The following is a 72,089-nucleotide window of genomic DNA, read 5'->3' on the forward strand; positions in this document are numbered from 1 at the left end:
TTTTTCTTTCTTTCTTTCTTTTCTTTTCTTTATTTTCTTTCTTTCCTTTTCTCTTTTCCTTCCTTCCTTCCTTCCTTCCTTCCTTCCTTCCTTCCTTCCTTCGTCTCTCTCTCTCTTCTTCAAGAAGTAGTGGAAGGGGGATAACAAGAAGAGAGTTAAACATAGCTTGTTATATGTTTTATTTGTCCGAAGCAAAGGTTTCAACAAGGATAATTTCCATTAGTGAAATACAGTTCCACACACTTTTATTGAATGACTTCTATGTGTCAAGCAGTGTCCTGATTGTGATTTGTTTCCATGAGCCAATATTATAAAATTCCTCCAGAACTGGCCAAATCCAGGGACTTTAGACTTGATGTCAAATCCCAGGATTTGCTCTAATGAATAAGTTTTTATACAAGGTCAATTGCATTTAACACAGCCAAAAAAAAGTGGTTATTTTAATAGCAATCTAGAAGTACTGCTCCCAGTGTTTTCTGCACCGATGTTCATCCAATGAACCAGTATGGATTTATCACCTACTATGTTTTAGACACTGTACTAATAATCATGGCTACTGTGATGAAAAAGATGTCTCTGTGTCACAGAGAAGGCAAATACATGTACTACTAAATGGACTGCAGTGTGTTGAGGGATATAATCAAAATATGAACAAAGTGATGTAGTGCAGAGGTGTGCAAACTGCCCACCACCTGTTTTTGGGAATAAAATGTTATTGGCACACAGACACACCCATTAATTTACTTATTGTGAATGACTATTTTTGTGCTACAATGGCAGAGTTGACACAATAGAGACCATGCCTACAAAGCCAAAAACATTTACCACCTCGATGTTTACAGAAAAATATTGACCACTCCTACCCTCGAGAAACTATGCCTGTTTAGAATAAAGGAAAAAAGCATCAAAGAGGTGGCATGTAAGTTGGAACTTTTAGAATTTGTCTTACATTTTTAGGTGGACAAGAGAGGAGAAAAGATTATGGACAGAAAAGTCATAGGCAGAAAAAAGTTGAGCAGAGGTGTGGAGGTATAAAAAAAAATATGGCCTTTACTAAAAACCACTGAATTCTCTATATTTTTTTGGCAGCCCCGGTGGCTCAGCAGTTTAGCGCCGCCTTCAGCCCAGGGCCTGATCCTGGAGTCCCGGGATCAAGTCCCACGTCAGGCTCCCAGCATGGAGCCTGCTTCTCCCTCTGCCTGTGTCTCTGCCTCTCTCTCTCTCTCTCTCTCTCTCTCTCTCTCTCTCTCTCTCTCATTCCCTCTGCCCGCCCACCTTGTGCTCACTCTTTCTCTCTCAAATAAATAAATAAATCTTTTTTTAAAAAAATCCTTTTTTTATTAAAGATTTTATTTATTTATTCATAGAGACACAGAGAGAGGCAGAGACAGAAGCAGGCTCCATGCAGGGAGCCTGATGTGGGACTTGATCCCAAGTCTCCAGGATCAAACCCTGGGCTGCAGGCAGTTCTAACCCGCTGCGCCACCGGGGCTGCCTCTAAAAAAATCCTTTTAAACATATTACCCTCTTGGGAACTGGTCCAGTGTGTTTCAATGGAGCACTCCATTGAGCAGGACAGTACTGTGTTGTGCATTACAAGATGTTTAAACTCCCTGGTTCCCAGGCTCTATGACAACCAAAATCACTACCATACATTTCCAAACATCCTTAAGACGGTTGTATCAGGCTCACTGAGAGTCACTGATAGTTCAGGGTGGCTTGAGCACAGGGTGTACGGGGAGGGGCAGCAGGAAGTGGCAGGCTAGGAATTTTTCATGTTATCTGGCAGTCATCCTCCTCTGCATGTATAGTTCACAGACTAAGATTTCTCCCTTGGAAAAAGCTGATCTCTCCTTCTAAAGAAGGCCTTTCTGTAATATCCCAAGATCAGCCTGGGACAGAAAGTCCAGAAAAATTAGATGGCTTCCATAATTCCATCTCCTGCCATTGCCCATTCTGCAGAATGCTGATCATCCTACCAAACTATGGTCGACTGAAGTGGACAAATCATCCATAATCATAGACACAGCTAAAATATGCAGCTCCATATTGAACAAACTGGATCATTAGGCAAGTATTACCAACCAGGATCCCTCCCTTTAAAACTGCTATTAACATACTGATAAGACATCTTAAACACTCAATCAATAAAAGGCACCTTAAGAATGGTGTAAATGTATTCCTATGTTCCAAAGCCCCACAAAGTGACCATGATTTGTTTTCATCATTGCTTTTAATCCTTGCAACTCATTTATTCTCCACACTTATTCAACACTCATTTGAAAGAAGGCACAAAGAAACATTCTCAGGAGGAAGTGGGTTAACAGTATTCAAAGAACAAGCATTTCAACATGCTAAGGGTATTGGGAGGTAGAAATAAAGATCTCTCTTCTCCCTAACTCTCAAGGTCAGCCAACTCTAAGCAGCAGTAATGTTTCCTGGACCCCAATGAGAAGGGAATATGTGGATTTTGAACAAAATGGCAGCCACACTGATACATTGGTTTGGTTTAATGTCCAAGAGCACTCAAGGACAAAGTTTGTTTTCCCAGTATATTGGTGAGGGAGGGCTAGGGAGGTTTGTAGCTGTTTCAACTTTAAAGACCCTTTCCTGAATGTGTTGCAGATTAGAGTCCAATCAACCTACCTTCTCTTTGTGCCTCCATCTCATTCACAAATTAAAACAACATTTTATGGGGTCCAGTTTACTCAAAATTGTTGTAATTATTGCTTCATTGATTGCAAACTGGGAACCACCCACTTTTCCTAAGTACAGACAGCTGGACCATCTGTTCACTATGAATCATGTAAACAGAGAAGACTTGAGAGAAGGATTTAAACACTTTCCAACCTGGTTCTGCCTTATTTCAAAAATGCAATCAACTGTCCAGAGACTTAACAGATGCAATGCTTAAGATTTGACCTGCCAATTTGATCCTCTTGTGTAACATAGAAAGTTCTGGTTAGAAAATGAGGTCAAAGCCTCCAACCTAGTCATATTTCTTTGCCCTTTTCATTTAATTAAGGGTTTTTTATTATATAGGAAAATACATGAACGTGAATTAAAAACTCAAGCAGCAAAAAACAAACAACAAAAAACTCAAGCAGCATTGAATAGTATGAATGAAAAATAAAATGTTCCCTCTCTGTCCCTTGCTCCCAGGCAAATCCCTTCAGACCTTTTCTGCATTTGGTACTTTTGATGTTAATTCCATGACTCTAGTTCTTGATTTACCAACTTTAATCTGTATCTATTGAGGCTACCCACTAAGAAACATGATGCGTTTGGCTCCCTCATCTTCTCTCTTGATGCAGCCAAGAGCCTAACTCATTAATCCTACCTCTCCTTTTCCCTCCCTTGAACTTTTTGTTATAGTCTTTAGTTGTAGCTTTTATATAAGTGAATTTTAAAGTATAAATAATACACGAAAGCCTTATTTTTTCCCAAAATGTCATGTAATTTCTGAAGTTTGACATATTACTTCCGTAGGAGTCTGTGCCTTACGGCCAATTTCAAGGTTGAATGGCACAAATGCAATTTTTCATAGGCCACCTGTGATTTAGCAGCAGAGACTGATACACATCACAACCACTTAAAGAATGGCATCTATCCAGTTGGTGTCAGTCATGCCACTACTATGTGTTAAAATAAAAGGCACAGTTAGGTGATTTATTTTGCTGCTTTATGTAAAACAAGAACATTTATTTATAGAAACTGGCCCATTGGCAAATTGGCAGACACACCTAAACAAGAAAAGTGTGATTTAAACATTAAATGGCAATAAAGATAATTAAAAACTATCATTTTCATTAAGTTAGAAAAAAGTGTGTCTTAGCCAAAGACTGCACTTGGGCAGATAGTCTATAAACAGGGAAAAACTATTATCATAGTTAAAGTGGGGTTATAAAAGCATTATTTTTCATTTTTATTGTGAAATATGTTATTCACACAAAATAGATTAGACACATCTACTGTTTAAAGATTAATAATAAAAAATAAAATAACTAATGAATGGGTCAACCACAAAATTAAAGAGAAAATTTTAAGAATATAGAGAAAAATGAAAATACACTGGTCAAAAATCTTTGGGATGCAGCAAAAGTTGTTCTAAGAGAGATTATAGCAATAAGGCCTACCTCAAGAAACAAGAAAATCTTCAAATAAACAACTTAACGTTACACATAACGGAGCTAGAAAAAGAACAAACAAAGCCCAAAGCCAGTGGAAGGAAGGAAATAAAGAAGATTACAGCAGAAATAAATGAAATAGAAATTTAAAAAACCCAGTGGAACAGATCAATGAAACCAGGTGCTGATTCTTGAAAAAGATAAATAAAAATAATAAACTTTTAGCCAGACTCATCAAAGAAAAAAATAGAGATAATTCAAATAAAATCAGAAATGAAGGAGGAGAAATAACCACTGACACCACTGAAATACAAAGGATTATGAGATATTATGAAAAATTATATGTGAAAAAATTGGACGACCTAAAAGAAATGGATAAATTCCTAGAAACTTTTCCTTCCAAAACTTAATCATAAATACAAAACTTTGAACAGCCCATTTACTATCAATGAAATGAAATCAGTAATAAAAAAATAAACTCCCAATAAATGTAAGTGCAGGAACAGATGGCTTCACATGTGAATTCCACCACACATTTAAAGAAGAATGAGTATCTATTCTCAAAATATTTCAAAAAATAGAAGAGGAAAGAAAGATTCTGAGGCCACCATCACCTGATACCAAAACCAGACAAAGACACTACAGAAAAAGAGAACTACTGGCCAATATCTCTGATAAACATAGATGCAGAGACATAGACAGAGGGAGAAGCAGGCTCCTCATAGGAAATCTGATGTGGGACTTGATCCCCGGCCTGGGATCACTCCCTGAGCCAAAGGCAGACACTCAACAGCTGAGCCACCCAGGCATCCCCAGTCTGTCCAATCTTAAATAGCTTTCCTGGAAGTTCCTCCTAATAAGGTCCACATTGATCTCATTAACGACCCCTAGCTAAACTGGAAGCTAAGAAATCAAGTTTTTGAGAAGCACATGACCATCCAGGAAAAATCTCTATAACTAAGGAGGAATGGGAAAGTGGATATCGGGTAGACAATCAGTAGTCTTTGTCACTGATTTTTTCCTGTATACTGAATTAAGAATCTATCCCTGAATAAGATAGGATTCCACTGTGACTATTTTCAGAGGAAATGGTCTAAATTCTTATTCATTGCTATTTTGGTCATATTCATTCCAATTATATTAGCATGTTTGAAAAACAATGTATAGTGGTGCCTGGCTAGCTCAATCCATACAGCCTGAGACTCTTTTTTTTTTAATGATTTTATTTATTTATTTGAGAGAGAGTGAGAGCCAGAGAGATCACAGAGTGAGAGGTAGAGGGAGAAGCAGACTCAGTGCTGAGCAAAGAGCCTGATGTGGGGCTTGATCCCAGGACCCTGAGAGCATGACCTGAGTGGAAGGCAGATGCTTAACCAACTGGGCCACCCAGGTGCCCCTAGCCTGAGGCTCCTGATATCAAGGTTATTTAGTTTGAGCTCCACATTGGGTGTAGATATTAAAAATAAAATCTTAAAAAAGAAAAACAATGTATAAATCTGTCTACAAATTTGCCATAAACTTTCATCTAAACTACTACTACACTGCTATAAATAAATAAGCCCCTTCATTTAAATTCTTCATAAACAATATACTTTGTAACACTTAAGTATTAATAGTTGGTGCTAATGAAAACAGTCTATCCTTCTAAAGGACCACCAGCTTTATTAACAAATCTAACATCAATTTTTTTTAAAATTTTTTTTATTTTTTTTTTATTTACTCATGATAGTCACAGAGAGAGAGAAGCAGAGACACAGGCAGAGGGAGAAGCAGGCTCCATGCACCGGGAGCCCGATGTGGGATTCGATCCCGGGTCTCCAGGATCGCGCCCCGGGCCAAAGACAGGCGCCAAACCGCTGCGCCACCCAGGGATCCCTAACATCAATTTTTATACCAATAATCCACATTTAAAAGATCTTGCAAATAAGTCATGTACAGTGAGAATCATCACGTTTCCTAAACGCTCTGGAGGGTGATCAAAGACACATTACTGTGTGTGGGTCTGGTCTGGCACAGGTATGTATTGGATGCTACACCTCTCCCCTTTAATGTATCAGCAAACAATCATATCCAGTTTGTCGGTTTCCAGAGTCCTTGTTTCCCCTCTGGGCCACCATTTGAAAGGCATAGAAGGGTGTAGTGTAAAAAAAAAGGGAAACAAATGCACTTTTTTAAAGAAGTTACAGAAAAGTGGGGACACCTGGGTGGCTTAGTGGTTGAGCGTCTGCCTTAGGCTCAGGGCATGACCCTGGGGTTCCGGGATCAAGTCCCACAGTGGGCTCCCCCGGGGGAGTCTGCTTCTCCCTCTGCCTATGTCTCTGCCTTCTCTCTGTGTCTCTCATAAATAATAATAAATAAATAAATAAATAAATAAATAAATAAATAAATAAATCTTTTAAAAAAAGAAGCTACAGAAAAGATCAGGTAAGGAAAGAGTATGAAATAAGGAGATAAAATGTAATTATAGAGCTATATATATATGCTATTTACTAACGATTTGCTTTATGATCAAGAGTTTATTTATGGCAAAACTCCACTGTGCTCTATAGAAGGCCTGCTGGCTCCCTAATCCTCAGCTTTTCCAAGTGTGAGAGCCAGTTCTAGGAACAGAAAGTGTCTCAGTCAGCTCGAGCTGCTATAACAGAATACAACATTTCATTGTACCTTCACATGATGGAGAGTAAAGACAGGAAGGAAGCTTTTCTCATGTTCTTATAAGGGGAGTTGGTACATTCATGAGGGCTCTACCCCCATGACCTCATTAGCCCCCAAAGGCCCCACCTCTTAATATCGTCACATTACGGAGGTGAGGATTTCAATCTATGAATTGGGGGTAGGATGGGGAAGAAGCATTCAGTCCATAATAGAAGGGCTGCCAACTCTTCCATCACATTTTCCCCCACTAGCCTCCAAAGCCAGGTCCAGGAATTAGAGTGATGAATGTCACTGCAGTTCATCACTTGGCTCCCACTTCCAGACTCAGAATTACCAGCTTCCATAAATGGCTGTACACACTATGTGCTTGCACTACACAGTGATACAACTCACTATTGTCAAGAGGAAAGAAAGAAAACATGTTGTTTGCTTTCATGTGTTTGTGCCTTTGATCATAGGATTTCCTTAGCCTGAAATATCGTTTCCTGCACCTTCTTTATCAAATCTTAATTCATTTTTCAAGGCCCAGGTCAAGGGCTAACTCTTCTGTGAAGCTATCCCTAATCTCCTTAGGCAGAACTAATTTAACCGTCCTCCATACTTTCAAGACTCTTTAGTTAGTATTGGTAATTCTGCCTAGCACGCAGTTCATTCTGCCTCGTATTAAGCAAAGCATATTGACCTGTTTGTCTCTGTCACAAGACTGTGAGCAACTTATGGTCTGGGAGCTGATGTGAGCTCATCTTTGCTCATGATATGAAATTTCCTGGTCCCTGTGGCTCCTCAACTCTTCATTTTCAAAGCGGTTGTCATCCCATCGTATTACTTGGGGAAAAGATAAACACTCATTCTTTTTTTTATTCCCCATTGATGAAGCATGCATTGGACCAGAGCCACTAAGTTCTCTCAAGCAGAGAAGGCGACACTCTGCAGGATCCCGGGCTGGGCAGATAGCGGTGGGATAGAGGCCACCTTGCAGCAGCACTTGAAGGATACAATGAAGAATCCACCCATTGTTGGAGTCCTGTGCACAGATTCACAAGGACTTAATCTGGGCTGTCGTGGGATCCTGTCTGATGAGCATGCTGGGGTGATATCTGTTCTAGCCCAGCAAGCAGCTAAGCTGACCCCAGACCCCACTGATATTCCAGTGGTGTGTCTAGAATCAGATAACAGGAATATTATGATCCAAAAACATGACAGCATCACAGTGGCCATGCACAAAATGGCCTCTTAATGTCTTATCAGTCTCCAGCAACCTGCCATAGGGGCTCCATCCTACCTATGTTAATTATCTTGTAGAACGAATAAAGTTCCAGTAGTTAGGCCATTTATTTAGTGTGCATTGGGCACTTTTCTATTAATTTTAGAGTAAGCTGCTTTTTCACACTCAATGGACTGACTTATCAGAATATTAGTAAGAAAGGATCATGTTTTGAAGCAGCACGTCCAGATCACTTTGTACATAGAATTTTCTTATGTTCAATAAATCTGATCAGAGGAAAAAAAGTTCTCTCAAGACATAATCTGCTATGAACTAGTATTATACTTAACAAAGGACTATCTTGTGCTCCATCCAGTGGAGTGTTTGTATGGCAAGCACGGTAAATCCACCTTAAGATGCACCCTTCAAACATGAGCCAGTCGCCACTAAAATCTATGTCTGTGTCTATTACCTATTCCTCGACATCTGTTCTTTCCTCATGGAAAAGAATTTTTAAGAAATGTACAAAGCATAACTTTCCCTATCTTATCAGCCAGCTTCACAATCGATTGAAGTCTAGCCTCAATCCCAGAGGTGTAGTTAGTTGAGTAGCCACATATTTCCAACACACAGATGTCGGGAGGAGCACTATGCTGATCTGGCTCTTATTCTAGTCTAGTGGGACACTCAAGGGAGGAGTCATCTATCCACTCATCAGTTGGCTTTTCTGCTTTCATTATTGCAGACACATTCATGCAAATACCAAACCTTTAACGTCAGCACTTTGAATCACAGTTTAATCTATAGTCTGGACTCAGTTTGAACTCTGAGAACATAACATTTCAAAATGAATATCAGGGTTTTTGTCACTGCAGTCCTCTTGGCTGGATAGGGCAAGAGATTGGCCAGGGAGGTGCAGTAATAAGACAAATGCTCAGAAGTCTCCCTGCATCTTCAGCCAGGCTACCAGACCAACCTCTGAATCCCCAAAGTGATTTGCACTCAGTGACACTGTGTTCTGAGAACAAAAACTCTGTAAACATGGCATAATGAGAAAGAGCAGGGGATTTGAAATTAGATAAACCTGGGCTTATATCCTGGCTCCATCCATACGAACTATGTGATTTTGGGATAAATCACTTAAATTTCTTGAAGTAAATACTCTTTTTTAAGCAGTAAACTGAAGTTAATGCCTACTGCATAGGATTAGTGGAATGCATAACTGAGATAGTGTAGGGCCCAGCACCCAGAAAGCATTCATTTAATAATGCCCACAATCTGTGATTGTGAGTTGTCAACAAAAGCTGGAGGGTGAAAAAAAAAAAAAAGCTGGAGGGTAACGGGCAGTTGGTGCACAGTACTTTTGGTGCACAGTACTTTTGGATTTTTTTCATGTATTCACAGCTCATGTTTTTCTCACAATAACTGTGGAATACTAAATACTCAATAGGACCTATCAGCTTCAATCTGAAATCTGAAATTTCCTTTAGTTCCCGTTTACAGCCTGGCTAAATTGCAAGGCCTCAAGGACAACTAAACTTTTAGGCAGCATTTTCAAAGGGTCTGAAAGCAGCTTTTGATAAAGATGAAAAAATGATAAAGATACTAGACTTTAGAAGATGGCTAACACCAGAGGTTAGGGGATATAAGCATGGCCTACATCAAGACTCTTGGAAAAAATAATATGTAATTACTAAACACTAACTATGCATCAGGCACTGCTTGAAGGCCTTTGCATGCAGGGTTTCATGTAATGCTTGCAAGAATCATCTGAGGTCATATCATTACTATCCCTGTGTTGAAGACAGAAATACTGAAGCACAGAGAGGCTAAGTAATCTTGCAAAATTATTTATTTGTAGAGCCAGAATTTGGAGGCAGGCCAACTAGATCTTGAGCCCATAATTTCATCATTGTATCATATATGATAGCAGCTGACATTTGGTAGAGTTTTCCAAGGCCAAAATGTGCGAGATATTTTTCTAAGCACTTCACATGAATTCCCTCATAACAATCCAACAACCCTTGATCACCAGTGCCATCATTAACCCCATTTGACCAATCAAGAAACTGTGGTTCAGGGTGCCTGAGTCGCTCAGTTGGTTAAGTCTGCCTTCAGCTCAGGTCATGATCTTGGGGTCCTATGATCCAGCACCGAGTTGGGGGGTCTCTGCTCAGTGAGGAGCCTGCTTCTCCCTCTCCCTCTGCCCCTCCTCCTGCTCCTTCTCTCTCTCTCTCAAATAAATAAATAAATAAGAATTTAAAAAATTATGCTTCAGAGAGTTATTTGCCCAAGGCCACATAGCAAATAAATTATAAATAAGCCAAGATTCGAACCTAAGCACTTTGGTTCTGTGGCCTGTGCTCTTGGCAGCTGTCTTACATTGCCTGCCAGGTAGAACAGGTACCATTAACCACATCTAACAGATGAAAAAGCTAAGGCCTCATAGCCACTCAGCAGGAACGGGACCTCAATTTAGGGTCCTTCAATCTTGGCTTCTACCAGGCCACCTACCACTTTCCACGGAGACCCCCCTATGGCTTGGGACTGAGTCTGCCAAGCTTTCCCCAGTTCCTGCCTCTGTTCCTGCCTCTGTCAAATAGGTAGCTCAAAGGCAGCTTCTCAGGCTTTGGTTATGCCACAAAGGTTTGGTGGATTAGCTGCTGTTGTTTTGTGGTATTCTCAAGCTAAGAAGTCCCGAAGACCTGATCTAAGAAGACCATAAAGAATAAATAAGACTAGAATATTCCCTCCTAATCTTCTCCCTCTCCCCCTTCAGGCCTTACAGGAACTACATTGGCAATTATCACAAGAAAACCAATCATTCAGCCGGTGCTATCTAACAAATTGCCTTGAAACTATTTTAGTAGTGACAGATGAGCACAAGGTCCTGGAAGACACATGTTCTTGCTTTCTTAATTGCTGCCTGACTGAAAACATGAGGCAAACAATATTGAGAATCTTATCTCAGAAATGCACTACCTCAGATGGCAGGAGATGCTGTACATGTACCTATTAAATGGGCCTACTGAAACCTTGTTTGCTCAATATTAATTAAGAGATGCTAATACAACCCAGCATCTGCAAATGAGCCAAGAAGACATCTGTGGATTGCTGGGACAAGTACTTCATATTTTTTAACCCTTTCAATAGCTTAAGTAGCTCAAGGTACTTTTATAAACGCTGGAATTTAGCTTTCTAATACCACTAGGATATAAGAAAGAGGTGAAAGTTTAGTTCTTTCTATTTGATAGGAAAAAGAGAGAGAGAGAGAGATACTAAACAAGACAGATCTCCAGACTTGTAATCTTGTAATTCACTGTTATGGTTTTATTTATTTATTTATTTATTTATTTATTTATTTATTTATTTATGTGTGTGTGTGTGTGTGTGTGTGTTTAAACTAGAAGTGCTACCCTAGCAACACTCATTCTAGGCAAAAATATTGGGGGGGGGGCGATGTGATTTGTTTTTTGTGACCTTCTGCATTTTCCTTTATCCACTCAGCAATCTTCATGCCCTATCTGTGATTCTCCCTTCTCCTACTCAAATAGCCTAATGCTTAAAGTCTTTTATTATGGCTCCTGATATGGACCAGAACTATACCCCATGACTTGCTCTCCACATTCCTCACTAAAGAATTTACCTGGACCCCCTTCCAATAGGGTTTCCTACAAAGTGCCATTTAAAAAAGCAATCAGATGACCTGGAAGTCCCAGTTCTGGGAAAGTATGTGACAGAACAGTAAGAATAGATGTGGGGTGGTGTGAGCAACTGTCCCAGCTAGCCAGGACTGAAATTTCCTAGGATGTGGGACTTTCAGGGCTAAACCCAGAAAAATCCCAGGTAAATCGAAAGTTAGTGATCCAAGGAATATTGATTATAGTAAGCAAAAAACTGGGGTTAAAAAACATAAATGTTCATCAATAGGATAATAGTTGAGTAAAGTATGGGACATTATCTTGTAGAATATTCCCCAGCTATTAAAAAGAAGGAGGTAAATCTGTATGTATTCAATAGAAAGCATTACTGCAAGGAATTATTAAATTAAGAATCAAAGTATGCACTAATATGTCTCATGAGGTACCATTTTTATGAAAGTTTAAGAAAAAGACCCCTAAAGTAGAAAAGTGACATGACCAGATTTGCATATTACATCTAATCCTTAAAATGAAGAGAAAACTACTTGATATTTTAAAAATTCAGCTTTGTGGGGTGCCTGGGTGGCTCAGTCAGTTAAGCATCTGCCTTCAGCTCAGGTCATGATACCAGGATCCTCGGATCGAACCCCACATCCTACATCGGGCTCCCTGCTCAGCGGGGAGCCTGGTCCTCCTCTTTCTGCCCTTTCCCCCTGCTCATGCACTCTCTCTCTTTCTCTCTCAAATAGATATATAAAATCTTTTTAAAAATTCAGTTTTTTACTGGATCACACCAGGATGATCCATACATTTGAAGAGCTTGTTGATAGCCATTACCACCTCAGGTCTAGGAATTTGGAAAAATGTATCTGACCACATGAAAGAATAGAGCAATCTGGAAGGATGTAGAATTATAGGGTCCTATTATACCAGAACACACGAGTGTTCAAAGAGAAATGAATAGAATAAAAAGAATAACAGAATGAAAGCCAGCAGGCATTGCTTTCAGTTTCTTTAAGCCTAAAAAGAAAAGCCTAATCCAATTGCTGGTGATGGAAGGTGAAAGAAAGAGTGAAACCATTTGAGATAGTGCTGAGCTGGTAAATAGAAATTTTAAGTAAGTCATGGTGTAGTAGAGCTGTTCAAATTTGATAATGGTGTAGATGTCTGAAATGAACTAGTTCACTGTATAATGTATATGAAAATAAATGTGATTAGATGGTGTTCTAGTAAGTGGACTACAGCACTGCATAAATTGTGCTTTGTGAGTAAAATATGTTATAGAGGAATTCAAGACTTTGGGGAAGTTGTCAATGTCTCAGGACATATTTCCCTTGAATGGCAAAGGTCATCAATGTACAAAAGTAAAGAAGAGTAGAAATTAGCTACACCAAGTGGGTAATTATGGTTCTTCTTGATTTATAGGCATACAAGAGGTTTTTACTTTTTCTTAACATTCTTTTCTCTCTCTTCCATCTTTATCTACAAATTAAATACAGTATTTTATAATTAGAAACAAGAGACATTCATTATCACCACCTAGCCATCACTAGAGGTAGCATGTAGAGAAGGATTATACCAAAACAGTATTGATGGGACTGTAAGCTGGTGACTCCTTTTGGAAGGCAATTAGCTGTATCAATAAAATGTTTAAGCTTGAATATTCGTAACCCAACAATTCATTTTTCTGTGCTGAGATAGGTACATGTAAGGACAATCATTGCAGTGTTGTTATAACAGCAAAACAACCTGGTGTTCATCAATAGGATATTGGTTAGAAAATGAATGAAAATATCAGTGAGGGTGACAAAACATGAGAGACAACTAACTCTGGGAAACAAACAAGGGGTAGTGGAAAGTGAGGTGGGCAGGGGGATGGGGTGACCGGGTGATGGGCACTGAGGGGGGTCACTTGGCGGGATGAGCACTGGGTGTTATGCTATATGTTGGCACATTGAACTCCAATAAAAAAATAAAAATAATAATTTAAGTTACATACTAAGGAATGAAGGGAAGACTTTTAAATGAACAAGGTGAGGGGCACCTGGGTAGCTCAGTTGGTTAAACATCTAATTCTTGGTTTTGCCTGAGGTCATGATCTCATGCGTTGTGAGACTGAGCTACACATCCGGCTCCATGGAGGCTGCTTGAGATTCTCTCTCTCCCTCCCTCTTCCTCTACCCCTCCACCGCTCTCTCTTTCTCTCTCTCTCCCAAATAAATAAATAAATCTTAAAAAAAAAACAAGGTGCATATGTAACTAATGACATGGAAGGCTGTCCATAGTCCATGGTCAAATGAAAACAAATTGCAGAACAATATGTGTGTAATCTCATTCTTATATGTGTACACACACATAGACATGTACTCACAAGTGCATGGAAAAGCTGGAGATACAGAAACTAAAGTGTTAAAGGTGAGGGGGTAGAGTGGAGAGAATTTTCACTTTATATATTGCTTAGAGTTCTTTTTTAAATCATAAATATGTATTGTCTTGAAAAAAAAGAGTTTTACACCCAAAGTAAGCAATCTGACAGGAGAATGGATACATGTTGATGTATCTATACAAAAATACTTAGGTGGTAAAAACTAATCAATGTGGGTGAATCTCACAAACATAATACTGAGCAAAAAAAAAGTTTCAGAAAAATATACCCAGGGTGAGTCTATGTATGTGAAGATCCAAAACGTGCATACAACCTAAATAATATTGTTTAGAAATACATAAAGAAAAGCAAGGAGGTGGCAAATGCAAAATTCAGAACCATGGTTAATGCTGGAGAGGATGAAGGAGTACCCAAGGTACTTTAAAGATTTTGGTTATATCCTATTTCTTAGGCTGGGTAGTGAGTAGACAGGTGCTTATTTTATTCTTATTACTTAAATACCACACATATGTTATATACACTTTTCTACATATATGATAGATTTCATACATATAAATTACAGTATAGATTTAGAATAGAAATGTAGAATTAAAATTTTAAGCAGCAGAAAAAAAGCATCAATAGCATCCTTAAAAAAATCATTACACACACACACACACACACACACACACACACACACACACACGCAATCGGATTAACTCATTCACATCGAAGGTTTAGAAGTTGAGTGGAGCCTTAAAAGTCTGACCTGAGGGGCAGATGCAATTTAGCGGACAGTCTCTAGAGACTTGAAATCCTACCGCCAAGGAACGAATGAATGGCATAGATTTGGGGCAGTAGAAAGAAGGAGGGGATCCTTTCCGGTGCATTGGAGGTGAGGAGTATTCCTGGTGTTCCTACATTACGTCACAACACGTGGGGAGCAGTTAATATCTTCTCCCAAAGAGTTCAGGGAGTCAACAACTATACTATAAAATTTATCTTCAGGGCTCATACCGGGACCTCTTTAAAGTCTCATGTACTGATGCCAGCCATGTCTATGAAGGGTTTCCAGGATGACCAGTGGAGTCTAATAACTTGACTAAAATAGTCACTGAATGGAACCCAAATATTTGAATTGATTGCCCTAGAACAACATGATTTTTGACATATTTATTCTTCATGGAACATTCTGCTCTGAGTTCCTATTAATTAAATTTAACCAAAACAACTCTAGTCACCCGATCACTTTCACTCTTCCCCACCAAATAAGATAAAAAGGAAAAGAAAAAAAGGTTTTCATTTGCTCAGACATCCTGGTTTTGTGGAAATGATTTTAAATCCTTTGTTTCTTAATTGATACTTTTCCCCTAGTAATTAAAGTATGGCAATAAATAAGGACAAAAGCCTTTTATATTACTTGACAATGACAGGGTCAGGCTCTCAGTCTCATATTCATCAGCCTGAGATGGGAAGCAGTAGCACAGTGGGGGAAACCCATCTGTCTTTATTAAGACTTGGCACCAAAGGAGGACAGAACAGAGAAGAGCTCATTTAGTAAATGGCACTTCCCATTCTGCAAAGCGACAGAAAATGTACTGCATTGTCAGCAAGAAAAAAATAATCCACTCAGAGGAAGTTGTTGTATTAGGGAGATTTAAAGAGAAAGAGCTTTTTAGTGATATTTAGAAAGGATAAAAATTTCTACCTAATAATACATAACTAACTAAGCAGGACAAAAAAAAAAAAATCTGCTCCCAGCCATTGTTCGCGTGGTCTCCTCTAAGGCCTTTCTATTCTAAACTGATTTCTATCTTTTTCATTCTTTATGGCCAGAAACAAGCCCCAGGACTACCTGAAGCCTTCCCAAATTTCCATCTACACTGGTTTCATCTTCCTGCTTCCATTATTTCCTAGTGGGCAGAAATTAGCATCGAAACGTTTCAGCATTTTACTATGCAATGTCACTCCCTGATTTGTGGACTGGTTTGTTTCACCCAACCAGATTGTCAGCTTCTTATGGATGGAGACTGTCTTAAGTACTCTCAGAGCAGGTGCTGGACACATAATAATTGTTCAACAAATGCTTGCTTTAAAAAAAAAAAGATTTTCTTTATTTATTCATGAGAGAGAGAGAGAGGCAGAGACATAGGCAGAGGAAGAGGCAGGCTCCCTGCGGCGAGCCTGATGCAGGACTCAGAACTCGATCTTAGGACCCCAGGATCATGACCTGAGCCAAAGGCAGACACTCAACCACTAAGCCATCCAAGTGCCCCCGACAAGTACTTGTTAACTGATTTTTTTAAAGATTTTATTTATTCATGAGAGACACAGAGAGACAGAGACAGAGACAGAGAGAGAGAGGCAGAGACACAGGCAGAGGGAGAAGGAGGCTCCATGCAGGGAGCCTGACATGGAACTCGATTCCGGGTCTCCAGGATCATGCCCTAGGCTGAAGACGGGCGCTAAATGGCTGAGCCACCCGGGCTGCCCTGATTTTTTTTTTCTGATATAAATCTCACTTGGCCATGGTGACCATCTTCACTAAACAAAAACCTGAAAAAGATAGTGTAATTTCTTAAATAACTAAGAGGTATTTATCAAGGTAATACACAAACAGGATTAAAACCTAGTAGAATACAGGAGGGTCTCTGACACAAAGCAACAGGCTGCTTCTGCTCCACCACACCATGTCCCATATTTACGCTCTCCAGGATAACTTCTTTCACCTACTTTGCTGTTTTTGCTTGTAGTTACCTCCTCCTACCTCTGCATAAAATGCCTATACCCCTCCGTCTCATTTATATCATTCTCTCTTCCCTCCCCCATTTGTGTAACATAGTTACATAATTGCTTTGAATTTTAAATATTATGGGTGTAGTGCTTTTATTTCATGTGCCTTCAGTTCTCTTCCTTCTACCTCCCGAATTTTTTCATCTGTTACAGGCATTGCTCAGAGATATTGCAAGTTGGGTTCCAGGCCACAACAATAAAGCAAATACCACAATAAAGTAAGTCAAATTTTTTGGCTTTCCAGTGCATATAAAAGTTATGTTTAAGGTATACCATTGTCTACCTTAAGTAGTGTGCAACAGCATTAGGTCTAGGAAAAATGTTCATACCTTAATTTAAAAAATACTTTGTTGCTTAAAAATTCTAACCTTCATTGGAGCTTTCTTCTCTTTTTTTTTCCCCAGAGAAGGGAAGGAGGGAGACGGGGAGGACAGAGGGAGAAGGACAATCTTAAGCGGGCTCTGTGCCCAGTGTAGAACCCATGTGGGACTCCATCTCACGACCCTGCGATCACAACCTGAGCTGAAATCAAGTCAGGTACTTAACAGACTGAGCCACCCAGGCACCGCATCATTGGAGCTTCAGGGAGTCATGGTCATTTTGCTGGTTGGAGGGTCTTGCCTCAAATCAGGATCTTGCCACTGATCAGAGTGGTGGTTGCTGAAGGTTGGGATAACCATGGCAATTTCCTAAAAAAAGACAACAATGAAATTTTCTGCATCGATTGACTCTTCCTTTCAGTTGAACATTTAGAGGGCATTGGAGTGTTATTAATTGGCTTAATTTCAATATTGTTGTGTCTCAGGGAATAGGGAGGGCCCAAGGAAAGAGAGACTGGGGAACGGCCAGCTGGTCAGTGGAGCAGTCAGAATGCACACACATTTATCAGTTAAGTTCCCTGTCTTAAATGGGTGCAGTTCATGGTGGCCCAAACCAGCTATATTAGTAACATCAAAGATCACTGATCACAGATCACCATAACAACTATAATAATAATGAAAATATTTAAAATATTGTCAAGGGGCGACTGGGTGGCTCAGTTGGTTAAGTGCCTGACTCTTGATCTTGGCTCAGGTCACGATCTCAGGGTTGTGAGTTCAAGTCCCATGTTGGACTCCACGTATGGTGAGAATTACAGTGTAAATATGCTAAATCCACATAACTAGATCCAGCATGTTGAAAAGTTGGATGGCATTCATAAGATTTTACTAAGCAAGAGTTGTGCTCAAATTTGCACTTGTGGGATGCCTGGGTGGCTCAGCAGTTAAAGCGTCTGCCTTTGGCTCAGGGTGTGATCCTGGAGTCCTGGGATCGAGTCCCATATCGGGCTCCCTGCATGGAGCCTGCATCTCCCTCCGCCTGTGTCTCTGCCTCTCTCTCTGTGTGTGTGTCTCTCATGAATAAATAAATAAAATCTTTAAAAAAAATTTGCACTTGTTTTCCCATGCTTTAGCAATCTTCACTTAGCCATCATCCCAAGGCTGAAAAATAAAAATAATTTAAATTGAATTGTGCATATTTGTTTGGATTAAAGTTTTTCTGATGATTGTCATCAACTAAATTTTGTTTAAAGTTATTATTTTACTAAAATATAGTTTTCTTTGATATTAAAAAATATTGTGAGAATTACCAAAATGTGACATAGAGATGAGACGTGAACAAATGCTGTTGGAAAAATGGTGCTGATAGAATTGTTCATCGCCGGGTGGCCACAAACCTTCAACTTGTTAAAAAAAAAAAGGCAATATTTGCAAAGCACAATAAAACAAGGTATGCCTGTATGTTTCTTCTGCACTCTTTCTATAATCATAATTAAGTCTTCTGTACTTTGGAGGCTAATCTGAAAGTTAAAACCAGTTATCAGTGTTTACATTATCGTGACTGTATACATAGTATTTACCTCAGGGCCAAGAGTTAGGTTATATTTCTTTTCATATCCAGCTTTTTCATTTTTTCTGTAGTTTCTTTTTTTAAGATTTTATTTATTTATTCATGAGAGACACAGAGATAGAGAGAGGCAGAGACCCAGGCAGAGAGAGAAGCAGGCTCCATGCAGGGAGCCTGATGTGGAACTTGATCCTGGAACTCCAGGACCATGCCCTGGGCCGAAGGCAGGCACCAAACCGCTGAGCCACCCAGGGATCCCCTTTTCTGTAGTTTCTAATAGCTTTTTCCCCCCACCTTATTTTATTTGCTTGTATCACATTCTCAGTTTGGTTGTTGATTTCTTTTCCAAGTCTCCATCACAACCAATGAATGGAAACTTTTTCTGGAAACTTCCCTCCCACAGGCCTTCAACTATAGACTCCACTGTGAGCCAGTTTCTTTCTAGACTTACTTCACAGCTACCATCCTGGAACTTCATTGCTTCCTGAGTTGGAGCCACTTTTCAAGAATTGATGTCTTCCTCTTTCTTAGATTATTTCCTCTTTTTTGCTGGGCTAAGTTTCCTTTGAAAGTATTTGATACAGATTAATTCCATAAGACATCTGTATCTAAAAGTGCTTTTATTCTACTCACACTTGACTGATAATTTAACTGGTTATAGTATGCTGTGCTGAAGAAAGTGATTTTCTTTTTTAAAAGGATTTTATTTTTAAGTAATCTTTACACACAACGTGGGGCTCAAATTCACAACCCCAAGATCAAGAGTCACATGCTCTGCAGACTGAGCCAGCCAGTGCCCTGAAAGTCATTTTCTCTTTTTTTCTGTATTTTTTCATTGGAGTTTGATTTGCCAGCATATAGTATAACGCCCAGTGCTCATCCTGTCAAATGCCCTACTCAGTGCCCATCACCCGGTCACCCCATCCCCATGCCCACCTCGCCTTCCACTACCCCTAGTTCATTTCCCATAGTTAGGAGTCCCTTACGTTTTGTCACCCTCTCTGATTTTTCCCACTCATTTTCTCTCCTTTCCCCTATGATCTCTTTCACTATTTTTTATATTCCCCATATGAGTGAAACCATATGATGATTGTCCTTTTCTGATTGACTTACTTCACTCAGCATAATACCCTCCAGTTCCAAACACGTTGAAGCAAATGGTGGGTATTTGTGGTTTCTAATGGCTGAGTAATATTCCATTGTATATATAGACCACAGCTTCTTTATCCATTCATCTCTCGATGGACACCGAGGCTCCTTCCACAGTTTGGCTACTGTGGACATTGCTGCTATAAACATTAGCGTGCAGGTGTCTCGACTTTTCACTGCACCTGTATCTTTGGTGTAAATCCCCAGTAATGCAATTGCTGGGTTGTAGGGTAGCTCTATTTTTAACTCTTTTAGGAATGTACCCATAGTTTTCCAGAGTGGCTGTACCAGTTCACATTCCCACCAACGGTGCAAGAGGGTTCCCCTTCCTTTACATCCTCTCCAATCCTGTTTCCTGTCTTGTTAATTTTCACTATTCTCACTGGTGTCAGGTGGTATTTCATTCTGGTTTTGATTAGTATTTCCCTTGTGGCAAGTGATACGGAGCACTTCCTCATGTGCTTGTTTGCCGTGTGTATGTCTTCTTTGGTGAAATTTCTGTTCATGTCTTGTGCCCATTTCATGACTGGATTGTTTGTTTCTTTGCTGTTGAGTTTAATAAGTTATTTTTTTAAGATTTTATTTATTTATTCATGGCAGAGAGAGAGAGAGAGAGGCAGAGACACAGGCAGAGGGAGAAGCAGGCTCCATGCAGGGAGCCCAACTCTGGACTCGATCCTGGGTCTCCAGGATCAGGCCCTGGGCCAAAGGCGGTGCTAAACCGCTGAGCCACCCGGGCTGCCCCTAATAAGATATTTATAGATCTTGGATACTAGCCCTTTATCTGATACATCATTTGCAAATATCTTCTCCCACTCTGTAGGTTGTCTTTTAGTTTTGTTGACTGATTTTTTTGCTGTGCAGAAGCTTTTTATCTTGACTAAGTCCCAATAGTTCATTTTTGCTTTTGTTGCCCTTGCCTTCATAGATGTATCTTGCAAGAAGTTACTGTGGCCAAGTTCAAAAAGGGTGTTGCCTGTATTCTCCTCTAGGATTTTGATGGATTCTTGTCTCACATTTAGATCTTTCATCCATTTTGAGTTTATCTTTCTGTATGGTGGAAGAGAATGGTCCAATTTTATTCTGCATGTGGCTGTCCAATTTTCCTAGCACCATTTATTGAAGAGACTGTCCTTTATCCAGTGGATAGTCTTTCCCTCTTTGTCAAATATTAGTTGACCATAGAGTTGAAGGCCCATTTCTGGGTTCTCTATTCTGTTCCATTGATCTATGTGTCTGTTTTTGTGCCACTACCACACTGTCTTGATGATTAGAGCTTTTCAACATAGTACTAGAAGTCCTAGCCTCAGCAATCAGACAACAAAAAGAAATGAAAGGCATTCAAATTGGCAAAGAGGAAGTCAAACTTTCCCTCTTTGCAGATGACATGATACTGTACGTAGAAAACCCAAAAGACTCCACCCCAAGATTGCTAGAACTCATACAGCAATTCGGCGGTGTGGCAAGATACAAAATCAATGCCCAGAAATCAATGGCATTTCTATATACTAACAGTGAGACTGAAGAAAGAGAAATTAAGGAGTCAATCCCATTTACAATTGCACCCAAAAGCATAAGATACCTAGGAATAAACCTAACCCAAGAGGTAAAGGATCTATACCCTAAAAACTATAGAACACTTCTGAAAGAAATTGAGTAAGACACAAAGAGATGGAAAAATATTCCATGCTCATGGATTGGAAGAATTAATATTGTGAAGATGTCTGTGCTACCCAGGGCAATTTACACATTCAATGCAATCCCTATCAAAATACCATGGACTTTCTTCACAGAGTTGGAGCAAATCATCTTAAGATTTGTGTGGAATCAGAAAAGACTCCGAATAGTCAGGGGAATATTAGAAAAGAAAACCAGAGCTGGGGCATCACAGTACCAGATTTCAAGTTGTACTGAAAGTCATCTTCCTTTAGAACTTTGAAGGCAGGGGCACCTGGGTGGCTTAGTTGCTGAACATCTGCCTTCAGCTCAGGTTGTGATACGGGGGTCCTGGGATCAAGTCCCACATTAGGCTCCCTGCAGGGAGCCTGCTTCTCCCTCTGCCTATGTCTCTGCCTCTCTCTCTGTGTCTCTCATGAATAAATGAATAAAATCTTTTTTTAAAAAAAAAAGAACTTTGAAGGCATTGCTCTGATGTCTCATATGTGAGATTGCTGATAAGAAATCCTAGGTTGGGACGCCTGGGTGTCTCAGTCATTTGATTGGTTGGTTTCAGCTCAAGTCACAATCTCTGATCTCCAGGTAAAAGGATTGAGCCCTATGTCAAGCTCCGTGGTCAGCACAGAGTCTGCTTGGGATTCTTTCCCCCTCCTTCTCCCTCCCTCTCTGCTCCTCCCCCACTTGCACTTTCTCTCCAAAATAAATAAATTAATTACTTTTTAAAAAGAAATCCAGGGACACCTGGGTGGCTCAGCGGTTGAGCATCTGCCTCCGGCTCAGGGCGTGATCCTGGAGTCTCGGGATTGAGTCCCACATCAGGCTTCCTGCGTGGAGCCTGCTTCTCCTCCCACTGCCTATGTCTCTCTGCCTCTGTGTCTCTCATGAATAACTAAATAACATCTTTTTTTAAAAAAGAAAAGATATCCTATGTCAATATCATTCTCATTTCTTCCTAGGTTACCTGCTTTTCTTTCTCAAAGCTTGAGGATGTCTCTATACTTTGTGTTCTGAAATTCCACAAAAATATACTCTGAAAATATCTCCTGTATTGTTTCTTTGATCATTCTATTTTATTCTCTTGAATTCCTATTAGGCAAATGCTGGGTCTCTCAGGTTTACCCTCTATGGATCTTTTTTTCCATCTTGTTTTGCTTCTTTTAGTCTTTTTTATGTTACTTTCTTTGATATTTCCTCAACTCTATCTTCCAGCTCTTCCCTTGAATTTTATCTCAGAAATGATACTTTTATTTCAAGAGATCTTTCTTTTCTCTGATCATTCATTTTCAAATATCCTATTCCTCTGATATAAATGCAATGTTTTCTTGAATATCTCTGAATATACTAATTAGAGTGTTTGCCTCACTTTACTTTTTTTCCTCTCTCAAGGATCATGTATTTCTTTTTTTCTCTATTTATCAAATTTCATGTTGAAAGCTTTCCTCAAATATCTGGTGGTCATTGTTTTTTTTTTTTTTTTGTTGTTGTTGTTATTTTTGTTCACATGGAAGTAATGAGACAATAAAAAAGCAATTGGGAATTTCATATACATGACTAGTGAGCTAGCCATTTTGTTGGGGGAACTCCTAAGTGCAAAAATGTTAAATACTTTTCTCTTGGACCTCTCAATATCTTTAAAGAATACACTCCATTTTTTGGAGCTCATGAAAGATAAAATCTGACTTCAGGGCATTCTGTCCACCAGAGTGGGGAGGGCATGGGAGAATCAACTCTATAAAAAATAGGACTAATTTATTCTCCCCACTTGTGCCTCATATCTCACTCATCCTCTTTTTCAAACCTAGCATTTATGCAGTCAAGAATGACTCTCTCTCACTGTCTCACCCCTTTGTAAGTATTCTAAGCCATGGCTTCTTCCATACTGCTTTATCAGTTACCACTCCTCCATCTGCTTTCCAGCATTCATCCAACCTTTATCCACTGATGGCCTCTTTCCCATTCTCTTTTCATCATTACAAAATTATATCTTTTGTATTCCTTTGCCACTTTGGGATGTACAGGCAATATACACATGTAATCTGTCTGCCATCTTTAACTTATTGAAATACATAAACTTGTTTTGATTACAGTCTGAGCTCTCACCGTGCACTAAAGAACATCATACTCATTACTGCAATAGCATCCACCTGATTTAGTACTAAAAGCCCATTATACAGAATAATGAAACATTACAACCATAAACTTCCATATACTCCCTTCTTAAGCAGAATTTCCTTATATTTTCCAGCTTTGTTACAATATAACTGCTATATAACATGTGTAAGTTTAAGGTGTACAACATGATGATTTGATAGGCATATATATTGCAAAATGATGACCATTTTAAGGTTAGTTAACATATCCATTACTTTATATAGTTACCACCTCACATAGTTACTTTTATTTTTGTGGTGAGAACTTTTAAGAGGTACTCTTAGCAACTTTCAAGTATACAAACAGAGTGTTAATTATAGTCCCCATGCTACACATTACATACTCAGGACTAATTCATCTTATAACTGAAAGTTTGTGCCCTTTGAACACTTTCATTTTCCTCACTGGCCCACTCTGGCAACCACCAAGTTATGTTTATATGAGTTCATATTTTGTTTAGATTCTACATATAATTGATATCATACAGTATCTGTCTTTCTCTGATTTATTTCACTTAGTATAATGGCCTCAGGGCCAATATATATATATATATATATATATATATATATATATATATATATATATTTAGGGCCATTATATTTTTGCAGATGGCAGGATTCTCTTCTTTTTATGGCTGAACAGTATTCCATTTCATATGTAGATGTAGTTATCCATTCATCTGTCAGCAGAGGTCATTTCCACATCTTTATTATTGTAAATAATGCTTCAATAAACATGGGGGTGCAAGTGAATACAGTTATTTCTTTTCATTTGAAATATATACCCAGAAGTGGAATGGCTGAATCATATGGTAGGTGTATTTTTAATTTTTTGAGGAACTCCTGTAGTGTTTCTGTGGTGGCTGCACCAGTTTAGATTGCCACCAACAATGCAAGAGGGTTTCCTTTTCTCCACATCCTCATTAGCACTTTTTTCTTGTCCTTTTGATAATAGCTGTTTGAACAGGTATGAGGTGATAGCTCATTGTCGTTTTGATTTGCATTTCCCTGATAATGAGTGCTTTGAGCACGTTTTCATGTACCTGTTGGTCATTTATATATCTTCTGTGGAAAATGTCTATTCCAGCCCTTTGCCCATTTTTGATTGGATTACTCGTTTGTTTTTTCCAATGAGTTGTGTGAGTTCCATATATAGTCTGGATATTAACCCTTTGTCAGATACATGGTTTGAAAAATATTTTCTCCTATCCTGTAGGTTGCCCTTTCATTCTGTTGGCCATTTCTTTTTCTGTGCAGAAGCTTTTTAGTTTGATGTAGTCCCATTTGTTCATTTCTGCTTTTATTTTATTGCTTGTGCACTTTGTGTCATACCCAAAAAGTCTTTGCCAAGACCAATGTCAAGGAGCTTTTTCTCTCTGTTTCCTTCGAGGAGTTTTCAGATTTTACATATAAGTGTTTAGCCCATTTCAAGTTAATTTTGTGAATGGTGTATGAAAACGGTCCAGTTTTATTCTTTGGCATGTGAATTTCATTCTCCCAACACAATTTATTGAAGAGAGTATCTTTTCTCCATTGAGTATTTTACCTCCCATGTCAAATATAAGTTGACCACATATGTATGGGTTCATTTCTTTTTTTTTTTTGGTATGGGTTTATTTCTAGCCTCTTGATTATGTTCCATTGGTCTATGTGCCTGCTTTTATGCCACTACCAATTAATTACTATAGCTTCGTAATATAGTTTGAAATCAGGAAGAGTGATCCATCCAGCTTTGTTCTTCTTTCTCAAGACTGCTTGGTCTATTCATGGTATTTTGTGGTTCTATATGAATTGGAGGATTTTTGCTATTTTTGCTATTATTTTTTTGCTTAAAAAATAAGCAGATTTTCTATGCATAGACCAAGGTATCTGATAAAGTTTTGGTGAAGTCAATTCATCAAGCATCTACTTGTCTTTTCCCCCAGAGCAGTGGTTCTTAACCTGAGGAGCTTGTTAAAAATACATATTCTCAGGGTATCTGGGTGGCTCCATCAGATAAGCATCTGACTCTTGGTTTCAACTCAGGTCATGATCTTGGGGTCATAAGATTGAGCCCTAAATTGAGCTCCCCACTCAGTAGGGAGTCTGCTTACCCTCCCCCTCACCTTTTGCCCCTCCCCCTGTTCATGCATTCTCACTCCTTTTAAAATAAATAAATAAATAAATAAATAAATAAATAAATAAATAAATAAATATTTTAGAAAAATGCATATTCTCAGTTCTTAGCCATGCAGAACATCTGGGATAGCGCCAACATTCTGTATTTTGAAAGAGCTCCTTAGGTAATAAAGCACAGACCTGGTTAAGAACAAGGACCACTGAAGGGTTAGCAACAGCAAGGTGGAGCCACTCCCATTATCATTCCTCCTCATTTAAACCCCTATTATTGCTGACTCTCAGATTACAGGAGAGGCTTTAAGGTGAGTATTTCAGAGAATATTTGCTGCATGGCTACCTCAATAAAAACCCATCAGGCAATTAATACAAAATTGACAGATTTAATCTGTGCTGAGTAAATTTACTTGTCCAAGGTCATCAACATGAACAATGAAGATAGGAGCAGTACTTGGGCCAATCACCATCCATAGTCCAAGCCAGATGGTATTATCCCTTCTAAGTGTCTAAATATGTAACAGGAAGGTAAGAAATTATATTATCACTATGCTAGAGCTTAGCTACCAGCAAAAAACAAAAAAAACAAAAACCAATAAAACAAAGAAACAAAAAAACCCCACAATAACCACCTTTCTGTAAGGATGAAATAAGCAAACTCTGAATTTAAGCAATGTATACTAGGTTTTATTGGGTGGAAGGGTTATTTTTAAAAGGGAGAACTAGGGTTCTAATCAAGACAATCTGACATTATTGATTCACTGTCTTTTTAAGGCCTTCAAGCCCTTTGGGAACTTTGACATTTTCACCCCCAGGGGAATCAAGAGTGAGCTAGACAGAGCTGCTGACTTGCAAATACTAAGAAGGAGATTGTAGACAGCTTCAGTACAGGGCAGGAGTATGATACATGGGTTTAGAGCTAAGGGCATGGGTTTAAAGTCAGACACAGCTGGGCTAAGAGATTAGGCTCCATCATTTACCAGCTGTGTGACCTGGAGCAAACTGTTTAACCTCTGCAAGACTCATTACTCCTAGGGTACCTGGGTGGCTCAGTGGTTGAGCATCTGCGTTCGGCTAAGGGCATGATCCCGAGGTTCTGGGATTGAGTCCTGAATTGGGCTCCCTGTAGGGAGCCTGCTTCTCCCTTTACCCCTCTCTCTGTCTCTAATAAATAAATAGAATCCCTATAAAAAGACTCATTATTCCCTTCTGTAGTTTCTAAAGCAAACCAAACTGTCAAGCTTTGGTGTCTCTATATGGGCAGCTCCCTCTGCTTTGAATACCACTCACCTCCTTTTACCCTAACTCCTACTCATCCTTCAGGTCCTGAATCAACATTGCTGCTTTCTGGAAGTCCCAGTTCCCCAGTCAGAGTTAGGCAACGCTCTTCTGTGTCTCCTCTCCAAGTGCACTAAACACAACTTCCATTATAATAAATGTACGGTAAGTAGTAGTTTTTAAGAATTTGTTTCTTCCTCACAGCAAGAACCAGCAAACTAGGGCCCATGTGCTAACTCTGACCCATGACCACTTTTTGTATAGCCCTCAAGAATGGTTTTGGCATTTTTACAGAATTGGTTCAAAAAAAAAAAAAGGAATATGCAATAGAGACCTTACATGTCCCACAAAGCCTAAAATACTTACTATCTGGTTCTTTACAGAAAAAGTTTGCTTACCCTTGCCATAGACAATTAGCAATTTGAAGGTGAGGACTGATTTTCATTTCACTGTGTCTCCTACTCCTAACCCAATGCCTGCCACATAACAGGCATTCAGATGTTTGTCAAATTAAAGAATGAATTAACTAGTCTAACCAATATTTTTTTTAAAGTATAACATGATAGGATCAAAAAACAGCTTCATTTTGTTTTGAATGTGCAAAGAAAACGTACTCCATTGGGATACATTTTTTTCTGACTGTGGATAGGAATTTGGACAGACCACATGACTTTTCTGTTCATTTCTTCGAGAATCAATAATCATCAGATCACTCAAAGTCACAAAACATGAATTTGGTTCAGTAATCAGAACATATTCAGTCCGAGATATTAATGAAATTCTTCGGGCTTACTCAGAGATAAGGTCCCTCTCCCACTCCATGCTAAGGCCTTTGGAGAAGGAAGAGGTGATAGGTTTTCTTCTTTTTCTCTCCACTTCCAACTCCTATTTGGACCCTCACCAGGACAGAGCAGGACTAGAAAAGCAAGTAAAGGGATTAGTCAAATCTTCCTTGGTAGAATGAATGGCTTCCCACTTTCTGGGTCTCTGGCTCTTCTTTGGGTTCTTTAAAGGCCCCCATCATTGGGGACTCCTCTGGCACAATTTGGGAGACTTGGGTTGATGCATTTATATTCGGGGTGGCAGTTTACAACTCTTTCCTCAGCCCCTAAGAAACCGACAGCTATCACCAGCTATTTTTTGCTGGGGTCTCTCCATCCCTCTAGGTGGTTCTATTAGACAGGGTCCAGGGTGACCCCACCTTGGCTCTCTCTCTTTCTTGCATGGCCCCCATTTAATTCCCAGGAAACATTCAAACGTCCCTTGCCCTGACAAATCCTGGGAATGCCAGCCAATCCCAACACAGTCAACCCTGTCCTCCTGCCAAGGGCCATATTAGCTTTCTCAGAATGGAGAACAGCCCCAATCCTCTGCCTCTACTGCAGGGAACAAATGTCAAGCTCTCTGCATGTTCTAGTGAAACACCCTCTCGCTAGGGTTGAAATGAAGGAGGTAACATATCCCCCCTACTGCAGCACTCCTGTGGCAGGTGGCATGGAATCTAAGCTTGGCAATAAATCTCTCTAAAGAAATGTTTTCACAAGTTTTCCTTCCCACTCCCCTCCCCAGTCTGACTTCCTTTTATTTCTTGGACTCTGTTCTGGAGCATTTCCTTTATAAATTCTGTATATGATGATCTGACTTCAGAATTTCCCATCCGTTGCAGGGGCAATTGATGGAAACTTGACTCCCTGGAAACTTGATTTTTTTTTAATTTTTATTTATTTATGATAGTCACAGAGAGAGAGAGGGAGAGAGGCAGAGACATAGGCAGAGGGAGAAGCTGGCTCCATGCACCGGGAGCCCGACGTGGGATTCGATCCCGGGTCTCCAGGATCACGCCCTGGGCCAAAGGCAGACGCTAAACCACTGCGCCACCCAGGGATCCCTGGAAACTTGATTTTTAATAATATCATGTTACCTAGGGCTTATTTTGTTTTAATTAGCTAAGAAAAATTAGACTGCCCCTGGCAAAACCTTGTATTCAAGTAGCCTTATTCTCTTCTGACATCTAAAAATTTGAGATGGCAATATTAACATTTATTGAGCATCATGTAGTGGATGCTTCAGAGGCATTTTCTCATATCACCCTTGTGATGATAGTCTTTCCCACTTTTTCAGATGAGAAAACTTAGTCTCAAAGAAGCTTTCTTTCTTAAGGTAGCCTGGAAAATATAGATCAAAGTCAAGGCTGAAACCCAGGTCTATCTGACCTCAAAATCCATGGTGTGTTTGTTGCACTGTAACCTTCAATGTTTTCCACCAAAATATTCCAAATGTCAGAATAGAGTGAACATATATTTCTGCAGAAGACTGGGTAGCCTGCAGAGGTCCTGCCATGAGTACAAATTTTAAGTCTCACGCTTGATTGTAAAAATTCGTACAAAATTTGCATTTTATTCTACAATATGTGTTTATTGTCATAGAAACTATATTGAAAAGTATCGCTCAAATTACCTAGCCCCTCCCTACCTAGCCCCTCCCTACCTAGCCCCTCCCTACCTAAATTTTCAAGTAAAACTAATCCTCTAGAAGAATGCATTATGTTTACTCTGTAGTTTCATGAGCCTTGAGCATACCACTCCAATTTGAGTAACCCCAGCTTATTCCAGAAGGTATTAAACTATGCCAGTAAAGTGTTAAGGATTTGAAGGAGAGCCTCCATCCATTGTAACCACTAGAATGAGGAAAATATAGAAGATGCAAAGCTTGTTAAGAAGAATTGGGGGGTAGAGGGAAGAGCACTACAGTCATTTATTAAAGATTGGCATTACATGGTTATTATTATATACTACCATTATTATACTATTATTATCATCATATACTATTATTTATCAATTCCGTAATAAAAATTGCTTGTGACCATGAGTTGGTGAATGAACGATGGACTACTGATGTTATAATGTTGGAAAAGCAACGTGACGCCATCCAGCTGTTCTTAACCTGCCGGCCACAGAGCATGGCAATTCTACACCTGTTTTTGAAGGAGGGGAAGATCCACAGCTTTTATTAGGTTCTCAAAGGAATCCAAGACCCATAAAAGATTAAGAACCACTGCTCCAGAGAAAAGAGCAGAGAACTGGGGGCTCGAGCTGCCTTGTTTTCAAACACTTGCTCCAAGCTTACTAAATTGCATGAGATCCTTCCTCCTTGAGGCTCAGTTTCCTAATTTGTACAATGAGGATAAGAATATCCATGTCATAGGGTCGTTGTGAGGGTTAAATGAAGTCCTCTATATTGATCATTTGAACAGAATAGAAAGTCAGGAAATGTCAATCCCCTTCCTCCTGCCACATATAACAATATATATAACACAGTAGGGGCATTGAAAGTACAGGTGGACATGCCATTTATAATGGAACATGTACCCTGGATACATACACTTTCTTCAAAGACATTCTGCCTCATGCTTAGACTCCCCCAGTCAGAAACTCAGACCTAGATTTCAAAACTGATGTTAAATTTCCACAAAAGAATTAAAAATAAAGGTATTCAGTTGGTGGAAAAAAAGTTTCCCAAACCTGGGAACACATAATATGCATCCATTCTGTTTGTGAAGGTGAAATAATTTAAATACCACTGCATGCTGGCATGCATATATTACTCTAAGACCTCTTAATTTGAGCAATCGGATCATCTTAAATGACACATGAAGCAGCATTTACAAAGACAGGGAGTCTTCACTAATCCTACAGCTGCATGAGGGAGCCTCGAAGGGGTTAAAGTGGAGGCTTATACAAACTTTGCTTCTCAGCTTCTCTCTTATCTCCTCCCTCTTGGGCTGCACACCACTAAAGCAGAGCTGAGCTGAATCACTACCTTTCCCGCATACTCTGTTGCCTGCGAAAGAGGACCTGGGGACTTAAGTGTTCAGACTGCTTGCATTCAAGTGTTCCAGATGGTATATGCACATCCAAACAGGCACTCCTCTTGGCTCTTTGGAGTTTTTAAGGAGCAGGCATCTGAAACTGCACTCTGAAGCTGTAAGTGGCAACTAGCATTTTAAGTAACTAATACAAGGTGCCTTTCCGGATTTGCGCTGGAAAGGTCTGACTCTTTAGGAGGATGAAAGAGAAAGCATTCCTTGCGCGAATGTAGTCCTGCTTCTCTGGCAAAATGAGGCTTTCATTCTATTTTTCCAGATATGCCAGAGGTGTTCCTGAACAAGTTGCCTGACGGTGCAAGCTTCAAAAGGGATACTTAAATGGCCAGCCCCATTCATCCCATAAGCCAGGAAAGGTAAGAGAGATTTGGAAATATTATGATATTATTCACGGTGAAATGAGCGGTATTATCTTATTTATCGGCAGGTGTGACAAATAGGCACCATCTGCAGCAGAAGATACAGCAGCTCCCACTTGAGAAAGCTTATTACTTAATGGCTCTAGCCATTGAAGAAGCACTTGCTGCTGGAATTGTTTTTTCGTGGGGCTGATGTGAAACTAGATACTCTAACAGTTTCTACCTCCCTTAGTTTTCTCGCCCCCACACTGAGCAGATAAATACAAACAGAAAGCCTGCCTTCACTCCTGCAAGCTGTTGCAATGGATAATTCTGGCTCTATCCTCTGAATTATTCCACGGATCGTTTTCCTTACCTATCTGGTGGAATTGCGAGTGTTGTGCAGAAAAATGCAAAATCACCAGTGCATTGTTTTCAGAACATTATGTTAAATAAAAAAGCGAAAGTAACTCCTAGGAGTTCCTTGAGGACCAACACAGAGATTGGGGTACATTTCTCTGTATATCCTGAGCACTCAGCAGAGTGCCTGGTAGTTGGTGGGCACTCAAAGATTTGCTGAATAAATACCGATTTGATTTGGGTGGTCCAGGCAGAACTTTGTTGCTCTTAGTAGGAACAAGTTTCGCCCAAGGGTTTCCTTTCAGGATTGATGGATGGAGAAAGCTCCACATTCCTTTCATGATCTGGGTGGGTACGTTATTTTACCTCTGTGAGGTTACATATGCTGTGCTGATGTCGAACATTACCGAAGACCTGGCATTTTGACGTTCATGCCAAAACACAACAATTTTTCTTTAATTACCAAGAGTTTTATTTACCAGGTTAGTGACAAAACATGCCATCAGAAAACCAAAGATGCCCTCACATCGCTTGTGAGTATTTTGATTTACATTAAAAGTGAAGAAAACCAGATGTTCAGGCTGATAGTGGAAATTGGACCATTATTAAATTAATCACTTTCCGTGGTTTCCCCAAACTTCCCTCCACCTCTTTCTTCTCCCTCCTTTCCCAATGTTTTCCTGTGTCCCTATCTTTATCTCTGCTTTTTATTCACCCATTCTCTCCCACCTCTTATTACACATCCCTCATCATCTTACTCCTCACATTTCCTTCCTTCCTCCCACTTTCTATCTCTCCTGCTTTTCCCTCTAATTCTTTACTCTTTTTCCTAGCCTCCACTCTCCTCCTTATCCCTCAACAGCTTCCCATCACTTTTACAAAGACTGGAGACTGATTATTATTTTATGAGCTGCCCAGAAAAGACTGCAGGCTACTAAAATTGTGTCAGGGTCTTTCCATGAAAATCAGATTCTTCAGAATCAATAGAATTTCAATTTTGTTGAAATTGCATGGTGCTTTTTCTGCCCAAATGTTGCAGAGCTTTTCACAGAGCAATCACATTATCTGTACAACCCATTAATTAGTTAGCAATGAGAGCTGTGGCAATCCTCTTTGGAAAGCTGTTATGAGAAGTTGTCACAGATACAGGACCAGAGTAACAAAGAGGATTCCCCAATACCTAACTCTTCATTTACTCATTTCAAAGGCCTTAATGGATTTCAGAAATAACATCAGTAGACATCTCTGAATTCACAGGGGTGTTTGGTCTCCTGCAGACTATAGAGGTTCTAAGAAATATGTGATTAGTTTTCCAAACCCTCAGACAGAATGTGTAAAGAAATTGACAACTGTACATGAGATCACTGTTCTCTACAACTTCTCTAAGCTTCACAGAACTCTAATAAATATTTAATAAGTATTCAGAACTGAGGAAGATTCAGGGTCGATTGTGTAGGAGGCAGACAATGTACTATCAATTGTCACTGAAAAGCATCTATAGACACAATGAAACTTCCTAAAATTTAAGGCTGTAAACCCATCCAATGTAGTTTGTCCTTCAAGAGCAAAGTTTCTAACAAAGTGATTATTCCTTAGTTCCAGATTATAATCAGGAATCTAGTTTCCTTTGCACAGTAAGAGATGGGGAAGAGGAATAAAAAGAAAAAGGAGTTTCAGGCTCTTCCCCAAGGAATATTAGCAATTGGAACAAAAATAAGACTATGCTTCTCTTCAAATTGTCACTGCCAGGTGCATTTCTTCATATCCATGCCTTTATTCAACAATTACCCAACGGCTACTGTGGGCAAGGTTAAGGGATAGAATGTTGAGAAGAGATCCTCAAGGGTTTATAAATTACCACTTGAGGGAAAATGCATGAAATACATATTTATAATATTAGGCAAATGTAACTTCTCTGGGAATGTTACAGAGCATGTGGGAATTAGGACTTGGATGGGAAATTAAGTTCAGTTTCATGAGCCAAGCCTCAAAGAATGATAGCATTTCCCCAAACAGAGGAATGTCAAGAGGAAAGGAACTGGTCAAATAAAAATATGGAGGCCAGGAACTGGTGACAGTGAACATTCCAGCTTTCTGGGAATGGAGGGTAGTGGAAGGATATAGGTCAGCCAAGACCAGAGCATTGCCAGCCTTGAATGCCAAGCTAAGGAGAATGGAGAGAATTCCATAGGCAATATGTTGGCCTGCAAATTTTGACTCCATTTTTCATCCTATTTGAATAGTTGTAAAGAAATCATATGGTAATAGACCATAGAGTAAAAAGAGCAAGTCGAAGATGACATATAGCTTGACACTTTTTTATGAAGTTAAAAATGAATAAAACTAAACAACATATTGTTTAGGCATAGGTGTGTGTGTGTGCACATGCACCTATAAATAAAAGCAATGTAATTATTAAAAAATTTGGAGTATTGATTATTTTGGGGGAGCAGTAGGTAGTAGGGCGAGATGGGGAAGAGCATAGGTAGATGTCCATCTAAGTGATTGATTGTTCTCAATCTTAAAGTTGGTGGGTGTTTGTTCACAGATGTTTGTCCGTGCATGTTAATTTTTTTCCATGAGTGCTATTAAGTAAACAAATAAAAGGGACCATGGATGCACCCATGATGACAATATCCCATAACCCAAGGAGTATGACTTATCCAAATCTGTGCATGTGAGGCCCATAGTAGACTAAAAAGATACTCTAATGGTAAAGAGGCGTCTCCCACTTGGCTTGCAACAGCAGTGAGTGTTTATTTTCCTTCACCTCTCTACTGGAGGGCAAGTGAAGAACTGCTGCCTCTGTGGGGGCTGCCTGGGACTATCAGAGTTCTGAATCTGAAGAGCCCTATTGTATCTGTAGAGTGGTGTTGCTCAGGCCTAGCTGCATATCAAAATCATCTGTGGAGCTTTAAGATTACAGATGTTCATGCCCCACTCAGGCCTACTGAATCCAAGCCTCTGGTGGAAGGACCCGGGTACATAGATTTTCAGACAGCTTCATAACTGATCCTGAAGGCAGCAGGGACTAGAAACCATTCCTTGCAGAGCGTGCTTAGAAATTCGAAGTGGCTAACTTGTCACAAATGTGGATATCGGGGTCCTATCCCTAGAGATTCTGATCTAAAAAACAAGGGACAGGACTTTGAAATCTGCATTTGTTTGGTTTTTTTTTCTTAAAGATTTTATTTATTTCTTCATGAGAGACACACAGAGAGAGAGAGAGGCAGAGACATAGGCAGAGGGAGAAGCAGGATCCCTGCAGGAAGCCTGATGTGGGGACTCAATCCCAGGACCCTGGGACCATGACTTGAGCCAAAGGCAGATGCTCAACCACTGAGCCACCCAGGCGTCCCTGAAATCTGTATTTGTAATAAGCATCTCTAGGTGATTCTGATGAAGGGACTTCCTGGGACCACGTTGAAAAACATTGCCCCAAAGGTTCCAAAACACTAGGGACTCTGGGTGATTATTCTGTGTATTCGTTTCCTAGGGCTGCCGTAAACAAAGTACCACATACCGGGTGGCTTAAAATAACAGAAGTTTATTCTCTTAGGTCTGGAGGCTAGAAATCTGAAATCAAGGCTTCAGCAGGGCCATGTTCTCTCTGCAGTCTGTAGGGTAAAATCCTTCCTTGGCTCCTCTGGCTTCTGGTGTTTGCTGGTGATCCTTGACGTTCCTCGGCTTGTAGCTGGATCACTCCAATCTCTGTCTCTGTCATCCCTTTGATAAGGATACCACTCATATTGGATGAGGACTAACCTAATGACCTCATTTTAACTTGATTACATCTGCAAAGATTTTATTTCAAAGTGAGGTCACATTCACAGGTAGAAGGTGTTAGGACTTCAATATATGTTTTGGGGAGATACAATTCAACCCATAATGCTGTTTTAAATATTTTTTCAAAAGATTTATTTATTTATTTATTCATGATAATTATTATTATTTATTCATGATATTTTATATTTAAAAGATTTATTTATTTATTTTATTCATGATAGAAAGAATGAGAGAGAGAGAGAGAGAGAGAGAGAGAGAGAGGCAGAGATACACAGGCAGAGGGAGAAGCAGGCTCCATGCCGGGAGCCCGATGCGGAACTCAATCCTGGGACTCCAGGACCACGCCCTGGGCCAAAGGCAGGCGCCAAACCGCTGAGCCATAACTGACTTTAAAACAGGGATCCCCTGTTTTAAATATTTTTTAAGTAGGGCCCCAAACCCCCAATAAGACTGATTAGCTATGTTCTTTGGCTGGGATATCTAGAGAGAAAGACCTACAGTTACGTTTCAGAGCTCTGTGTACAAAGAACCACTTGAAAAGCTTGGACTTAGGATGCATATTCCTGGGCCTTGATACAAGATCCTAGAATTCAGGAGGTCCAAAGTAGGGCCTAGGAATCTACATTTCAAATGACATAGGGGGTCCATGCATCATGCCCTTGAGAAAACCTGGTTTTAGGAGAACAAGCAATGTCAAGAACCAAGTGGTTTGGGGAGGAGGAGCTCCCAAGAACAGACCCTGAAATCTGCATTTGTAACAAGCTGCTCTGATAAACCATTGCCTTTGTGAGATGGTGTTTCGAGGGAACTAAAGGATATCTACTGTGATTGTCTTTTCTACTTAGTGAATCAGAAATCAAAATAAATGTACCTTTAAGTTTTGGAAAAATGTTTCCTAGACCATCCCTCCAAAGACAGTAAAAAGATAGCCTGTCTCTTTGCCCTTGTTTCTTGTGAACCAGGTGGCTCTACATGGGCAGTAGGGCAGTAGATAGGTAGACTAAGAATCATGCAGATTACAGAAAGTATAGTAATGTGGATGAGTGAATATAAACTTTAAGTGCTCCAGGGCTGGGGGCAAAATTCCAGGTTATTGGAAGAATAACGTGATCATTGGAGCTATTTCTATTAACTTTCCTCAGGTATGTTAAACATTGGAGCTATTTCTATTAACTTTCCTCAGGTATGTTAAACAAGAGACAGAACTAGGCTACATTGTCACACCTCTGCTACTATTGCACATAGAAGTTTGACAGGTGATGGAGGCTTATGTTGTTTATTTTAGTCACCAATATTCAAAATTCATGTTCAGAATGACAAGCTAAATCATTTTGTAAGATGCCAACAGTAAATAGTTGACCCTATTCACACACTGGAATGTTTTTGCCAATAAAGACAAGGTTTCTGTCTTTATTGCAAGATACAGTTATTTGCTCAGAGCAGAGTACCCTCTTAATTCCTTCCAATCTACAAATACTGGGGGGGGGGAGTGTATTCTCCCTCCACAGACCTAAATGAGAAAGAAAAAACACAAAAATAAAATTAGGGAAAGGCTGCATTCTTAAAAATTCTATGATTTGTTAAAGTTACCCATGGCACTGGGACCTGGAATTTGAAAAATGAGTCCTTAGATTTAGGTCTTCCTTATTTTATTGTTTTTAAGTAGGCTCCAAGCCCAACATGGGGCTTGAACTCACAACCCTGAGATCAGCAGTCACATGCTCTATCAACTGAGCCAGCCAGGCACCCCTAGGTCTTCTTTATTTTAAGCACTAAGATTTCCTGGGTAAGTCAGAGCAGTGTTTCTCATCCTGGCCACACTTGAGAGTCACTTGGGAGCTTTTAAAAATACCAGGGTTAAAAAAAAAATACTAGGGTTTGGACCCCACCCTAGACCAATAAAATCCAACTCTCTAGAGTGGTTTCCAGGCCCCTACTGTGGAGACTATGATTTAGAAAGTCTACTGCAGGACCCTTGATCTATATTTTATGAAGTACCTTGGGTAAATCTTATGGCAAATTAGTCTGGAAAACTAATCTAGCTTAGTTCTTAGTTGCTGTTCAGTGATCTGAATTTTTCTTTTCTTTAATAGCCATTTACCACATAGAAAAAAGCATTCAGGATATCATTTTAAAACTAATTTGCCCTTAGCAAACATTTTGCAATATGTCAGTTAATTTGTATTTCAAAAGAAATTGCCATCTGTTTCTCTAAGATACCTGAATCTTCTATTTCTGTTTTTGATTTTCAGGAATATAAATCTGTTGAAGAATCTGAAGAGTCACATCTTCTGAGCCTAGACATACTGCTGTCAGCATCTCTGAGACTTCCTCCTTCTGAAAATTACCAGGTCTGGCTTTGGCTCCAGCCTACGGTGAGGCACATCAACACATGTCCTCTAGACTTACAACCCTCAAGCTGTGCCAGCTGGGCAGGAACCTTACCACCTCCATACTTAGGGGAAATTCCGAGCAACAAGAAGGGTGAAAACTCAGATATGCTGAGCCTGAAATGTACAAAAGTTTTTAGGAAGTCTCCTCACAGAAGAACCCAGTTAAATCCACATAATTAGCTCGCACACTTAGACGAGCTGTAGGTAGAACAGAGAGCCTTTTTCCCTATATCAAAACAGAGTAAAAGTCTGATTTAATACTCAGAGATTGTTGTCCCCATACCAGTATTATAAAACAGTTTCACCATATTTGTTTTAATCAGTATAAGAGTAGAACTGTGGAACATAAGTTATCTATATATTATTTTTTTAATGATAAAGAGTTTCTGATAAAATCTATTTAGGACAGGGGTGCTGTGTTGGAGGACAGAGTGTGGCCATTGCCCAATTAGAACATTACCATTTTCTGGTTTGTGCACTAGTGACTTTGTTCGGGTCGTGATTGCTTTGCATGAGATTGTTAGAATACTTCCAGTATATTTAGAGATAGTCTAAGTGACTGTGGAATGCCTCGAGGGCAATAGAAAGCAAACAGAAACAGGTACCATCTGATGTGTTGAGTGATGACGGAGGTGCATTTCAAGTACCATGGAAATCTCACCGGCCGGGCCCATTTCCCTACCCTGGCGACAGAGGTTGACAACACTTCGGATAAGTATTCCAACCTCTACATGTACGTGGGCTTATTCCTGAGCCTCCTGGCCATTCTCCTCATCCTGCTCTTCACGATGCTTCTTCGGCTTAAACATGTCATCTCACCCATCACTTCCGAGAGCACGGAAAGTGTTCCTCAATTCACAGATGTAGAGATGCAGAGTCGAATCCCCACTCCTTAAAGCCAGGATGAATATAAGCTTTCTTGGATCTCATTAAACCCTTGCATGTTGACGTCCAGGAAAGCTTATTTTGTTGCATGTGGCTTCCCATGTAGGGAATCAACAAGTTGTCTATTTAACAAGGTATTCATGATTTTTTTGTGCTGTTCTTGGTTCTGCTTGTGGGATATCTAAAAGGTTTAAGACTCATTCTTTGCCAGGAATAAAGGAAATGGCAGCTGGTTGGGAGGGCAGGTTTCCATAGTAACCAAAGAGAGCCTGGGCCTTGAGCAAACCTCAGACCACAGAAATTCATATGCAGCTATCTTAAAAAACATAGGATCCCTGGAAGCTTCAAGAACAAGAAAAATCTGCTTTTGAAGGGGCTGGTTGTTCAAAGAGGGTACCCCCAAGAAAAGGACAAGTCTTAATTTAGCACTTGGACCCCAAAGAATTGCCTCTGCTGATCTGAAGCTAAATCATGTCAAAGATTAATGGAAGGGACCACGAACCCTTTTCCAAAGGAGCAGTGATTTTATCATCTAAGGCCATTGGATTTCTCCCAAACCAAAGACGATATTAAAAAAAAAAAAAAAACTGTTGCAGTTTAAAGAGCAAATTTGCAGAATGAAGTTTCTGGTCAACAAATTCATCTAGAGAAGGGGAAAAAGATAAAAATGTGCATTTTATATCTGTGTTATTACTATTACTGGACTTTTAAAAATTCAGAATGGCAGATGTATTGCAAAAATCCAGAATGATGAGCTTCCCCCAAACCAAGGGAAAATTAAGTCAAAATGTGCTCATGACAATGAACCTTACATTATACGTGCAGCTTCTTTACCTTTTTCTCCCTCCCCGTCATGCTCCAGGATTGAGTTGAACATAATATGAATCTTGTTTAAAGATGGCCCTGGCAGAAAAGGCACAACTATACTTTAAAGCATAAATGAAATGATCTTGGCATTCTGTCACTGTATGATTGTGTCTTTGGACAAATCATTCAAGTCTCTGGGTGCCAGGTTTTTCTTTCTGAAAAATGATCAGAGAGCTATTTAGTCACTGGGCTCCTTTTAGATCTGAGTGTGAGAAAAAGACAAAGGAGGAAAGGACTAAACACCACCCTCCTACAAATCCTTATTAAGATCAATGTCCTCAAATGTCACATTTGTCTTTCCTGGAAAATGTGTTTCCCTTCCTGATCCCTGCCAAAAGATGAAGTGTTTCGCTTATTACCTAAAAGAGAAATATATTTTTTAAAATTCCATTCTCAGAAGGAGCCTTATATGCCAATAGTGGAGAAAGAATTGGAGTTTTTAAAAAATGAACTTTTCAAAAGGGAATCAAAGCAGATGAGAATTGTTTACAAATTAGAAATTTGAAGGCTGGTCATCTACTTGCCACCAAAGAACTAACACACATGTGTTCAATTCTACCTGCTTAAAATAATTCTATCTGCATCAAAAAAGAATTTGTTCTCTCTTGCACCTAAAAGGTGGTCATTAAATTTCACAGGATGCTCCCTCAGGAACTGCAGTGGTGGTGAGAGAGAAGTGGTATGGACGCCAGGTTAATGCCACCTCCACCAGACATGCAGCTCTCACTAGTCTGTTACCAATTTAGACTGTCCCCTTTACTCTGATCTAAATCTAGCTTGGTGGTGAAATTCCCAAATGCTTTCTACTTTTATACACAGTCTTTTGCCAATACTCCTCTCTCCAAGGGGCTGCAAAGTATGAAATCCCCACATGCAGAGCTAAACTTAGCAGTAAGCCTGCCTCTGGTGCACCTGTTACTATAGCAGACATCAAGATTTGTCAGCTGCATTCTGCGCCATTCAGAAGGGATCAGCAGGTAGGCTAAGCCTGGGATAGGGCATGTACTTCCCTTTTGGCATTACATTTTCCAAAACGCATAATGACTCTTATATTATTACATTTGATGTTTCAAGTTATGTCTTCATTCAATGGCTGGATTCTGTGCACCCTTCAAAATTTTAGTTCTTGGCAGCCTTACATGGACTTCATCGCAGGCTGGCGGTGTATCCCACAACTTCTTAAGGACACACATATCCCCACACTCCAGGCTCTCCTATTTGTGCTCACAGTATTTGAATGCACTTTATGGTTAAGAAGTCAGTGGCTGGATGCATGAAGGAACTGATTATACTTTCAACAGCAGTGAATGGCAAGATACTCAATGCTTTGTTGCCAGCGGTGATGAACAGACAGACTACAAATCTCTTCCTGCCCACCTGACCTCCCCAACCCAAATTTCCAGAATTTTAAAACTGCTCTTTAATCACTGACTTGGAGGAAAGGTCCTGGTTTATGATTAGGTTACTTACCTAGAAAACAACCACCCTCTTTCATCACAACTGCCCCATGGGAGCCAGATCTTCACTGAGCATTAACCAAAACCCACAGCACAGCTGCACTAAAATAGCAGCATAACCCTCCCCCCCAACACACACACTTAATTTCCAGTGATAACATAAATGGAGATGCATCTAAGCAGCTGTGTCATTATGGTGACCCACATGCTATTTAATTGTTAGGAAAACAGACGGAATGTTTTCATCATAGCAAACTTACTGTAAAGCCAAGAATGTTTCCATTTGTATTAAATTATATTCTGCCCCTCAATGTATTAATTAACATATATTACTGCTCAAAGAGGCAGCTAGGGCAATCAGTGGGCATAATTTGAATTTATCCATATATCCAAATGCTGAGTTGGCAGTTCCTTCCCCCATCCCCATTCTCCAAAAGTGGCACAGTAGCCTAAATGCATATAAATAGGTTATTTATATGTAGATGTACTCTGTTTTAAGGTGAAAGAATGATTCTTCACTTTTTATTGTGCTGACCCATATGAAATTGCCATTTCTGTAGGTCAAAAGTGCTCAACTATCAGCAATTTCATGTAATTCAACCTAAGAAAAAGGACTCACCACATGAATGTTCTAAATGGTAAACCCACCTAATATGTTTAAAAATAATTCAATTTCTAAAAATATACTTTGCATACACTTCAGAAACATGGGTTGTATAAGACAAGGTATATTATAAAAGATTGATATATTATGTATGGGGCAGGAAATATTAAGGTTAATAAAGTAAGGATGGGTTCATCCAGCCTAACCTTTCCATCCATGCCAAATCTGAAGCTTTGGACTCATAACTGACTTGGACTGCTGCAGACCCCACCATACTTACTAAGTAGGTCAAAGGGGTACACTCAATGCAATTAAATGGTTAGATTTAGTCATACATTTTATTCACGTGCATTTGTACTAAAAGGATTTTTTTTTTCTAACAAAATGAAGACCTGTGTGAAAGAAAAAAAAATGGGTTTCTTTTGTTTGAAATTGTCAATATTTGAAATAGATTCATATTGTATAAAAACAAATCTAATATTTCAATTACTATTTAGCATGTCATTTTGATCCCTGGAAAATAAACTGGTTTGCTGTTAACACATATCTGTTGTCTATAGAATGTAACGAACATTAGTCTCTTCATCTTGATATAAATTGGAACAGTTGCCAATTTGTGGTATTCATAATTTTTTTTAATTTTTTTGTTTTTTTAGAGAGAGGGAGTGCACACGCAGGTGTGTGAGTTGGGGAGGGAGGGGCAGAAGGAGAAGAAGAGAGAAAATTCTAAGCAGGCTTCACACCCAGCATGGAGCCCAATGTAGGGCTCGGTCTCACGACCCAGAGATCATGACCTGAGCTGAAATCAAGAGTCGGATGCATAACTGACTGAGCCACCCAGGCACCACTGTGGGATTCATAATTTTGAGGTGTCATTATTTCTTCTTATTCCCCGATTGCCCAGCCTTGATTGTCTTCTGACTTGCAAACTTATTGATGCATTTGTTTCTATAGTAGTAAGATGTGAAAAATGGATAATGCATGCCAGCTTCCAGTGAAGGTGATCTGAGGTAAAAGTGAGATAAGGCATCTAAAGTATCACTATCTATCAACATTTCCCACCCTTCATAGGATATTTTTTTAATGTACCTTTCTTTTTGTGCTTTCTTTATTTGATTCTTACAGCGACCCTGTGAGTATCTGAGTGGAGGTATTATAGTCTGTGTTATGTGAGCACAGAGGTGAGGGAGGCATTCATGGTTACACACAGGCCGAGTCAAGACTACACTGCCAGTCTTTGGACTCCTAGTTTAGTACTCATCCCACCATGCTTTGCTCAGAAAGCAAAGATGTTTCAAAGCTGTTCATTTTAGAATACTCCAAGTTCTGCCAGCAATAATTGAGCTCTATAGATGATTAACTCCCTGTGTCCAAGTTCAAAACAAATAAGCAGAATTCCTCTGTCTCTTCAATTTTATAGTTGCAGCAATGCCTATTAACAGGCTGTAGGAAATTTTACACAAAGGCAGATCCTGTTGCTTTAATTTACATGAATGAAGGGAAGAGGCAGAAATATGGATGTGTCATCACCCACAAAGCAAACCCCAATCCTCTGATCATTTGACTTAATGTCCACAGTCAATGCCAATCCCTCATATGCATGATTATCTCTCCCTTCACCCATAGAAATGAGAACACTTCCTCTTAGGTAAAAATAATGTACCTTTTAAAAAATAATGTACTTTTAAAATATTGTATCATGTTCTAAATGTATGCAGCAGTTCTATTTGTGCTCTATAATAAATGCAATGGTATTAAAATGGAGAGAATTACTGGCTAAAGAAGCTCCCTCCAGTAACAACAAATGAATTGTTGTACCTTCAGGAAAAAGAGACAAAAATATGGAACATATATACAGTAGGAAAAGGAAGTGCAGCATTTACTCAGCACCTCCTGTGTGTGCCAGCAGTGAATACAAGGCAGTCTATGTCCTGGTAAAGATTATAGACTACTGGGATAGACAACACCAATCAGATCATTATAAGAATACTGTAGAATATTAGAAAGGAGAAGTACAGGGTGCTTGGGTATATATAAAATGGTGGGGATGCTGCCTGGCCAGGCAGAGTGTCAGGAAAGGCTTTACTGAGGAGATACCATCCATGTAAACTAAAATCTAATGGATGGGTAAAAGGAAAGAAGAGGGCAAACCTTCCATAGAGAGAAGATCACATGAGAAGATTCTGAAATCAAAGAAACCTGTCACACCTAAAGAAGCACAGTAGTGAGAAGGAGAAGTCTCCTGAAGGCTGAAATAGTTTACGGGGACAACATACAAGACCTTGTAGACAATGCTATAGGGTTTTTCTTTCATTTTCAGCACAGAGAAGATTGAAGAGTGGCAAGAGTGGATGCAAGGAGACCACTTGAGAGGCTATGGCAGTGGTTCGGGAGAAGGGTGGTAATACCCTAGACTTGCCACCATCAAGGGTAGTAGGTAGGGATGAAGAGCAGAAGCAGATAGCTTTGAGATAGATTTAAGGGATAAAAGCAGCATTACTTGGTGATTAATTGCATAAGTGATGAGTGGGATGAGTAAAAAGGAAGAGTCTAGAATGACTGGTTTGAACAAGGGTCTGGTGGCTTTATCCACTGAGATACAGAACACTGGAGGGAAATTGGATCAAGGGCGATATGAATTTGTTTTCGGACATGTTTAGTTTAATGTACTACGGAGATGTCGATATGCAGTATTGAATAGACAATTGAATATATGGATCTGGAGCTCACATGAGAGATTAGGGCTGAAGACAAATTTCAGAGGTGTAAATGGTTAAGATTGCCCAGGGAGGGGGTTGTAGAGTAGACCAAAGAAAGAATGACAATAATGTAACACAGAGTAGGCCCAAATATGCTCCTCCCTGCTTTGCGATGATTAGGTCAAGCAGGTTGGGAAAGAAGATTAGGCTTAAGGGTTTTCTAACTAGGACAGATCGCCCAGGGATACTTGGGAGCAGAAGAAGTAGAGAGTGAGTCAGAGCCAAAGTCCTTTAGGGAGAGGGAAGTCTTCAACCTGGGGAGACCAAAATCAAACATTAAGTGTAAAGGTTAGGAGCAGGACCATATATAAGAAGGAAATAGAGCCAATAATCAGAAGCCAGAAACCAATGGAGCAGTGTGGGTACCTATTCTATGCCTTAGCACAGTACAAAGAGGGTCCTGAGAGTTTGCGGTGACAAAGGGTGGGTTGTCAGACACAAGTATGCCATTGTGTTGGTCATGGTCCTGGCAGGAAGCAGATGGCATTCTCAAAAAGAGAGAGTAAAGAAACTTTAAAGAAAGGACTATTTATAAAGAGGTGGGTTGGATTAAGGGCCAATGACAGATGGAAGAGGACCCAAGGAAAAGAGCAGCAGAAAGCTACTGTGACCACTCCTAGGCTTGAAGAGGGAAGAGGAGGAAATTGTGATTGGAATCTGGAATGCCACGTAGCCACGAGGAAGAAACTAACAACCCATGGTTTTAGATAAAGAGACAAAGCCAGCAGGGGGCTAGAGAGTTTAATATCCCACTTTGTCCTCCACCTTCCATTCTGCTGTTAGAATCTACCTGACTGCCACAAGCCCAGGTAATGCAGTTTGTAGAAGTGAGCCCCCTAAACAAAGAGCAGAGTGGATGTAGAAGGCTTTTGTACGTGGATGTGGAGAAGGCAGGGAATCTCCAACACAGAAGTAGCCACGTTGGGATGGCTTAAAGATCTGACTTGATGTTTACAGCATAGGATTTCACAGACAAGAGACAAAACATACTACAGATTTTGAAAGCTTTCCAAAGGAAGAAATTTAATGCAAGGGCTTGATGACACGTGATAAAAGAAAAATGAGAAGAGTGAAACAGCCTACAGATTAGTAGGAGCAGAAAGCCTCCACCAATCCTAGAGCTTAAGAAACAGTGGGAACTCTGAAGATGGGACCCTCTTTGGTCCCTAGAATCATGAGACTGCAGAGGACACTACCTGGTAAAATCTGGGACCTTAGCAGAAAGGGCTCTTTGGCAAGAGCTTCAACCATAGATGAGAAAGATTTTGAGCCATTTTTGGAAAAGCATGTTGTGGTTGATTAATGCGTTTTATGGCAGAAAGGATAGTGGAAACATGCATGCCATAGATCTTTCATTATGGACATGTCCTTATACCATGTCTGCATAGCATGGAGAGTAGAGTGTTACTGTAGGAGCTGGCTGGGAGCAGAATTCCTCTTTGGAAGAAAACTGTCTTTATCTGGTCAAACACCTATAATAGGCCATTTTTAATTGTGGAAAGATAATCCTCAGAGTATAGCTGGTTTGGGCTAGAAGCAAGAAATTAATATGTATTTGGGTTTTTTTTAAGATTTTATTTATCCATTCATGAGAGACACACACACACAGAGAGAGAGAGAGAAAGAGAGAGAGGCAGAGACATAGGCAGGGGGAGAAGCAGGCTCCATGAAGGGAGCCCGATGTGGGTCTTGATCCTGAGACTCCAGGATCATGCCCTGAGCCAAAGGCAGATGCTCAACTGCTGAGCCACCCAGGAGTCCCTGAATATGTATTTGAAAGGTTGTTGGGCATGAAGTAGACACGATAGGTAAGAAAGTCCAAAGTAGACAGGGGACCTAGCAACATGGCAGGAGGGCTAGGGGCCAAGCAAGAGAGAGAGAACCAGTGAAGATTCTTCCTTAGAAGAACTTTGAAGAATAGCAATGGTTAACATCCTATCTTAAGGCTTTTGATGTGATGGCCTAAAATATAACCCTCCTCCATACCCCCAAACCTTCACTGAAGTCTGCAACCCATGCTGCCTGGAAATATCAGCATTTTGGTAAGTGAAGGGGCCATGCCAACTTATGTGGTGGCATAAGGCAGAAAATGGACTACAAACACCAAAAGTAAAACATAGAGCAAAAATGGTGAGTTTGGTAAAAGAAGAAACTTGGTTACAAAGGTTAATAAAAGAAATATAAGGCTTTCTTTTACCCCCAAACCTAAGATACTAAAACTCATTAGATGCCTACAGTCTAATCACACATCTATATCAAGCCCTTCAAAATTTAACATTTCAAGCAATGTCCACAATAGCCAAACTGTGGAAGGAGCCTTGGTGTCCATCAAAAGATGAATGGATAAAGAAGAGATGGTTTATGTATACAATGGAATATTACTCAGCCATTAGAAACGACAAATACCCACCATTTGCTTCGATGTGGATGGAACTAGAGGGTATTATGCTGAGTGAAATAAGTCCACCAGAGAAGGACAAACATTATATGGTCTCATTCATATGGGGAATATAAAAAATAGTGAAAGGGAATAAAGGGGAAAGGAGAAAAAATGAGTGGGAAATATCAGAAAGGGAGACAGAACATGAGAGACTCCTAACTCTGGGAAACAAGCAAGGGGTGGTGGAAAGGGAGGTGGGTGGAGGGTGGGGGTGACTGGGTGATGAGCACTGAGGGGGGCACTTGATGGGATGAGCACTGGGTGTTATGCTATATGTTGGCAAATTGAACTCCAATTAAAAAAAATAAAATTTCAAATTACCAGAATATCCAATAACTTGTTCACCAGTCTAATCAATAGGTAGGTGATGCTGAAATCTGCTAATTTTAACATTATTTATTCTCTAGAGTTCTGATTTGTGGGTAGAGATTGTTCTGGAGAATAAGAGACATTGATTTCAAACCTTTGAAGAATTTCCACATTGAAGTGGTAGAGACTTAATCTGTATGGTTTGAAAGGAGCAACAAATAGAATTTAAAGGGAGTAGAGTGGGATCCCTGGGTGGCGCAGTGGTTTGGCGCCTGCCTTTGGCCCAGGGCGCGATCCTGGAGACCCGGGATCGAATCCCACGTCGGGCTCCCGGTGCATGGAGCCTGCTTCTCCCTCTGCCTGTGTCTCTGCCTCTCTCTCTCTCTCTCTCTCTCTATCATAAATAAATAAAAATTAAAAAAAATAAAAAATAAAAAAATAAAGGGAGTAGAGTTTAAAAGTAAAATAAAATTAAAAAATAAAGGGGGTAGGGCTTACTGGCAAAGAATTTTAGTTTATTGTGTTTCTAGTAACAATTCCCCAAAATACAGCAGATTTCTGTTTGTTGGTTGGTTTTCTTTCTTTCTTCTTTTTTTCTAGAGTAGAATATTGTTGAAAGAGCTCAAGAAGTCTAATGACCATTATGTCCATGATAATGGACATTATGAAATGATGAATAAAATTATATATGTGAATGATTTTATAAGTTAAATACTTGAAACAATGGTTTGTAAGCCACTGGCCATTAGGGAGTGAAGGAAACTTGTCTGTAGATGTGAGAAGCAAATGAAATGACTCCTATAATGGCCTTAGATTTAGAGATTTTCAAAGCTGTAGCATAGGGAAAGGTATTGAGGCAAAGACCAGTGGACTTTCTCTATTGAAAATATAAAGCTGAGCGTCTAGGGAGACCAATGCAGCAAAAGGTAATAGGAAAGAAACGGAACCCCAGAGACCTTCAGAGATCTCCCCTCAAGTGTATCCAACCAATAAGATAAAATGGGATCATAAAAAATATTTGGTTAATGCAAAAGAACTCACAAGAAAAGGAAAAAGTGAACATAACACAAGATGGGACAAAAAGAAACAAGATGATGATAGACTCAAACCTAACCATAGCAATAATATAAATGCAAATGATTTAAACATCCAAATTAAGAGGCAGCATTTGTCACATAGAATAAAAAATTAAGGGGGCACTTGGGTGGCACAGTCAGTTAAGCATCCAAATCTTGATTTGGGCTCAGGTCATGATCTCATGGTCATGAGATCCAACCCCATACCAGGGTTCATGCTCAGCATGGAGTAGTAGTCTGCTTGAGATTCTCTCTGCTTCTCCCTCTGCCCCTCCAGCTCATGTTCTCATTCTCTCTCAAATATATAAATACATCTTTAAAAAAAAGAATAAAATATTGACTCAATTATTTGCTACTGGCAGGAAACACACTCTAAGTATAAAAAATGCAAATAGGTTACAACCAACACATAGAAAATATAGCATGAGAACATTAATCAAAAGTAAGTTGGAGTGGCTATATTAATATCAAAGTCAGTTTCAGAGCAAAATATTGTCAGAGATAAAGTATTTTCTTTTGTAATGATAATGGAGTCAATTAATCAAGAAGACATAACAATCATAAATGTTTATGTACTAAATAACAGGACTTCAAAATTCATGAAGCAAAAATTGATAGAACAGCAAAGGAAAAACAGATAAACCCACAATTATAATCTAGGAATCTCTATGCTCCTCCACAAATAATGAGTAAAACAAGTGGATGGAAAATGAGCAAAGATATAGTAGACTTGAACACCACTATCAACTAACTTGACCCGATTGCCATTTAGAGGACACATCACCCAACAACACCAGAATGTACTTCTCAAATGCTCCGGGAATATTTACCAAGACAGATCATATTCTAAACCATAAGACAATTGCCAATAAATTCAGAAGGATTCAATTCATGCAAAGCTTGTCCTCTGACCACAATGGAATTAAATTAGAGATCAATAACAAAATGATCCTTGAAAATTCCCATAACATTTGCAAATGAAACAATGCTTCTAAATAAGGCACATATCAAATCAAAAAGAAAATTAGATAATTATAACAAAGTGAAATTTAAACACAATTTATCAGAAATTATAGGATACTACTAAAACTATACTTAGGGAAAATTTATAACACAAAATGCCTATATTGAAAAAGAAAGGAAATAATGAGAATCAAAGCAGAAATCTATGAACTAGAACACATAAACAACAGAGAAAAATCAGTGAAACCAAAAGCTGGTTCTTTGAGAAGACCAATAAAATTGGAAAGTGAGGGAGGCCTGGGTGGCTCAGTGGTTGAGCATCTGCCTTTGACTCAGGTCGTGATCCCAGAGTTCTGGGATCAAGTCCTACATCAGGCTCCTGCAGGGAGTCTGCTTCCCCTTCTGCCTATGTCTCTGCCATTCTCTGTGTCGCTTATGAATGAATGAATGAATGAATAAATAAATCTTTAAAAAATTGGAAAACCACTAGTAAGATTAATCAGGAAAAAAAGAGAAAAGATAACAACTTGTAAATAGCTAGAATGAGAGAAGGGATATCACGATTCTACAGATATCAAAAGAATGATAAGAGAATAACTTAAATAACCCTATGCCCATCAATTTGATGAATTAGGCAAAATGGAAAAATTCACTGAAAGACACAAACACAAACTACCAAAGTTTACTCAAGATGAAGCAGATAACCTCCTACAAAGAAAACCCAGGCCCTTATGTCTTTACTGGTGAATTCAACCACACTTTTAAAAAATAAATAAGACCAATTTTATATAAATTCTTCCAAAAAATTTGAGAAGGAATACTTGAAATCATGCCCCAAGGTCATCATTACCCTGATAACAAAACCACACAAAAACATTACAAGAGAAGAAAACTATAAACTAATACCCTCATGAATATACAGTTAAAAATTTATAAGAAATTTTAGGAATTGAATCCAGCAATGCATAAAAAATGTAACACATCATTACCAAGTGGGTTTTTTTTTAATTTTTTAATTTCTTTATTTATGATAGTCACAGAGAGAGAGAGAGGCAGAGACATAGGCAGAGGGAGAAGCAGGCTCTATGCACCGGGAGCCCGATGTGGGAATCGATCCCGGGTCTCCAGGATCGTGCCCTGGGCCAAAGGCAGGCGCCAAACCGCTGCGCCACCCAGGGATCCCTACCAAGTGGGTTTTATCCCATGAATGCAAGATCAGATACACATTCAAAAACCAATGTAATTTGTCACATTATAAAACTAAAAGGAGAAAAATATGATCATCTCAATAGACACAGAAAAAGCATTTGACAAAGTTTTAACAGCATTTCATGATTAAAAAAAACACTTGACAAACTAGGAATAGAAGGGAATTTCCTCAACCTGTTAAAGATCATCTCCAAAACCCTACTGCTAACCCATAGTTTTTTTACTCTCTTAATTTAAATTCAATTTGCCAACATATAGTATAACTCCTGGTGCTCATCCCATCAAGTGCCCTCCTAAGTGCCCCACATATTTAATGGTGAAAATGGGAATGCTTCACTCCAAAGGTTAGGAACAAGATAGGAATGTTGGCTTTGCCACTTCTATTCAACACTCTAATTAGTGGAATCCCTGGGTGGCACAGCAGTTTGGCGCCTGCCTTTGGCCCAGGGCGCAATCCTGGAGACCCGGGATCGAATCCCACATCGGGCTCCCAGTGCATGGAGCCTGCTTCTCCCTCTGCCTGTCTCTGCCTGTCTCTCTCTCTGTGTGACTATCATAAATTTAAAAAAAAGTATTTAAAAAACCACTCTAATTAGTGCAATCAGGGAAGAAAAAATAAACTGATTAAAAAGCATACAGTTTGGGAAGGGAGAAATAAAACTGTATTTTCTGATAACATGATTGTCTATGTAGAAAATCCAATAGAATCGACCAAAAAAGCTATTAAGACTAAGAAGTGAGTTTAGCAAAATGGCAGGATACAAGATTAATATGGATCAGTTACACTTCTATATACTAGCAACAAACTATTCAGCTAAATATAATCAATTAGGGGCAGCCCGGGTGGCTCAGCGGTGGAGACCCAGGATTGAGTCCCATGTCGGGCTCCCTGCATGGAGCCTGCTTCTCCCTCTGCCTGTGTCTCTGCCTCTCTCTCTCTCTCTTTCTCATGAATAAATAAATAAAATATTTTTTAAAAATATAACCAATCATGTGAAAGACCTGTACACTAACATTGCTGAAAGAAATTATAGAAGACCGAAGTAAATAGAAAGATGCTTCCTGTTCATGATTTGGAGAACTCAATATTATTAAGATGTGACCTCCCCCAAAATGATTGATAAATTCAAAACAATTCCAATCAAAATTCCAGTAGCCTTTTTTTAAGAAATTGATGAGGAGATTCCAAAGTTCATGTTGTTGGAGAATTCTTCCTCTACTCTCAACCCCTTAATGTCTTCTAGCTGTACTAAGAATTCAATTGACATGAGACAGATTAAGAGGAAAAAAAAATGAAAGTTTTATTACATATGCATGGAGTCCTAATAATGAAATGGGGACCTAAAGAAATGACTAGAACAGGCAGTCTGTATAGATTTTAGACAAAGAGATAATAGACTTGTGAGGAATTTACAGGATAAGGAAAACAGGTGTTTGGGAAGTTTTTTTTTTTAATTTTTGTTCTTAAAGATTTTATTTTTAATTAATCTCTATACCCAAGGTGGGGCTTGAACTCACAGCCCTGAGATCAAGAGTTGCACACTCTACCAACTAAGCCAGTCAGGCACCCTGGGAGTTTTATTAGTAAGAAATTCTGAGTAGAATTTGGGCTGAGGGAGTAGATTAGTAAAAAGTAACAAGGTTTATTTCTATAGCTTTCTCAACTTTAGAGTCCCTATATCTTGTGATAAGGATGCCTTCTTCCTTCTTTTTTTTTAAAGTTCTTATTTATTTATTCATGAGAGACACACAGAGAGAGGCAGAGACACAGGCAGAGGGAGGAGAAGCAGGCTCCATGCAAGGAGCCAGATGTGGGACTCGATCCAGGTACTCCAGGACCACACCCTGAGCCACCTAGGCACCCGCCTTCTTCCTTCTTGAAATGGGGAGGTTATTTTTCTTTTTAAAAAGATTTTATTTATTTATTTGAGAGATATAGAGCACTAGAGAGACAGAATGAGCATGAGTTGGGGGCAGAGGGAGAGGGAGAAGCAGGCTCCTTGCTGAGCAGGGATGTAGAGCTGGATCCCAGGACACTGGGATCATGACCTAAGCTGAATAACCAAGTGAGCCACCCAGGCACCTCTGAGGGAATTTTTGATATGGTGATTTGTTTCCTACTTTCAGGGAGACAGAGGAGGGTCTGAGTGTCTTTGCACTGCCTCCTTCCTGAGTAGCTTCAATTCAAAGTAATCAGTATGCCATGGTGGTGTATTTAGGGGTAGCCTGTTCTGGGCCCCAACAATATGGAAATGCAAAAGACCTAGAAGAGCCAAAATAATTCTGAACAGAATTAACTATAGGACAGAATCTTTGTGATCTTGGATTAGGTAAAGATTTCTTAGATTCAATAGTAAAAGCAGAATCCGAAACAGAAGAGAATGATAAATTGGATTTCATCTAAATTAAAAACTTTGGCTCTTCAAAAGACAACAGTAAAAGAATGAAAAACAAGCCACTACTTTCTCTTTCATGATACCTTCCAGATCACATTCTGCTCCCTCTACCTGTAAAGCCCCTTCCACCTCTGTACCTTTAATGTACTGCCATTCATGCATCAAAATAGCTTGATTTAGGGATGCCTGGGTGCCTCAGCAGTTAAGTGTCTGCCTTCAGCCCAGTGCATGATCCTGGAGTCCCAGGATCTTGTCCCACATCAGGCTCCCTGTATGGAACCTGCTTCTCCCTCTGCCTCTGTCTCTGCCTTCTCTCTCTCTCTCTCTCTCTCTCTCTCTCTGTGTGTGTGTGTGTGTGTCATGAATAAATAAATAAAATCTTTTAAAAAGTAGCTTTATTTATCCCTAATATCAAGGTCTTATACTTTTCTTGATTCTCCCCCCAAGAACATAGTTAATTACTATCACCTCTGTGTAACTTGGTGGATATAATTGCTTATATTCTTGCATTTAATCATTGCATTGTGATGTATTCATTTGCAAAAAGGTGAGCTCCTTGATGAAAGACATTCATCTTGACATCTTCAGTGACTGATACAGAACCTGGAACTTAGTAGATGTTCAGTAACACTGGATGGCTAACTACATGGCTAAATAACATATGTTGACTCTCATACTACATTTCCTCTGGTGCCTCTAGCTGAATTTGCTCAGGGAACAGATCTGATTCCATAACCTGGCTCACCTACTCTGCTCCTACTAGATGCGATTCATCCTGGTTACCCTCAACTGGATCCTGAAAGACATGGAAGACCTACATGTACTGCAAACATTTTAGTTGTCATTACTGAGAGTGTATGCTAGTTTAACAATTGGGAGGTAACTTTTAGTAAACAAGTTGTTCACCTCCACCGCCTAAATATGATAGTAACATTGTTCTTTATGTATTAACTTACTTACCAAATCTGTTCCTCACTATTCTTCACACGTAAAATTCTGAGAATTTCTGATTTGGTAGATTCTAAATTAGTGAGATTTTACTTTACTTGAGGAAAATAGGGATAATTATAATAATTTTGGAATAAAGCAAGTGCTTCCTTCTAGCATATGTCTTTGGACCACTTTACAATCTTTTTCATTTGCTAGTAGGAATTTGGGTGTGAATACCTCAATTTCTTTTTTTAAAGATTGATTGATTGATTGAGAGTATGCATGCACACATGGGTGGGAGGAGGGACAGAGGGAGAGAAAATCTCAAGCTGACTTCCCAGTGAGTCTATGCCTCAAGGAGGTGATATAGGGCTCTATCCCAGGACCCTAAGATCATGACCTGAGCCAAAATCAAGAGTTGGATGCCCAACTGACTGAGCCAGCCAGGTGCCCCTCTATTTATTTTACATCAGGGTTTTTAATTTTGCTTGATCATTTATCAAATGGTATGTTTGCTATTGTGATCATAGTAGGTTGGGATGGAAATATTGGTGATGTCATAAATGCAGTCTTGTAGCACAAATTTGAAGATAGAAGAAATGACAATGGACATAACAAAGGAAAACTTGCTTCCATTCAAATACATGTGATAATTAGGGAAAGAACCATAGAAAATGTTTAAAAAGCAAAGTTTAAATATACTGATGAGTGTTTCTTCAGAATGTAATGGAAAGAAATTTTTCCATGACAGCTGTGCTCATTTATATTGGATTCATGTATATGATCAATCTGAACAAGGTAGTTACACAGCAGTGACTAATGTGATGATGAGATTTGGAATCAGGGACAATTGAATATGCATCACTTGCTTTTCATATGTAAATCCCAACACTACCAGAGCATTACTGTTCCCTTGTATCTCTATATAACATTGTAGTTAACAGGAGGATCATGATAGAATAAGGGGAGAAAAGGTCCCTAGGTTGCATTTGCAAATTCACAGGAAGCAATAAACTCTAGACTTAAATTATAGCAGATATTTCCTATTCAGGTACTTAACAAATAGTTTAGGATGTGACCACAACCAACAGATTTGTATCTAATCTACAATTCAGCAATAATTCTCTGGTGGTTATTAATTTCTGTCCTTTCCTCCAGGAGCAAAATGTGCAATGTATTTTTTTTAAGATTTTTTAAAAATTTATTCATGAGACACACACACACACAGAGAGAGAGAGAGAGAGAGAGAGAGAGAGAGAGAGAGAGGTAGAGACACAGGCAGAGGGAGAAACAGGCTCCATGCAGTGAGCCTGATGTGGGACTCCAGGATCAGGCCCTAGGCCGAAGGCGGTGCTAAACCGCTGAGCCACCTGGGCTGCCCTGCAATGTATTTTTTTTAACTATAGATTCAACTGAATGTAAATACTTGCATTCTTTGAGATCAGGTGATAGCATCTAGCCAATTTGCCTAGAATGACATCAATAAACAGGTCAATTTATCCCCTGAAGGAAAATGTAGATTTGCTAACTGTTCTGCATTTCTTATATTCAAGTAGCAGGATTGGGGGGAGGGGCAGGCGGGGAAGAATAGAAGAGAAGCACCTCAATCAGAAACTGCCTGGTGACCTAGCATCAAAAACTGTCTTTTTTTTTTTTTTCAATTTATTTAGCAGAATCCGTTAGAAATATCCCCTTAAGTTTGTCCTGAATATATAATCCTTTAGTAAGCACAGTGGAAGGAAAACTTGACTAAGCACCATCCTTACCCTCAAGTAGCATATGTCATCTGCATGGGTAGACAAGATTTCATGAAGGAGCCTAAGGCATTCACAGACTTTTTCTTCATTAATCTTCATCTTGATGCAAATGGCGTCATCATTTGCTCAAGTCAAAAAACATTGGAGATGTTCTTTTTTTTATTATTTTTTAAAGATTTTATTTGTTTATTTGAGAGAGCATGAATAGGGGAAAGGGCAGACAGACAGGGACAAGCAGACTCTCCGCTGAGCAGGGAGCCTGATGCAGGCCTCTATCTCAGGACCCCGAGATCATGACCTGAGCTGAAGTCAGCCATCTAAAGGAATGAGCCAAGGAGATGTTCTTGATCAATCTCTCTCACCCTGCATTCAACCTAACCGATGAATCCCAATGGTTCTACCTTCCAAACATGTACAGAATTCACGACTTCTCACCACTTCCATAGCTATTATCTGATTTAGGCCACTATCATCCACAGGGGAGGAAAAATTTCTTCTCCATCCACATAGGGTCTCCAGCTGGGACTATGAATTAAACTGACATGAGACAGATTAACAGGAGAAAAGCATACAAGTTTTAATTTTTTTTAATGTAGGTGGGAGTCCTCACAAGAAAAATGAGGAGCTAAAGAAATGGTTTCAGTTGAACACTTATATAGTGAGATGGACAAAGAGTAGTAAATTACAAAAACGTAACAAGGCAAAGAAGCTTAGACTAGGGTATTTGGGTGGAAAACTAACTAGGAAGTTACAAGTTAGTTCAACAAGGTTTGTTTTGTTAAAAACAAAGTTAACTAAGTACATTTAAAGGTCTAATTGGCTTTATTAACAACTTGTTTGGAAGCACAAGAGACCTCAAACAGACAAAGCAATCTTCAGAAAGCAGAACAAAGCTGGAGGTATCACAATCCCAGATTTCAAGATATACTACAAAGCTATAGTAATTAAAATACTGTGGTACTGGCATGAAAATAGACACATAGATCAACAAAGTAGGATAAAGACCCCAGAAATAAACCCACACCTATATGGTCAATTAATCTATTCCAAATGAGGCAAGAATATATGATGGGGAAAAGATAGTCTCTTCAATAAATGATGTTGGAAAAACTGGACAACCACATGTAAAACAAAGAAAGTGGACCGCTTTCTTACAACATATAAAAAAAAATAAACTCCAGTTGGATTAAAGACCTAAATGGGAGACCTAAACTCATAAAACTCCTAAAAGAAAATATGGGCAGTGACCTCTTAGACATCAACCTTAGCAGCATATTTATGGATATATCTCCCAAGGCAAGGGAAACAAAAGCAAACATAAACTGGTGGGAGCAGACTAAAATAAAAAGTTTTTTCACAGCAAAGGAAACCATCAACAAAACAGAAAGGCAGTCTAGTGAATGGGAGAAGGTATTTGCAAATCATATACCTGAGAAGGGGCTATATCCAAAATACATACAACTCAATACTAAAACCACAAATAATCTGATTTAAAAATGGGCAGAGATCCTGAATACACATTTTTCTGAGAAGACATACAGATGGTCAACAGACACATAAAAAGGTACTCAGCATCACTAATCATAGGGAAATGCAAGTCAAAACCACAATGAGATACTACATCATGCCGGTCAGAATGGCTAGTATCAAAAAGACGAGAAATAACAAGTGTTGGTGAGGCTTTGGAGAAAAGGGAACTCTTGTGCACTGTTGGTAAAAATGTAAATTGGTATAACCACTGTGGAAAACAATATAGTTTCCTCAAAAAATTAAAAATGGAAACACCATACTATCCAATAATTCCACTCCTGGATATTTGCTGAAAGAAAATAAAGACACTAATTCAAAAAGCACCCCTACATTTATTGCAGCATTATTTACAATAGAAAAGATACAGATGCAACCTGTGTCCATCAATAGATGAATGGATAAGGAAGTCTCACACACACACACACACACACAGGAATATTAACCATAAGAAAAGGAGATCTTGTATTTGTGATAATATGGATGGACTCAGAGGATATTATACTAAACTGAAATAAGTCAGTCAAAGAAAGACAAATGCCATGTAATTAATTTATATGTGGAATCTAAAAAAAACTCCACAAATGAACAAAATTTTTAAAATAGACTTTTTTAAAAAGATTTGTTTGTTTGTTTGTTTGTTTATTAAGAGAGAGAGTTGAGGGGAGGGGCAGAGGGAGACAATCTTCATGCAGACTCTGTGCTGAGCAGGGCTCAAACTCACAACCCTGAGATCATGACCTAAGTCAAAACCAAGAATTGGATGCTTAACCCACTGAACCACCCAGGTGCCCCAAAATAGACTTTCAAGTACAGTGAACAAACTGATGGTTGCCAGAGGGCAAGTGGGGCAAGATGAAATAGATAAGAGGGATTAAAAGGTACAAACTTTTATTTATAAAATAAATAAGTCACAGAGAAGAAAAGTACAGTATAGCAAATACAGTCAGTAATATTGTAATAATGTTTTATGGTTACAGATGGTGACTATATCCATCATGATGAGCATCAAGTAATGTATAGAATTGTTGGATCAATATGTTGTATACCTGAAATAAATACAATATTGTATGTCAATTATACTTCAATAATAAATAATTTTTTAAAAATAAAAATCTGACCCACAATCTGCAAAGACCATCCCAAGAAACCAACTTACTTTCTGTAAGTCAGAATCGTAAGAAGTTATAATACTGGCTCTAGCAACTAGTCCAGGAAGCAAAGCCATACTCTGTAACAATCAGCCCAACATAGCCAGGACTTGATAACTGACAGCTTCCCTAACTTTATCCTGGCATCCAACTAAGGACCAATAAGAGGAAGCCAAATATCCTCATCTAACTCCCCCATGCCAATAGTCTCCAATCAGAGTATACCTGAAGCTAGCCCTTTTTCCCATGATAAATCTTTCCTGCTCCTTACCTGTCTTTGAGTCTCTGTCAAACACAAGTAATGGTGGCTATCTCCCTTGCTATAGCAATCTTTGAATAAACAGTCCTTTGCTTGTTCTCATTTGAGTGGTCTCATCTATGTCCACATGCTCATCTTTACCTCAATTTTTTGGCACTTTCTGTACCTTCTACCTGAAATATTTTTCAACTTTGCATGGGTTGTTCACTTAATGAATTCAGGTCTCGGTTCCAAAATGACTTCCTCAAAGAGATCTCTCCTGGTTGTTCTATCTAAAATACTCTTCTGGGGACTCCTGATTGGCCCCATCAGTTAAGCATCTGTCTTTGGCTCAGGTCATGATCCCAGGGTCCTGAGATTAAACCCTGCATTGGACTCCCTGCTTTTCCCTTTCCCTCTGCCCCTCCCCTCTGCTTATGCTCTCTCTCTCAAATAAATAAATAAAATATTAAAAATAAAACAAGATAATCTTCTCAAAACAACTGGTTCTGATCACTGATGTTCAAAAAAATATGTACAAACTAGAATTATTCCACAGGAAGGTCTACCCTTGCATAAAAAGGGATATAAATACCATGTGAACCCAGCAACCTGACACCTAAGGAGTACCTATGACAATGCTGAAATTTACTTGAACACTGTGCTCCTGGAAAGCAGTGTAGGGAAAAAAATTCCTTCAACCGTTCCAGGTTCATGGCTGGGTCTCTGTAGCAAAAGACAGATTAATAAGAGAAGAGCATACACATTTATTTGTTTTAGAAAACATGAGAGACTTCATAAGGAAATGAAGATGCCCTCCCCCAACAAAAACACTTAAACCTGGGTGTTTTTATACTAGGCTTGATGAAGAATGGAAAAATATGATAGGACAAAAGGATTGACTTTAAAATTACATCTGTCAGGGGTGCATGGCTGTCTCAGATAGTGGAGTATGTGACTCTTGATCTCAGGGTTGTAAGTTCAAGCCCCATGTTAGATGTAGAGATTACTTAAAAATAAATTTTAGAGTTGGGACACCTTGGTGGCTCAGCAGTTGGGCACCTGCCTTCGGCTCAGGGTGTGATCCCAGGATCCGGGATCGAGTTCCGCATCAAGCTCCCTTCAAGGAGCCTGCTTTTCCCTCTGCCTGTGTCTCTGCCTCTCTCTCTCTCTCTCTCTCTCTCTCTCTCTCTCTCTCTCTCAGTCTGTGTCTCTCATGAATAAATAAATAAATATTTTTTAAATAAAATAATATAAAATTAAAGGGCACCTGGGTGGCACAGTTGGCAAAGTGTCCAACTCTTGATTTTGGCTCAGATCATGATCTCAGTGTTATGAGATCAAGGCCCACGTTGGGCTCCTCTCTCAGCAGGGAATTTGCTGGAGATTCTCTCTCTCCTGCTCCTTCTACCCCACCCCCATAAATAAAAATATAAAATCTTTTTTAAAAAATGTAATGTAATTAAAAAAATAAAACTGTCAGTTGTTTTATCAGCCAAATGGGTTTATTCAGGACTAGGAGAGAATTACAATACAGGACAAGCAAGCTATGGCAAAACCATGGGCAAGTCTGAATTAAAAAGCAAAGAAGGACTTTTATAGAGTAAAGGGGAGAGTTGAGAGCAGCTGTTATATACAAAAAGCCTGTCAGAAAAACCGGGAGTTCAAAGTTTAGTGGCTTTTCACTGGCTGAGTTGTGGCAATCTCTAATTGAATGCATTGTTGCTGGGCAAGGAGAAAATCTCTTCCTCCTCCTGGGGTAGTGAAGTATAGACTTCCTCCTGTGGGAATGGGAGGTACATCTCTTCCTGTTGGGGTCTGTAATTGACAGGTCTGAGTAGGTCATGAGGGCTCCACCTTCTAGCCTCCAGACTACATTTTAAATTAGGTTTCCTCTTATTAATTTTCACAGAGCTGAAGATAGTAAGCTAGGGGAAATTTAGCAAGGCCTATTTGGTCAGATTCTCTCCATCTTCAGAGATAAGGATCTCACTTTTCCTTTGGGTATATGGCAAACCTTTCACATGACAGTCCTAGGACTTGCTTCAGGGAAAGGTCAGAGAGTCCTTCCTGACCTGCCATTTCTCAAATTCTTTCAGCTTAAAATATTCAATATGCAAAGGCACCATATTTTGTGGTCGTATGTTCTGAACTCTGTCTTTAGCAGCAGTTAATAAATTACTTTATATTTCAGTTAACATCAAAGGACCACTCTGTTCTCATATATTCTCAGGTGGGACCCATCTACATCCTTTCTTGTGATTCACATGCCTCATGGGTAACTCCCTTGTCCATCTGCCTCTGTAAAACTTCAGGCCTCATTCCCTTCCTTTGAGATGTTCCTCATGAATGAATATTCTCCCTATTGCCATAGACTGAATTAAATAACCTCTATCATTGTCGGGTGCATTTTGTCTTTCACAACTTACATCTGGAACTCCTTTCCTTTACATACTCTCTCTCTCTCTCTCTCTCTCACACACACACACACACACACACACACACACACACGTGCTAATAAAAAAGGATTTTGTTTTGTGACCCAAATAGATTAGCTAAACCTACTGTGAGAACATTTACTTTGGATTGAAACTTTCATCCATGCTTGATAAAGTGCTCAAAAAGATGGAATGTGACTTTCCCAAGCTTATTGTCATGGGTGGGAAGACTTTCCTGTGCTTGTTTACTAATAAATGTATGTGTGAGATAAGTCAGTTTAAAACGTCCATGGTTGTCATATGCAGGGCAGTAGCAAAGCTGGGCACATGAAGAACTATAGTTTTCAACTTGTATATATTCAAACCTAAAAGTCCAATGGTGGACTGCTAGGTCCACAAATCTTAAAACTATTGTATCATGATTCTTAGTCATAATCAAGCCCTTTCCCCAACTGAAAGGCCCACCTTACAGCAGACTTTTAGAAGCTCATGAATCTCCTAACTTCACCCTCTCCACTTACAGATATAAAGTCTCTATTGAGGTAGTGCTCTCCCTTACTGCCGAGAAAACAAGTTCAGCTTTGTCTCATCAGGCAGTGTGGTGATATTTGGGTAGCCAGTGTTTAGCACAAGAACTGTCATTGAATCATTTACAAGCTCAGTTTCCTTAGCTTGATATTCCTCATGAAGTCTTTGGTTCTGCAACCAGGGATTGCCCTTTCAAGTTGTTTTTGTCCACTCAAGCTACACAGTTGGGGACTAGGATTTCATATCGTGGTTAGCTTTTCATATATCTCTCTCACTCTCACACATATCTCTAGTTATTCATTTGTAGACATGAATCTGAAAGGATCAGTTTGGAACCTATGTCAATAATCTAGGTAAGAGATGGTGATGACTTTGACCAATGTAGTTGCTATTAAGAATAGAGGGAAGGAATGTTTAAAAAACATTAAGATAAAATCCATAGCATTTTTTAATTAACTAGATTTAAGAGTGATGGGGAAAAGCCAAGAATTACACTGAGTTTTCTAATTTTCATGAATGCTAGAGTCATATGTCATTCAAAAGATCAAGATTACCTTGGGGCACCTGGCTGGCTCAGTAGGTAGAGTAGGTAGAGTATCTTGATCTTGGAGTTGTAAGTTTGAGCTGCACATTGGTATAGAGATTACTTTAAAAAATAAAATCTTTCGGGCAGCCTGGGTGGCTCAGCAGTTGAGCATCTGCCTTCGGTCTGGGGCATGATCCTGGAGACCCGGGATAGAGTCCCACGTCAGGCTCCTTGCATGGAGCCTGCTTCTCCCTCTGCCTGTGTCTCTGCCTCTCTGTGTGTGTCTCTCATGAATAAATAAATTAAATCTTTAAAAAAATAAAATTTTCAAAAAATGATGAAGAATATTTCTATTTTAATTCAGATATTTATTGAGCAGCTACTATATATATATATATATATATATATATATATATGGCACATGTAAGGAAGAAGAATGCAAGAGTGGAGGGGAGAATTATGTTAAATGGGAGGTTTCTGGAGGATATTCAAGTGGATACCATTAATGAGTAGTTGATAATATGGCTCTGAAATTCAAGGACAACACTGATATTGGAAAAAATGTGAGAACCATTAGCATGGAGTTTATTACTGAAGCTATGGAAAAACATAAAATGAGGGGGGAAACTAAAAATGTCTTGAGAGATAGGAAAAGAATGAGGAAAAAAGTGGTGTCACAAAAGCTGGAAAAGTAGAACACTTTTAAAAAGGAGAAATTGGTTAACAACGACAAATGTTGCCCAGAGGTCAGCTAGGGCTTGCATTAGGCAAATTAGGGCATCATGGTAGTTCTACAAAAAACAATTTAGTAGAGCGGTGGAGGGATGAATAAATTATGCAGTCCTCATAATTAATCTATTTCAAAGGAAACCTAATAGATATCAATTACTTTATGTTATTGGCTGGTAAGTTTCCCTTTGAAAGATTAAGGGCATTTTGATTGGAACCTTTCAAGAAGACTCTCTTTAATGGAATGGATGGTCTTTGAAAATGTATTTATTCAACTTTGCATTAACCACAATCTTGGCTATAGAAGACATGGAATAAATGACTATGAAAATGAAGATAGCATCACTCATTTACATCTCTCTCACACACACATCTCTCTGTCATATATATGTGTGTATGTGTGTATGTGTGTATATATATGCTTTTGATTTTGAATAAAATATATTTCATATTTTAATATCTACACTTTTATTTGAAATAATTACAGATTCATAAGAGTTTGCAAAAGAAATGCCTAGGGAAGTTCCACATACACTTTCCCTAGCCTCCTTCAATGCTAACAACATCTTATACCTTGATAATATATGATCAAAACCCCAGAAAAATGACTTTGGCATAATCCATTGAGCTTATTCAAATTTTAACAGTTATATATGCACTAATTTGGTATGTGTGTGTGGGGGGTGAGGGAGCTCTGTGAAATATGATCACATACACAACCTTGTGTAACCACCACCACAGTTGTGTTATCACCACAAGACTCCCTCATGTTACCCCTTTAGAGTCCCACTACTCCCCCTCCTCCCCGTCCCCAGCACCTGGCAACCACTGATAAGTTTTCTACCTCTATAATGATGCTATTTCTTAAATGTTAAGTAAGTGCAATTATGCACTATCTAACTTTTTTGAGACTAGCTTTTTTCCACTCATCATAATTTTCTTCGGGTTCATTCAAATTGTGTGCTTCAATAATCTATTTTTCTAGATTGCTGAGTAGTACTCCATGGTATGTCTATACCACAGTTTGTTTAACTATTCACCCTTGGAAGGACATGTGGGCTGTTGTGAGTTTGGGGTAGTCCTACGTAAAGCTGCAATAAGCATTCACACAAAGGTTTTTGTATGAACAGGTCTTCATTTCTCTGGGATAAATGCCCGGGAGTGTAATTACTAGGTTATAAGTTGCATGTTTAGTTTTGTTAGAAACTGTCATAGTGTTTTCTCAAATGGCTACACCATTTTAACTTACCTTTGACAATATATACGAGATCCACTTTCTATGCGTCCTCACCAACATTTGGTGTGATCACTATATTTTTTTTTCATTTGGCCAAATGTGTAGTGATATTTCATTGTGGTTCTAATTTGTATTCTCTGGTAGCTAAAAGATGGTGAAACATCTTTTCGTGAGTTTATTTTCCACCTGTACATCTCTTCTCCAGTGAAATGTCTCTTCCTATTTTTTGTCTATGTTTTAACTGTTGAGGTTTTTTCTAAAGATTTTATTTATTTATTTGAGAGAGCACAAGTGGTGGGAGGGTGGGAGGGGCAGAGGGAGAGGGAGAAGCAGACTCCCAACTGAGCAGGGAGCTTGACAGGGTGAGGAGGGCACTCTATTCCAGGACCCTGGGCTCATGACCTCATCAGAAGGCAGACACTTAACTGACTGAGCCACCCAGATGCCCCTTAACTGTTGAGTTTTGAAAGTTCTTTTTTTTAAGATTATTTATTTATTTATTCATCAAGACACAGACAGAGTGAGAGAGAGGCAGAGACACAGGCAGAGGTTGAAGCAGACTCCATGCAGGGAGGCTGACATGGGACTCGATCCAGGGTCTCCAGGATCACGCCCTAGGCTACAGGCGGCGCTAAACCGCTGCGCCACCGGGGTTACCCTGAAAGTTCTTTGTATATTCTAAGTACTAGCTATTTTGTCAAATGTGTGGTTTGCAAATATTTTCTACCATGCTGTAGTTTATCTTTTTATCCCTCTCAACAGGGTCTTTTACAGAGCAAAGTTTTCGACTTTAAGGAGCCAATTTATTCATTTTTTTAAATACCTTTATGGATCATGCTTTTGGTTTCAAGTCTAAGATCTCTTTGCTTAGTGCTGGTCCCCAAAGATTTTCTACCATGTTTTTTCTAAAAGTTTTAAGTTTTACATTTTACATTTAAATCTGTAATCCATTTTGACCTGATTTTTGGATATGGTGTGAAATGTAGGTGAAAAATCTTTTTCTTTTTGCCTGTAGCTGTCCAGTTGCTTGGGCGATCCTTCCTCCATTGAACTGATTTTGCTCGTTTGTCAAAACTTAATTGGGTATTCTTGTGTTGAGCTATTTCTGGGTTTTTATTCTGTTCCATTGATTTATATGTGTATTCTTCTGCCAGTACCATACTGTCTTAATTAATGCTAATATTTTGTAAAGTTTAACATTGGGGTAAGAGATTTCTCCCACATAACAGCATTGGACAGGAATCAGGATACCTGGGTTTCCTATCTAGTTTGGACACAGATAAGCTATATTACTTTAAACATGCCTCTCTTAACCTGTAAAATGAGTTACATCTGTAAAATGGGTAGGAAGTAGATAGTCTCTAAGGTCTTTTCTAGAAAAATTAAAAATTCCTGAGTTGATTTAGTCTATATAAATTGTGTCCACAGCTAGCACATTGTATAACTACAGGAAGTACCATTTACACTGCATTCTCTGTCAAGGTTTGGAAATCTATGGGGGGGGGCAAATAGAGATTACAACCATTTTTTTGTAAATAAAATTTTATTGGAACACTGCCATGCTCATTCATTTACATACCAGCTGTGGCTGCTTTCCCCCCTACAGTTCCAGAGTTGACTAGTTGCAATAGAAACCCTATAGTCAGGAAAGCCAAAAATATTTACTTTACAAAAAACTTAGCCAACTTAATCCATATGAATGCTGCTTTCTGAAATTGTGTGACTATGGTTGACCTAATTATTTAAATGTCTATCTATGAGGGAGAAAGTGCTGATCTGGTAAGAATTAAAGTCCTCCTTTTCCATATTAATTTATCATCACAGTTAGAAAATAACCAGGGTAGGGTAGGGTGGGCTCTGATTCGAGTGCCATCATTATCAAATTAATATATTGTAACTAAACCCTTTCAAATAGTAGCAGAAGTTTAGCCTGGGAGAAATAGGCCTTGATGTATTAATTTAGATAATTTTCTTTGCATCCAAATACTTTTCAGTTCAAAAAATATCTGAGCACCAGTGAGCACCATGAGATGTAATGTATGCTGTGAGGTCAGAAATGAGTGAGAGGAGAGTCTTGCCTTCAAGGAACTCATACGCTAGTTTGGGGGTAAGGGGTTTAGCTAGAGAAAAAGCCAACATGATTAAGACACATCGTGATAAGATATGTCAAAGGCAATCAGTGGGGTCTGTTTTTCCTTTGTGTCTTAGCTTCAGTGGCTTGCTTCTGTGGTGACATGATAGGGGAGGTAAAAGTTTTCCTCCACTGGCTTAGGGTCTCTGGCTGAGTCTGGAAGTAAAACAGACAGGAAAAGATTAACAGGAAGAAAAGGAAAGATTGACAGAAAAGCATTCAAGTTTTATTAATTTTTACATGTACATGGGAGCCCTCTCAAGAGAATGACGACCCTAAGAAGTGACTGGAACAGGAAGCTTTGATACCTTTTATTTATTTATTTTCTTGGTAGCTTTTAAACAAAGAAACAAATTTGTGAAGAGTTTGTGAAGACCAAAGTGGTTTGGGCTAGGGTAATTAAAGTAAAGTAAAGAAGTAACTAGGAAGATAAGGGTCAGTTTAACAAGGTTTGTTTATATGGATTTCTCTGCTGCCATCTCTGGGCTCATTGGAATCTGTTTCCAGTAAAAGGATAATGTACTTCTTGCCTTTACTCTAAAAAGGGGGAGTTGAAAAAACAGTGTGTACTGCTTCTTTTTTGGTTAAATGTTTACTGCTACTTGGGTTTATCGCATTCCACTAAAAAAAAATTTCTTATGTCAAAGAGGCATACTTTAGGATAACATTTTTATTTCCTTCCACATTCTAGCATTCCCTGAGTGTTGTCACTTAGCTTACAGTAGAATGACTCCTTTAATGTATGCTTTGTATGAGTCAATAGTATTAATAATAGTTACCTATTTGTGGCACTTTTGAATTCCAGAGTTTTTAGTTATCTAGAATGTTTGAACTGAATAAAGAAAATGTGGTGTATACACACACACACACACACACACACACACGAATACTATTCAGCCAGAGAAAAAGAAATAAATCCTGCCATTCATGACAAAATGGACAGACCTTGAGGGCATTATGCTAAGTGAAATAAGTCAGGCAGGGATCCCTGGGTGGCGCAGCGGTTTAGTGCCTGCCTTTGGCCAAGGGCGTGATCCTGGAGACCCAGGATCGAGTCCCACGTCGGGCTCCCGGTGCATGGAGCCTGCTTCTCCCTCTGCCTATGTCTCTGCCTCTCTCTCTCTATGTGTGTGACTATCATAAATAAATAAAAATTTATAAAAAAAAGAAATAAGTAAGGCAGAGAAAGACAAATCCTTCATGAAAAAAACCCAAACTCATAGAAGAAGATGTCAGATTTGGGGTTACCAGAAGCGAGGGTGGAAGACTTGGATGGAGGTGGTCAAAAGATACAAACTCTTAGCTATAAGATAAATGTTGGGGATAAAATACTGGAGGTATAACACACAACACGATGAAAGAGAAAAAGAAAGCAGAATGTCCGATCAGTACATATGTATATATATATATATATGGTTTTTCTCCTTCACTCAAATACTTCTGCTGATTTCTCTGTTGTAATTAGCAGCTGCAGCATTCTCCTAATCACAGGGGCTCAAACCCAAGGGGTTATATTTAATTCTTTGAAGTGGTATAGTCGAACAGTTAGGAGTTTGTAGCGTGCCTGCCTGGGTTTAAATCCCAACTCTCTGACCTTAGTCTGAACTTAGACTTGTGCTCTCAGTTTGTTCATCTGCAAGACATCTAACTTGCAAGGTTTCTGTGAGGAATAAATGCATTAATATACACAAACTACCTAGAAGATGCCTGGCACATAATAAACCCTAAAGACGTGATTGTTATAAATATCCTGCCTCCTCCCTTTGCTCCCTATCTTAATTTAGTTGTTGAGCATGCATCTGCTTTCTCTAGGATGCCCTCTCCAGCCCAACGTCTCCACTCTGTTCTCACACACTTTTTTTTGACATTTTATTTATTTATCCATGAGAGACACAGAAAGAGAGGCAGAGACACAGGCAGAGGGAGAAGCAGGCCATGCCCTGGGCCGAAAGTGGCGCTAAACCACTGGGCCCCTGGGGCTGCCCTCTCACATGCTTTTAAACTACTTTTCACCTGGAGGATTCTCTCCCCCATTCAATTCATCACACATTCCAAGGTCAGATTAATCTTTCTAAAATGAAGCTCCAAAGATGTGAAACAGCGGCTTCCAGGCTGTAGACTCTGGACCTCTGGGATCCTAGGACACAACTAGAGGAGTGATTCTGGAATCCATATGCATATAAATGTTTTCTCAAATGACTAAATCTACCACAAACACAAGATGTGATTACATTCCAGAGGCAGAATTCTGCTAGCCTTATAGTCTGCATCTGGCAATGAGAAATTCTCCAAATGCTGGACACTGAATCCCATTTAGATTTCAGTTCTGGTTTTCCTAATGATAAGGTACTGACCTCACTGGATTTTTTTTTTTTTATCCTACTCATATAAGAATGAGGTGTGTATTCAAAATCTTTTAGCCAATCCAGGAATTTTGAATATACTCAATTTCAACAGTGAAAACTCACTTCTATCGTTTGATATGCTAATTAACCAGCCACACAATATTGAAATTTATGTAGAGAAAAATGGTATGAACCATTTGAATTGATGAGCCACAAAATATACTTTTTGTTACAAGATTGAAATTTATTTAAAGAAAAATGCCGTAATTAACAAGCCACGAATTTCACCAATAAAAACCAGCCTCCAGAGCAGAGCAGCAGGGCTTAGCGGTTTAGCGCCACCGTCAGCCCAGGGTATAATCCTGGAGACCCCAGATCGAGTCCCACATTGGGCTCCCTGCATGGAGCCTGCTTCTCCCTCTGCCTGTGTCTCTCTCCCTCTCTCTCTCTCAATCTGTGTCTCTCATGAATGAATAAATAAAATCTTAAAAATAAAAAAACAGCCTCCAAAAATCACAATTGCTAATTAGTAAAGCACCTGGTGTGGCTATAGATAGTGTTGCTATAAATAAAGGAAGCACTTCTAGTAGCAACTTTCCAGGTAGATAACCCCTCATTAAAAAGATCTGGCTCTCTGGAATGTGAACTCCTAACTAGAATACTAGTTGCATCTTGGTTGTAACTCGGCTAATACAAACAATGTCACACTGTTAAAGTTTGCTTTACTTTAAAAAGACCAATGTTTTCTTTTTAAAAATAAATTTATTTATGAGAGACACAGAGAGAGAGAGGCAGAGACATAGACAGAGGGAGAAGCAGGCTCCATGCAGGGAGCCTGATGTGGGACTCAATCCCAGGACCCCAAGATCAAGACCTGAGCCACTCAGGTACCCCAGTATGCTGAAATGTTTTAATTTTTTTTAAAGATTTTTATTTATGTATTTATTCATGAGAGACACACAGAGAGACAGGCAGAGACACAAGCAGGCCTCCATGCAGGGAGCCTAACGTGGGACTCCATCCCCGGACCCCGGGGGTCCTGAGCCTACAGCAGGTGCTCAATGGCTGAGCCACCCAGGTGTCCCCCACTGAGATGTTTTTTTTTTTATTTTTTTTATTTATTTACAATAGTCATACAGAGAGAGAGAGAGAGAGAGAGAGAGAGAGAGGGGCAGAGACACAGGCAGAGGGAGAAGCAGGCTCCATGCACCGGGAGCCCGACGTGGGACTTGATCCCGGGTCTCCAGGATTGGGCCCTGGGCCAAAGGCAGGCGCCAAACCGCTGCGCCACCCAGGGATCCCCCACTGAGATGTTTTAAACCACAAGTAACCTAACACTTGTGCTTGATTTTTTTAAAGGTAGGGTCCATGGGCGGTGCTTGAACTCACAACTCTGAGATCAAGACCTGAGCTGGTATCAAGAGTTGGATGCTTAATGAACCGAGCCACCCAGGCACCCCCAGAAGCCCCAAGAAGCAGTATATTTTTTAAAAGATTTTTTTAATTTGCTTGAGAGAGAGCAAGAGAGAGAGAGAGAGAAACAAGAAATAAAAAATCCCTAGCTGCCCGTTGGGCTATGGCAAGTTTCAGCTGTGGACAGGCACACTTGCCCTGACAAGCCTCCAACAGAGAATGTGTATATAATTGGCTTCGGGCTTCATTCGTTCACAAAGCCTCTTTGCTCAAACCTCACCATTGGTCTTCCTAATTATACTATCAGTGGGCAAGGCTGATGTGGATGAGAGAAACAGAACATGTCAACATTGCATAACCTAAGTGTGGTTCAGCTGCTGGCATCCTATCCTAAATGTGTTAAATAACTATTGCTTTGCCCTAACGTCTTACTGTTAATGTTAAGTTGATTTAATAAATCATGTGATATGAGTGATCTGAGACTTATCTGAGTTTTCAGGAGCCCAAACACTCATTATTCCCCTATACTTTAGTTTGTTTTTTTTTAACAGCCTTGTTGAGATATAATTCACATACCATTACAATTCATACATGTAGTGTGTACAATTCAATATTTATTGGCATACTCCATTAAGTTTTTTAATTATTTATTCATGAGAGACCCAGAGAGAGAGGCAGAGACACAGGCAGAAGAAGCAGGCTCCCTGTAGGGAGCCCCATGAGGGACTCAATCCCAGATCCTGCAATCATGCCCTGAGCCGAAGGCAGCCCCTCAACAACTGAGCCACCAAGGAGTCCCTCCATTAAGTTTTTAAAAATTGTGGTAAATATATAATCTGCAGTTTGCCATTTTAACCATTTTAATTGCACAAGTCAGTAGTATTAATTACATTCACCTGCTGTGCCATCGTCACTGTTTCCAAAACTTCTTTTCTTAAATTTTAATTTAAATTCCAGTTAACATACAGTGTAATACTAGTTTCAGGTGTACAATATAGTGATTCAGTACTTCCATACATCACCCATTGCTCATCACAACTAGTGCCCTCCTTAATCCCCATCACCTATTTAACCCATCCCCTAACCCATTCCCTCTGGTAATCCTCAGTTTGTTGTTTGTAGTTAAGAGTCTTGGGGTGCCTGGGTGGCACAGCTAGTTAAGCATCCAACTCTTGGTTTTAGCTCAGGTCAAGATCTCAGAGTCCTAAAATCAAGTCCTGCTTCGAGGTCCATGCTCAGCAGGGAGTCTGCTTGTGACTTTCTCTCCCTCTACCCCTCCCCCTCTCTAAATAAAGAAATATTTATTTTTTAAAAGATAATATTTATTTATTTATTTTTGAAGATTTTATTTATTTATTTGAGAGAGAGTGTGTGTGTGAAAAAGAGAGCACAATCTGGAGGACAGGAAGATGCAGAGGGAGAGGCAGACTCCCCATGTCCCATTGGGGAGCCCAACGTGGAACTCCAGCCCCAGAACTCCAGGATCATGACCTGAGCCCAAGGCAGATGCTTAACCGACTGAGCCACTGAGGTACCCTATTACTTATTTATATTGAGAGAGAGAGTCCATGGATGAGCAAGGGGAAAGGGCAGAGGGAGAGGGAGATGCAAGCTAGCAGACTCCCCCCTGAGCAGGGAGCCTGATGGACAATGGACTCAATGCTCAATCCAAGGACCTGAGATCATGACCTGAGCTGAAGGCAGATGCTTAACCAACTGAATTGCCCAGGTGCACCTAAAATAAATCTTTTTTTTTAAGAGTCTGTTTCTTAAAAGTGGGGGGGGGGCAAGAAAAAAAGTCTTGTTTCTTGGCTTGCTTCTCACTTTTTAAAATTACCCCAAAAAGAAATTCTATAACCATTAAGTAATAGCTCCCCTATCTCCCGTTGGCCCAGCCACCATAATGTCTAATCTACTTTCAGGTTCTATGAATTTGCCTAATCCAGGTATTTCATAAACGTGGGATCACACATTTGTCTTTTGTGTCTGACTTCTCTCACTTGTCATAATGTTTTCAAGATTTATCCACGTTGTAGCATATGTCAGAATGTTGGGGGTTTTTTTGATTAATGGATGATTAATACTTCATATTTTGTTTCTTCATTCATTTGTGGATGAGCACCTGGATTATGTAAAGGAAAAAGCTCAGTCTTCCATCTTCTGTGTTTCTGTCCTGTATGTCTCCTTTACTACTCACACAGAATACTTCACTTCTGACCCTTCAGGTCACCAAATGTGTGTGGGGTTTTCCACCCATGCCAGCTAGGTTTCCTATACTGGTTGGGTGTCCTACAATTGAACTCAATTCTAATGCTATGTATCTGAAGATCCTACGGGATCCCACAGGCTAAGGGCTGTCTCACAAGATTGCTACCT

General features: G+C 39.4%; 2 protein-coding genes and 1 non-coding gene across 3 annotated transcripts; 2 read left to right on the forward strand and 1 right to left on the reverse strand.

The window, feature by feature from the left end:
• The first annotated feature begins 7,659 nt into the window (after window positions 1–7,659).
• On the forward strand, window positions 7,660–8,019 carry LOC129518026 (ragulator complex protein LAMTOR5-like). Its single transcript, XM_055338086.1, has one exon. It carries the CDS (start codon window positions 7,660–7,662, stop codon window positions 8,017–8,019), a length of 360 nt encoding a protein of 119 aa, XP_055194061.1.
• A 29,058-nt stretch (window positions 8,020–37,077) lies between these two features.
• TRNAS-GCU (transfer RNA serine (anticodon GCU)) lies at window positions 37,078–37,150 on the reverse strand. Its single transcript has one exon. It is a non-coding gene; the product is annotated as a tRNA-Ser (tRNA).
• A 1,271-nt stretch (window positions 37,151–38,421) lies between these two features.
• Window positions 38,422–38,985, forward strand: SERTM2 (serine rich and transmembrane domain containing 2). The gene has a single exon (XM_055337520.1). It carries the CDS (start codon window positions 38,422–38,424, stop codon window positions 38,692–38,694), a length of 273 nt encoding a protein of 90 aa, XP_055193495.1. The 3' UTR covers window positions 38,695–38,985.
• The last annotated feature ends 33,104 nt before the right edge of the window (window positions 38,986–72,089 follow it).

Source organism: Nyctereutes procyonoides, unplaced genomic scaffold, assembly GCF_905146905.1.
Source record: "Nyctereutes procyonoides isolate TBG_1078 unplaced genomic scaffold, NYPRO_anot_genome, whole genome shotgun sequence".
Taxonomy (NCBI): Eukaryota; Metazoa; Chordata; class Mammalia; order Carnivora; family Canidae; genus Nyctereutes; species Nyctereutes procyonoides.

What these genes read in the sequence shown, in the direction of transcription:
- LOC129518026 (XM_055338086.1), top strand. Translation starts at nt 7,660, where the DNA reads ATGCATTGGACCAGAGCCACTAAGTTCTCTCAAGCAGAGAAGGCGACA.
- SERTM2 (XM_055337520.1), top strand. Translation starts at nt 38,422, where the DNA reads ATGACGGAGGTGCATTTCAAGTACCATGGAAATCTCACCGGCCGGGCC.